This window comes from Euprymna scolopes, chromosome 1 (assembly GCF_053919585.1).
Source record: "Euprymna scolopes isolate OS-2025 chromosome 1, ASM5391958v1, whole genome shotgun sequence".
NCBI classification, from domain to species: Eukaryota; Metazoa; Mollusca; class Cephalopoda; order Sepiida; family Sepiolidae; genus Euprymna; species Euprymna scolopes.
In genome coordinates this window covers 52,150,159-52,222,247 of record NC_136482.1, presented here as the reverse complement: position 1 = coordinate 52,222,247, position 72,089 = coordinate 52,150,159, and positions in this window count along the sequence as shown.

Below are 72,089 nucleotides of genomic sequence, written 5' to 3'. Positions count from 1 at the left end.
AGACCGCCGTGTTGAGTATAATATTATAGCCATTATATTTTTCCTTTTCATGTGAGTTCGTCTGTGTTGCGATATTTTAATATATATCGTCAATAACTTCATTTGGAATCACAGGATAAAATTCAGACTACTGTTCTCATCTTGGATGTTAATCCTACAACGTTTCGGCCGATGTAATTTCCGACCTGCTTTATATCTGTGATACGTATATGATGTAGGGGGATACTATCATGAACAGGATACTATGTAGGGAATTTACCAGCAAGGTATCTGTTCACATTACACTTGAACTTCTGCATGTCAGTACAGTTGGGGAAGCAGGAACCCTAAAGGGAATTCCAAAGTCTAGGAAGAAACTATTAGTGTAGAAGGCTTTCTTACATTTAGGGATCTTTACTGTGTAGGGGTGGAACTTTGTTACTAGTCGCGTTTTTCAGCGGTATTTACGCGAAGGGGGTACAAAGGCTTGTAGTTCGCCAGAGCATCCACCATTAAAATACTTGTAGAACAGACAGAGAGATGCAACATTTCGTCGATGGGACAGAGGTTGAAGCTTAAATTACAGTTTAGGACCTATCAGATTAGTGATTCTCGTTTGAACCCTGCCCAGGAGTGAAAGACTAGTAGCAGATGCACCAGTCCAAATGTGACGACAATACTCCATACATGGGCGAATGGTGGTCTTGTAGAGGTACAGTGTACTTTCAGGTGTAATTAGCTTTCTAGCACGGTAGAGAGAGAGAGAGAGAGAGAGAGAGAGAGAGAGAGAGAGAGAGAGAGAGCACACCTTCTTCGTAGTAGCCTTGGCAATGGTGTCGATGTATCTGTTCTAACTAATGTTCCCTGCGAACATTAGGCTGGGGAATTTGAACGAAGTACTTTCATGTAATGTATCTTTCGCTATAACTATTAGTGATTGAGAAAATTTCTTGTAATTATTAAAGGAAAGGAGCTTAATCTTGGCAGCATTGACGTACGGCAATCGAGGGCAACCTGGATTCTTCTCTTATTTAAGACTGTCCTGGGTGCCTGGCGTTGCCCTGGTGTTTGGAGTTGTGTGCTGAGAAAAAAAGTGGTAGTAGGCAGGCAGGCGCGAACCCGTACCGCGAAGGAGTAAAAGAATGTGAAAAAAACCCCCAAAAACAACACAAAAAAAACCGTGGCGTCTTTTCCGTTGCGTCCATCGCCGGTTTGGCGAAGGTTTAAATTAAGGCTAGTCAATCAAAAAGAGGGGATAACTTTCGAAAATATCAGCGAAAAAGCGACGCCTCCTTGTAGAAAAGTGCCCAGTTGAGTGTGAAGGAATTAATGTTTTTTTTTGCCAAATTTCGATATTTGTTGTCCCATCGGTCGCGCTTCAAAACGATACCGATATTGTGAAAATCCGTAGCCTCTGTCGAAAGTTTTAGACATACATACATACATACATACATACATACATACATACATACATACATACATACATACATACATACATACATTTAAACAGACAGGTGAGATTTATATTATTTAAGAAGGATTTAATTATATTAAGTATTCGTCCAGTTATACCATAGGATCTGATTTTCATGAGAAGACCATCGTGCCATACTCTGTCAAAAACCTTAGATATATCCAGGGCTACTGCCATCTCCTCCCCTTCATTATCCCATGTCACTTAGAACTGAATTTTACCTAATACTCTATTCGTTTCTGCCAGATACCAATTGATGCTGACATCCTTGAAGTTAAAAACTGGTTCAAAATCGTGATAAGTAGCGGAAATTTGTTTTCAAGCTTAAAGCAAAGCTGTTTTAAATATAAATTTAAATATACACATATGTAAGTCAAGTTTGCATACGCGCCATATTGGTTTTTCATAGTAATTTCATGGCATCATTTAGCGTAGCTGAGCTCTATACTAATATCGTTATGCCGATGACACCACATTTGTTTTTGCTGCCTTTGATAAGATAAGTTGGAGCTCTATTTCTGAACTTGCGAAAAATGCCAGATAAAAGTGAATCGAAACAAGTACAAAAGTTGTTCTTCTTGAGAAAATATTTCAATAAAAAACAACGCGATATGAAACTCCAAAGATGTTATATTTTGTTGGCTCACTTGCTCCAGGATGCTAATATGGCATTAGCAGAAGTACAGGAATAGCAATTTCTGCACATCTAAACGAAAATATATGGAACATAAAAGACATTCTAAACGCTTCTATAAGTATGACTTCAAAATCTATTAATAGCTCCTATTTCTATATATGCAGATGAAGCATGGACTATATTACCAGAACACTAGAGAAAGCTCAATGTCTTTCAAATGAAATATGTAAGAATTATCCTTCGGTAAAAAATGCAGATATCAGAAAGAGATTTAATATTAACAGATGCTTCAACAACGGTCATCGAAAAAATAGATTAACGTGATTTGATTTACCGCCTACAAGATTTCAGTTATGTAAAAGAATTATATGAAGAAGATTTCATTCAAAAACGATAACGAAAACGACTACTAATAGATGGACTTTACAAATAAGAATTAAGACTGGCATGCTGATCCTTGTAACTGAAAAACTGGCTTAAGATTATGATAAGTGTTGGACATTTGTTTTCAAGCTTATGGCGAAGGTATTTGGAGTATGCACATATATAAGTCAAGTTTGCACATGCGCCATATTGTTTTTTATCGGTAATTTCATGGCATCATTTAGAATAGCTGAGGATTGCAAATGAAATTATACGCTTCAGTTACAATTCGAATCGCTTTCTTGACGTGTCATTAAAATGGAGAAGTCACGAGCGTTCTGAAAATGTGTCCGAATGAAATCTATTAATAGGTAAAAAAGAATAAAAAAAGAAGCAAAAATGCTGACACAACATTAAAATTAACACTTTCTATTTGACGTACGGTCACAAATCTACTTTCATTTTCTCCACCCGCTTACGAATCGTATTTTGAAGCAAACGTTTGTAATTCGATTTAAGAGTTTTACAAAAATAAACGTAAATACACGTTTGCTAGCTGTCAGTTCAATTTTTCTCCAGAAGACGAAATTAATTATATAAACCAATAATTTATCAGAAATATTCAATTGAACTCATTAAAGTTGAACAAAATAAACAAAATCAAAATATGATATTAATTATAACTTTAAAAATTTAAGTATTTATTATTATTATTATTATTATTATTATTATTATTATTATTATTATTATTATTATTTGTTGTTTTTGTTGTTTTTGTTGTTGTTGTTGTTGTTTATTTATTTATTTTTTGTTTGGTTTATATTTTCACTTAATGAAATATTGTAACTTTCCGGTCGTTACATAGAAAACAAATAATTAGAAATTTCAAACATCATAAAAGACAAACTGAAAAATAAATATCATGAAAAGAATCATTAAAAAAAGTATTAAAGAATTAAAAAGAATCATTTATACAATATATTCTTGGAACCGTTCTGTACAGATAAAATTAAGTGATGAAAACTTTTTGCTTAATGTCGGTCATTATTAAAAATGTTTGGCTGTAGAAACTCTAGCACCCCCCCCTAAAAGTTTTGCATTACTATGGAAAAGCACAGTTTCAGATATCTTACGGAAAGTGAGTGAAACCATAACTAATATATACATAAGAGGATTTTAATTAATAATTTCACCATTATTATACCGGACAAAAAAAAGCAAAAAAAAAACAAACAAAAAAACACCACCACCACCACCACCACCACCACCACCACAACAACAACAACAAAAAAAAAAAAAAAAAAAAAAAAACAAGTAACTAACATAAAATTATACAATTGTAACCAGATCTGGGGTGAGTCGCACAATCTTGTGTCATGGGACTAATTAGCGTAACAGGCCGGGAGAGTTGCGTTGTCAACCTCGGCACAATGGGACTAAATCCAAGTCCCAGTGACTACACTTTTATCTTCGTCTGATAATGAACTCTTTCAAAACGTAACCAGACACTCACTGATCACTGGAATCATCGCTATGATGCTCAGAGCACATAAAATGCGCACGACCCTAATTCTGTGGAGCAGGATCAATAACACTTTGGCTGTTCGTTGTCCGCCGTCGGGTTGAGCTCTTCCTTTACAGGTGCATTGATCAGCAGACATGTGCCCCTCACAGTTGCAGTTCGGGCGTCAGGTTTCTGGGTAGATCTGGAAATTAACTGGCTTATCTTCCAATGATCAAAGCAATCAATAATCAATTAAAATCGTAGATCACTTTCTGATAAACGAAAATAATTATTGCGTAAAATAATTTCACAAGGAAAAGTTAAACTACTCGGCTTCTAAACTGAACTAACATAAAGTGTTTCAAGATGAAGAATTTTAAACTTGAATTCCTTCTGTCTCGGTCAGAGGAGGAAAAAAGGACTTTTCAACTTAGCTCTTTCAGTGATTTATTTCAGCGTTGGAGCCGTCAGTTCCAAAAATCTGACTTGTTGCCTTTCGAAGCCAACGAGCAGCCCCCCCCCTATCTGTTAAAAACAATGTGTTTTTTTTTTAATGAAAACCCTAATTCTGACCCTCATCTCTGTAAGATTAGCATTACTTACTCTGTTGTTCGAAGATTACTCCTTCTTCTATTTTCCTTCTCTTTTTTTTGTTTTAAAGAAATCTATTTCCCCCTTTTCTTTCTTTCCCTTCTGAATACAGTTTCTCTCACTCTCTTTCGTCAAGTTATTTCTTATAGCATCAAACCTTCATGTGAAGTGTGCCTCTAACTGACAAACACTTGTCATTCTTTCACCAATGAAATGACAACTTTTGCTTTAATTTCGTTTTTCATATTTCACAGATGGCTGTAAAGACGATTTTGTTGATATTTACCAATGGTCTTTCCGAAAGCTATCATTCCAATTTACAATTGAGAAGTCCACATTCCCTCCATTTTTGAAAATTAACATTTCTTTTATCATTCTGCCAAGGCATTTGCATTCTTTGGCCAAGTGTCAAACACGTATCCGATCGCACCTAACTCTCAGCCCATAAACAAGGTAGTCTGAGCTGCCTGGCGCATGAAAATAGTGTTATATAATAGAAAAATAACAATTTAGCAAACAAACAAAATGACCACTTTGACACCATTATATTAATATTAGTCATTGAGCTGCATTGTACTACAAAAACAAAGATTACTTCATGCTATAAATGTAAAGGTGCTGTCAGTATTTTATTTTTAATTTGAAATTTTTTTACAAAGTCACCATTTATGAAGGCCCGGAGGCCACGCGAGGATGGGTTAATGAGTGTACAGTAGCTAATGAGTGTACAGTAGACAATATCGTAGTAATCGTTAGTAATGAAAATTTGATAAATTCGATTACTTAAGGGAACGGATCATTAAGAATTTGTTCACATTGGACTTGAAGACAACCGTATTGTAGTTAGTTGGAAAGCAGGAAAACGGAACAGAGTTCCACAGGCGTGCAGTTCTAAGAAAGAAGCATTGTTCATGGGATCTACGTTTAGGTTTAGACACAGATAAAGAGTGGGGGGAATTATTGATAGTGGTTTCACAGACGAAGGTTTTCCTAAATGTCAGGACGGAGGGGATAGATTGGAGCTCAGACGAGCACTTGCCATGAAAATAACGATAAAGCAGACACAGGCTCGCAACGTCTCTTCTGTGAGAAAGAGGTTGCAGGGAAAAGAAAAGGTCTCCCCCACTAGGATACGAAATCTGTTTTGAACTCTGTCAAGGCAGGATAAGATGCTTTTAGCAGCCCCTGCCCAGATGTGGCAACAGTACTCCATCCTTGGACTTGGTTCTCATACAGGTAGAGAACTGCATCAGCATTGAGATATCTCCTGGAGTGGTAGAATGATCCCACTATTTTTCCAGCGACCTTGGCAACGGATTTGATATACATGTTCCAGATCAGGAGTAAGGGTCAGACTCAGAAGTTTGTCAAAACATGGAGCCTCCCCAAGACAAGAGTCATTCATTTCAATTGATGCCAGACAAGGATGCAGAGGGTTGATGATGTAAAGATAGAAGCTTGGTTTTAGATGCATTAAAACCAACCAACTCTTTCCCCATTGCACTACGTGTTCAAGATCAGATGAAAGAGATTCAGAGATTACTTGGTCATTTACGGATTTTGAAGTGTTGCCATAGATGGCAGTGTCGTTTGCATAAATGTCTACGAATGATCTTAGGATGTGATTTGAGAGATCATTGATGAAGATCAGGAAGAGAGTTGGGCCCAGGATGCACCCCCGAAGAACTCCAGCATTAATACTGTGAGCTTCTGATTTCTGCCCATCAAACACTATTCTTATAAACCTATCAGAGAGAAATGATTTAATAATGAGAAGACATTTCCAGCTATACCGTAGCTGGAGATCTTGTGAGATGAACCTTTATGCCATACCATATCAAAGGCCTTTGATATGTCAAGAGCAATTACCCTAGAAAGGAAGCCTCTGTCGAAAGATTCGCTAATCCTATGAGATATAACTATTAGCACATCTGCTGTAGATCTAGCAGAACGGAAACCCTATTGCATGTCACTGAGGAGGTTAGTTTTACTGAGGTGGTTGACTACTTCTCTATTCAACACAGATTCCAGCAACTTACGCATGACACACAGGAGACTTATTGGTCTGTACTGAGAGTGAGATGATCTATTACCCGAATTTTTAAATACGGGCCATACTGATGAGGTTTTCTGCGGTGTTAGGAAGCAATTATCCTTAACACAACGCTTAAAACGTTATTGTTAATTTACGTTTTGTGATTCGCTTGCTATTTCTCTTAAAATAAATGTATTCTCCAATTTTGAATCAATGACTGTCCACGCGTTCTTTTGCAAAGAAACAAAACAAAAATAAAAATAAAAAACAAATAAAAAACAAAAGAAAAAAAAAGACTACTGATGCTATTCTTTTTAGTCGACTGTTCAAGTAGTCATACTAATAAAGTGTCGGCAAGCGTCAAATATGTTAGTAAGTTTCCGTTCTGCTAGATCTACAGCAGATGTGCTTACAGTTATATCTAATAGGATTAGCGAATCTCTTGACAGAGGCAACCTTTCTAGGGCAATTGCTCTTGACATATCAAAGGCCTTTGATAGAGTATGGCATAAAGGTTTACTTCACAAGATCTCCAGCTATGGTATAGCTGGAAATGTCTTCTCAATTATTAAATCATTTCTCTCTAATAGGTTCATAAGAGTAGTAGTTGATGAGCAAAAATCAGAAGCTCACAGTATAAATGCTGGAGTCCTTCAGGAGTCCATCCTGGGCCCAACTCTTTTCCTGATCTACATTAATGATCTTCCAAATCATATCCTTACATCATTCGTAGACATTTTTGCTGACGACACTACCATCTATGGTAGCACATCTAAGACAGTAAACGACCAAGTTCTCTCCGATTCTCTCTCCTCTGATCTTGATCACGTTGTACAATGGGGAAAGGAGTGGCTGGTTACTTTTAATGCATCTAAAACCAAGCTTCTATCTTGACATCATCAACGTTCTGATCCCCATCTGGCATCAATTAAAATGAATGGCTCTCGTCTTGGGGAGGCCTCAAGTTTTGACAGGCTTCTGGGCTTGACCTTTACTCCTGATCTTAAATGAAATACGTACATCAAATCTGTTACCAAGGCCGCTGGAAAAATGGTGGGATCCTTCTATCGATCCAGTAGATATCTCACTGCTGATGCAATTCTCTATCTATATAAGAGCACGATACGTCCAAGGATGGAATACTGTTGCCACATATGGGCAGGAGCTGCTAGAAAAGACTTGTCCTGCCTTGATAGGGTTCAAAATAGACTTCGTGGCCTGGTGGGAGATGTCCTTTTCTCTTCCCTGCAACCTCTATCTCACAGAAGAGATGTTGCGAGTTTGTCTCTGCTTTATCGTTATTTTCATGGAAAGTGTTCGACTGAGCTTCAATCTATGGTCCCCCCTCGCCAAACTTTCACAAGAAACACTAGACTAGCTGAAAACATTATCAATAATTTTCCCCACTTTTTATCTGTGCCTAAACCTAAACATAGATTCCATGATCAAAGCTTCTTTCTTAGAACTGCACGCCTGTGGAATTGTCTTCCGTTTTCCTGCTGTCCAGCTGTCTATAATAGAGTTGTCTTCAAGTCCAACGTGAACAAGTTTCTGATGAGCCGTTCCACTTAAGTTAACAAATTTATCGAACTTCCATTACTATTGATTACTATATTGTCCTTTTGACTACTGTACACTCTTTAACCCTTATCCTTGAGTGGCCTCTTGGCCTTGATAAGTGATGACGCCTATGTAAAAAAAAAGAGGGGTAGATAATTTCCATTCAAATCAAGTCGAGAACGAGTCGAGGAAAACAGCCGATATCGTCCATATCGGCAAAGATCATTATACTGATAAAAATTTGCACACACCCGACCTTGTTGTTATCAGATTACCAAACAGGAAAATTTTCATACATCAGCGTTCAATAAAATAGTCCAGAAGTGGTAGAAAACTGGAAAAATTTAACCTAGAATTAGATCTGGTCGTCTAAAAGTGACTACAGAACAGATGATCGAAATTTTATGAGGCAAGCTAGTAGTTAACAATTGCTGAAGGGATGGCCCAATAAACATGTGTGAAAGTCTCAGATCGCACAGTACGCCAGTGATTGTTGACGAAAGGATTGCTGTTAAAGAAGCCTGTAAGAAAGACACATTTTACACAAAAAATAATCAATATCGACTAAATTTCTATCGGATTCATAAAGGATATATTGCGGAAGACTGAAAAAAGTGATCTTCTCCGATAAATTACTTTTTTAGTTGCTTTGCCAATATTGAATCAATTTGTGTTAGTGCTTGAATACCTTAAAAATCATCTAGCATATTCTATGGAAAAGCACAATCTTGATTGCAATACCACATAGAATATATAATAGAATAATAAAAGAAAAGAATTATAAACATTTGAATGTAAATAAATATTTTTGTACTTGAAAATGGTTATAATTATAATTTTTATATGGTAGAGCCAACATTATTGTGGTTTGCTAGCGATACTCGGATTATTTATGGTGTTCCAAACATATGAACATAGTTGAATACTGGTCCGTTTAGTTTGTCTATTTAGGAATAATCATAACGATACTTTAAGCCTTTAAATTATTTAATTTCAAAGCGCAGTATTTATTTTAAACGAATAATTGTAGACCATTCAAGATTTCGTGAATATCTTTGGGTAATGCTATATGGATACTTTTCCAATAGTAGTTATGCCGAAAATTACCATATTAAACTGGATTTGAATTCGGGATAACGTATTGCACGACGGTATTGCTTATACTAATCATACACTTTCACAAAAATAGCATGATGTAAGTCATATATCTTTATTTTTTATAGAGAAATCGATCTGTACAAGGTATTATGTATAAAGATAAAAATTACTACTTCAAAGTAAAAAAAAACTCTAGCCCACAACGTGTTAAAAGCATTCATTATGATTCAATTCTTCATCCTTTGTACATTATTAAATTAAACCCAGGGGTTGTATGTGATACTTCAACAAATTGCATGCACAAATAGAACAACGCTTTTTATTTTACTAGTGAGTCACCACTTATTAAGGATAAAATCTACTCGTAGATAAAGGTTAATAAGATGGACATAATCATTTTAATGATAATAAATATTATGAGATGACTTAAAACAATAGAATGGTATGAATATAATTTGATTAATTATCAAGATGGTTTACGACAAATATCTGTTTATATTGACTTTGAAGGTGATAATGCTATAGCTTACAAGAAAGCAATCTCGTGATAATGTGTTCCACATATAATTCGTGAGCGAATTAGTATTAATAAATGAGCTCAGCATTTTGACAGGATTAAAAGGGATTTAACAAGCGAAGTGAATTAATCTCTTCGGACCGATGCGGTCGAATAGCAATAGCGATTTCTCAAATTTTCAATATATTTAATTTTAATGACTAGAAATAATCGCTTTCGAGTCGGCGTTTTCTTTGTTTCACATGTTCCATTCTCAACTTTATATCAGTCTATTAAAGCAATCGATTCAATCACAATAAAAGGGCACATATAAAACTTCGAACGTGACTTGCTGTCGTTAATGTGAATCCTACTACACATGGAAACATTGTTACGTTACCGACTTCAGGGTAAAGATTGGCATGGAAAACGCACATATTAAACGCGATTCCTTCTGCCAACCGTTGCCCACGTATTTTTACGATGCATCTCTTTTTGCCAAGACGTCGACAATGAATCGCTTTCACCTATTTTAACGTTCTCTATCGATTTTAGTTTTTATTCATCAAGTTAAATTCGAAATCGTTGTTTCGAGAATAGACTGACTTTCTCCGAATATATTTCATTCCCATTTAAGTCTCATTAGTGTCATAAAATTTTCTTGTATATTATTACGTCACTTGTGTTATCAGTTCTATAAGTTTTTGGAAGTGCCAGTATTGCAATAGTTATTATTGCGAACAGTGGACTGCATGTGTTGGGGGCAATTATGCTATTTTTACTAATACTATATTGAAGAAATGTTCAGGGTTGAATAAGTAAATGCCTGAGCAAACCACATTTTACGTTTAGTGTACTTTTCAAAAGAGTCGCTGTTCCTTGGTCATTTCAAAAGATGAGAGGTACCGGAAATGACAGGGTCAGCAAATCTCAACAAAATGATAAATTGAAATTTGTACTGCATATTTGAATGTTATCTTCATGTATCAGATCTGTTTTCACAGACATCGATAACCATGGCTCATCAGTCTTCCCTCCGGAACCATTCCACCATAATGTTCTCTGCTGTAGAATACCTATAGTAGATTAAAATTACTTGCTATGTAGGCACTGCTCATTCAGAGCGGATAGTCTTAGCTATTTAACTCAATCAATATCATTTGTCTCACACAAGAAAGAGTTGACTAACGGAAACTATATATATTAGTCTTCGCGCGAAAGAGCAGGACACAAAATGCCTTAAATAATAATAATAATAATAATAGAATAACAATAACAAAGACTTTCGCTGGCGAGGATACTATTGACCATAACCAGTTATACAATCCGTTTGAAATGTTCATCTCTATTTTTCTCGTTATGTACTGAATATTTGTTAATGAAACCTATATGAAATATGTTCCTTATTAAATTTTAAAAATTTTCTTATCTGAAAGAAGTTTACAAAAATTTAATCTAAAAAAGTTATTTTAAAGATTTTGTTAAAAAAAATCAGATTTTCTCATTATTCAGACCTGTATTACAAAACGGGGTTGCAAAAAATGAGTTGTGGTGTAAGGAGAAATATAAACTGAAACAGAGAGAATATTCAGACCTGTAATAATACAAAGAGGGCGTTGCAAAAATGAGTTGTGGTATGAGGATAAATACAAACTGCAACAGAGAGAATATTCAGACTTTTAATAATATAAAGAGGGGGTTGCAAAAATGAGTTGTGGCGTGAATAGAAATACAAACTGAAATAGAGAGAAGGCGAGTTTTAAAATATAATCTTAAAAAGATAAGATACAAGTTAGAAAAGCATTTCATCCAAACATTTTGTTGCAATTTAAAAACAGTATCTTTCATCTAGCAATTAATGATATAGATATGAAATTTTCAATGATTTTTTTAAGTGCAACAGAATCTACATTACATAAAATAAATCCAAGGTAAATTTTTGATTTAATTTAAATTAAATTTTTATACTTTACTTTGTAAAATTTATAAAAGTGCACTTTGAAGATAAATAAATTTCAAATTGAATCTTGTACCTTTATTTTTATAGCCTATAGTAAAAACATTTTGTTTAACAATTTTCATGCCTTGGATAAAATGCTTTTCTAAATTGTATATATATATATATATATATATATATATATATATATATATATATATATATATATATATATATATATATATATATATATATATATATATATAGTGAGCTTGTCTGTCTGTCTGTCTCTCTGCCTTAAAACGGTCTCTATGAAAATTCTGTCAAGATTGTAAACTTGATAGTTGATTTGGAACTGTAAAACAAATTCGATTAAGCTTTTAACCGGTCAAAATAGCGTCTGAGAGGTCAAAATTGAAAAAAAATGCGCTTGTTAGTCGTATGCTGACTTTAAGCTTTCTTATACGTATACATTTATAGGTCAAACAGGAGCATTTTTTGCAGTTCTTATATGCGTATAGTTTTATGTCAGATGGTGACGGATAAGGCTGAAGAGGTATATGTTTTAGTTTCGATTCTTGCTGATAGCACTCAAATCAGATATTTTAAACTTTTTAAATTAACACTATACATTGGGTATAATATAATCGATAGAGAATTGACTCTATAATAATAAATACGAAATTAAAATATCATATTTAAGCGTATTTTATGCCAGGGCAATATCAAGCGGCCTGCTAGTAGAAATATATAAAAGTGATCTTGTCTGTCTATCTGTCTCTATCTCTGTCTGTGTGAGGAACGGTCTCTACTAAACTATTCTAATAAGTTTTGGTCTACTGACTTAAAACTTAATATATAAGGGATTTGGATCTGTGGGGGAAAATTCGATTAGGTTTTTAGCCTATAAAATGGCAGCTGATGGGTCAAAATTAAAAAAAAATGATCTTTACAGATATAAATCAACTAAAAGTGTTAAAAATTGGAAAAGCAGCCGCAGAGTTTTTTTTTTTTTCTGCGGCTGCTTTTCCAATTTTGAACACTCTTCCGCTGTCTTCTCTTGAAAAAGGACTAATAGGTCTGAAATATATTGAGATTTATAACACCATTGAATACAACAGAAAAAAAATGACTGTTGTTTAGAGTTAAAATTTGCGTGAAAAAGAAAAAACAAACAACAAAAAAAAGAAATTTATTTCTTTTGTTTTCATTTAATTTTACTCTATAAAAAAAAATCTCGCATTGTTCTTGGCTTTTAATTTTACCTTATAATTTTCTTCAACAATGCTTCAAGCAAACTACAATCTACTTATATATATATATATATATATATATATATATATATATATATATATATATATATATCTTTAACACCGTTATATTCTATAGCGTTCATGGCTTTAGATCAGATGGTAATGAATGTTGCTAGAGAGATACATGATACATTCTAGCTGATAACAACCAAATCATATAATTTTTTATTTTATTCTTTTGAAATCACAACAATATATATTATGTACAATATATTAATCAATAGAGAATTGGCTCTATATAAAAATATGAAATCTGCAGTATAGTATCTGTTCTGGTGCTATACGTAAGTTAATTTGTCCTTAGTCAATGTAGGGGAAACCCTTCTATATTAAGGTAATTTTTATTTTTGGCTATTTCTAGAGAGCCATTTTTTGAGAAACTGGATTCCTCATCATAAAATAGACTTTGTATCACGTATTGGTCTCGTAGGGAATCAATTAAATACCAATAGAGAAAATATCCTTTTAGTATCAATCAGATCGAGAAAAAACTCAACTTTATAGGTAGAAATATAGAATACTAGCAGTTCAGTCCGACTTTGCTCGGGTGCTATGTGCTGTTTATGTGCATATTTAGATATATATTAAAAAGTTTGACTCATGTCCAGGTAACCTACATCTAAAATTTCAAGTGTTTAGACCCAAAATTGGTGGAGGAGTTTGGTAGAGTTTGCAAAGACCAACTCTTTCAACTTTGGCCTCTTGGTAGCCAAATTTTCACCCCAAAAATGATTAAAAAGCTTTCTGCATGTCTGAATAGCCTTTATGTAAAAGTTCAAATGTTTAGACCCAAAATTGGCTGAATCATTTGCTAGAGACCACAAAAGTCAATTCTTTTGAACTTTGACCCCTTGGAAGCCAACTTTTCGGCCAAAAATCGATTAAAAAGCTTGCCCTTGTATGAATAAACTTTCAAATGCTTAGACAAAAAATTGGCTGAGTAATTTGGTAGAGACCGTAGAGCTAATTAAAAAAAAAAAACTTGGACCCCAATTTTGATTCCTTACCATTTATTCTTTTAGGCTCAAATAAAATGAAAAAGTTTGATCCATGTCAAAGTAACCTACATCTAAAATTTCAAGTGTTTAGACCCAAAAATTGGTGGAGGAGTTTGGTAAACTTTTCAAAGATCAAATCGTTGAACTTTGACCTCTTGACAGTCAACTTTCTGACCGAAAGCCGATTAAAAAGATTTTCCCAAATCTCAATACCCCTTATGTCAAATCTCGAGTAGTTATGTAGGGCAATGTACACACTTAACATAATTAAATCCTTCTTAGATAAGAGAAAAATCCAGGTTGTCCTCGACGGTCGTACATCTAAACAATATGATATAAATGCGGGAGTGCCCCAGGGATCTATCCTTGGACCTCTACTGTTCCTGATATTCATAAATGACCTCCCCGACAAAATTGCCTCTGAGATGGGTATATATGCTGATGACACCATACTCTATAACAGGCACGACAGGAAAACAAATGAACACAAAGCTAAAGATATGACAGAAACACTAGAGGATGACATCCGATCTGTAGTTGAATGGGGACAAAAATGGATGGTCACATTCAATGCTGCCAAGACTAAACTGGTTTCCTTCAATAATTACAAGAAACCTTCTCTACCACCAATAGCAATGGTCAAAGACTCTTTATCTGAAAGTACATCTTTCAAACTCCTTGGCCTAATGCTCACAGGAAACATTTGGAACAATTACATTGAAAGCATTGCCAGGACCGCTGCGAAGAATGTCAGCTCTTACCGTGCTGGAAAATTACTAACACCCGAAAGTATCCTGTACCTCTATAAGGCAACCATTCGCCCATGTATGGAGTATTGCTATCATATTTGGGCTGGTGCATCTGCTACTAGTCTCTCGCTCCTTGACAGGGTTCAAAAGAGAGTCGCAAATCTGATAGGCCCTAAACTGGCATCTAAGCTTCAGCCTCTGTCCCATCGACGAAACGTTGCATCTCTCTGCCTGTTCTACAAGTATTTTAATGGTGAATGCTCTGATGAACTGCAAGCACTTGTGCCCTCACGACGTGAACACCCTCGACAGACCCGACAAGCTGCAAAATCCCACCCCCACACTGTAGAGATCCCTAGATGTAAAAGATCTTTCTACTCTGGTAGTTTCTTCCCCAGAACCGCTAGACTTTGGAACTCCATTCCAGGTCACTGCTTCCCCAACTGTACTGACATGCAGAAGTTCAAGTGCAACGTGAACCAACATCTTGCTGCCCAAATCCCTACATAGTACCCCAGTAGTTGTTTCCCCTGATAGTAGCCCCCTACACCAAAGTGGCAATGTGCCTTGTTTGGGGTGAAAATGTAATAAAAAAAAAAAAAAATAAAATAAAAATACACACACACAGACAAGCTGACTTTTATAAACATATAGATATATCTATTACAATAAAGTCGTATGCATGTCTGTTTGTTTGTTCATAAGTTGGTTACTAAATACTAACGTATACACTTTTACCAAACAGATTTTAATACTGAAAATGGCTTTTATATACTTTTATTCCTGCACATATATATATATATATATATATATATATATATATATATATATATATATATATATAACTACTTAATTTTCTCACATAAAATTAATATACGAAAGTATAGATTTATGCGTAAACTTTAAGTATTTACTTCAAAAGTGCTCAATACGTAGGTAGAGCTAGTTAGTAAGTTATAAAATGTATATGGCGATTAAGCTACACTGAATAAGCCTGAAGAATCTTAGAGTTAATGAAATGCGGAATATTCAGTGTAGCTTAATCGTCATATACATTTTATAACTTACTATATATATATATATATATATATATATAACAAATTAGCAAATATCCAAGGAAATTGCAGAAACACTAGAGGAAGACCCCCAATCTGTACTAGAATGGGGACAAAAATGAATGATCACATTCAATGCTGCCAAGACTAAGCTTGTTTCCTTCAATGATTACAAGAGACTTTCTCTGCCACCAATAGCAATGGCCCAAAACACATGACCTGAAAGTGCTTCTTTTAAACTTCTCGGCCTAACGTTTACAGGAAACATAAGTTGGAACAGATACATTGACAGGCTGCTGCGAAGAAGGTGGGCTCTCTCTACCGTGCTAGAAAGCTACTTACACCTGAAAGTATCATGTACCTCTACAAGGCCACCATTCGCCCATGTATGGAGTACTGTTGTTACATTTGGCTGGTGCATGTGTTACTAGTCTCTCACTCGTGGATAAGGTTCAAAAGAGAGTCGCCAACCTGATAGGCCCTGAACTTAAATCTAAGCTTCAGCCTCTGTCCCATTGACGAGATGTTGCATCTCTCTGCCTGTTCTACAAGTATTTTAATGGTGGATGCTCTGACGAACTACAAGCACTTGTACCCTCTCGATGTAAATACTCCCGACAAACCCGACAAGCAGCTAAATCCCACCCCTACACAATAGAGATCCCTAGATATAAGAAAGCCTTCTATTCCAATAGTTTCTTCCCCAGAACTGCTAGACTTTGGAACTCCCTTCCGGGATCCTGCTTTTTCAACTGTACTGGCATGCAGAAGTTTAAGTGTAATGTGACCAGACATCTTGCTGCCCACCTACCTTCATAATATCCCTGCAACTTATGTCCCAGATAGTAGCCCCCTCCCACTTTAAAGTTGCATTTGCCTTGTTTGGGGTGAAAATTGAAAAAAAAAAAAAAACTTTCAGGAAAATAGTAACAATTTAGGATATTTAGTGCATCTTAAATAATATATGACTAAACCCTTCGCCCGGTAATGTTTTTTTTTAAATTTTACCTTAGTCAGGTATGTATTACTATTCGAACCCAAATAGAAAGAGACATCTTTGTTTATTTCAGTCAGAATATGTGTACAGTTAGGATTTAAGAAGACTTCTTTGTTATTTTATGTGCGATTAGAAAGATCGAACTGACCACAAGTACGCATTCGACAATGGATTCAAATATCATTTTAACGTCAATGTTTTTATTTGTTTTGAAACTTAGTTGTAATAATTGAAAGGCAACTGACTGAAATCACACGATTAACACAAAGACTAATATCGAAATCAAACACCAAATTCGGACGAAGATAACAAGCAGACGATCACAACATGTGCAATGGACACACACTAGCACAGGTTCACGCTTTGTCGAAAGAGAGAGAGAGAGAGAGAGAGAGAGAGAGAGAGAGAGAGAGAGAGAGAGAGAGAGAGAGAGCATCTTGGTTACCTCAGTGCACGGTCATATTAAAACAAAAGGAATTATTATTTGTCTTGATCAATAAAATACAGCAACCATGTTCGCTGACGACAACCATAGAAACTAAATTAAGCATTTCGGTTTAAAATACGCCAATATTTTAAAATGTAGTAGCCGTTATTTCTGGTGCTGATAAACAAGATTGAAACATTGAAATGTTTGAGATCGTCTTAGTCGCATTGCTATTGTTGCCGGGTAACATCTAACATTTGTCTTCGTCAATAAATCACAAACTAAAACAAATTCCAAGTAAATAATATTATTTGTTATGCTATGACACTGAATTGGATAGTGTCCAGGAACGAAGATAAGGAAATTGTTTTTATAGGTGGGTGCAAAATATTTTCGAAGAATTCCGTACGCAGAATAATCGGAAATCGGAGCGGTTTGATGAAGACGTTGATTTCTCTATGAATGTCTTGTGAAATTTTTTCCTTTCTTGCTTGCTGTGTTACCGAAAGAATACTGGTTTGACATCAAGCCAATTACGTATTTTGTATGGCGATGTAGACGCCATCGGTCTAAAAATTATAATGTTAAACACTGGAAGCATTGTGTTTTTAAGTTGACACAAAAATATACAGGGTGTTTATAAAGTATGCCTGTAATTGAAATTATTTGAGTTACGATATACACCTCACACATTTAAGAGTATTATTATCTGTCGATTATATATAATCTTTAAAACCACTCGACATTATTGCACCAAATTTATCATAAACATCATTGAACGAAAAATATGTTACTACTACTACTACTACTACTACTACTACTACTACTTATAAAATAAAGGTGTATATTTTCAAAACTACTGAATTGCACAAAATTTGACATGAAACACCCTTGAACGAGGAAAATTGTAACTACTACTACTACTACTACTACTACTAAAAATAATAATAAACACTAAGATACCCTATTTTTTCCTCCCAACACAGACAGACTTTGATGCAAAATAGATTTTTAATGTACAGAAAATCCAGCTATCTCAAGAGGAAAAATCTGGATTGGAACAAAAATAAAAAAAATGTTTCAGTGTTCCACCTCATTGACTGAGAACAGAAAAGATGAAATGTAATATGAGAACAGATACTACACTAGCGCCCTCAAAAAATTCGGAAAAATTGCACTGAATTTACGAGCGGTCAGAATATAAGCCAAGTACGCCCAAGGATGGAGTACTGCTGCCACATCTGGGCAGGAGCTGCTAAAAACACCTGTTTAGCTGAAACTACTGTCAATAATTATCTCCACTCTATATCTGTGCCTAAATCAAAACGTAGATTCCATGAACAAAGCTTCTTTCTTAGAAGTGCACGCCTGTGGAACTCTCTTCCGTTTGCCTGTTTCCCACCTGACTACAACTTGGATGTTTTCAAATCCAACATAAACAAATTCATGATAAACCGCCCACTTAAGTATCAATAACCCTTATCCCTGAGTGGCTTCCGGGCCTTGATAAGTGGTGATCACTGTGTAAAAAAAAAAAAAAAAAAAAAAAAAAGTAAGACACTTTATCAAATCTCCATTGCTAACGATTATCCCCGAGCGGTTTCCAGGCCTTGACAAGTGGTGACTACCATGTAAAAAAAAAGAAAGAAAGAAAGAAGAAAAAGTTGTTTACTAGGTTGGCAGTATTTTGTGTGAACAGTTGCCAGAGATGTTGGAAATTCCGTTTCTTTGACTATCCTTGTGGCCATGTCACTAGTAAGGGTACTGGAGGTAAACGTTTCAATATATCGCCATGGGCATGGAGTATGTGCCTGCATTAAAGACGACTTTCCATGTGGCAGGGATATCTCCAGAGAAGATCCTAATTTACCCTATATGTGCTTTCAGGTTGCACTTGCTCACACTACCGCGTACATATTTGCACTCTATTGCCGCCACAACAGTGGGGTTACTATCTTTAAAAGCATATCTGAGAAAATTGATCACGTCCTGTCTGCGTACCCCTCAGCAAACATTCACGTCTGTGGAGACTTCAATGTTCACAATGTGGAATGGTTAACCCACTCAAACAAGACCAATTACGATGACGAGGGGAGGTTCTGTCACGATTTCTCCATTGCTTATGACCTCACACAGATTGTTCATAAACCCACCCATGCTCCTGACACTGATGGCCAGTACGCAAGTATCCTAGACCCTTTTCTCACAAGTTGCCCTGAACTATTTTCATCTTCTATTCTGCCTCCACTGGGATATTCCGACCACTCTGTTGCATCATTTAAGATAAAAACGAAATGTAATAGGTCCTCAGACGTACCCCTACATTGTACCGCATATCGATACTCCATGCTGACTGGGATAGCTTCCGCACATTTATATCAGATCTACCTCTGCGTTCCATGTGTAAATAGGATGTGTTAAATGGTATCAGACTAATCGATTAATTGTAGGTATAGACCGTTTCATACCCCCGAAAAGTTCCAGCAAAAACCTAACAGCCAGCAATGGTTCTCTCCAGAATGTGCTGCTGGCATTGGTCACAGAAATCACTTTTTCTATTGCTGCCAACGTAATAGATGTACTGAGACTAAAGCCGCTTTCAGGTCCGCCAGCAACCTATGTAAAAAAGTAATAAAGAATGCGAGAGAGTTGTATGCTCAATCCGTCAAGTCCAAAGTAGCTGAGCAGCGGCTAGGGTCCCATGAGTTTTAGCAAATAGTTTTAGCAAATAGACAGAAGTGTGTGCTCTATCCCAACTATCATCAATGAACCTGAGGTAATCTCAGCAGCATCAGACAAAGCCAAACTCTTTGCCAAAATCTTTGAAGTTAATTCTACCCTTTACCACTAAGACGCCAACCCCCAGTATTTCCTCGTGTATCTGAAAACACGCTCTGCGACATACAAATATCTGTACGTGATGTTGCCAAGCTAATCAAAAACCTTGATTCCAGTAAAGCAACTGGCCTTGACGGCATTCCAATTATAGTGCTCAAAATTTTTCAACCAGAACTAGCGCCCATACTTACAAAGTTATTTAAGCGTTGTCCTAAGGATAAATACTTCCCAACACCTTGGGCAATCTTATCAGCATTAAAGAATTCAGGTGATCGCTCATCTCCCTCTCAGTACAGACAAATAAGTCTCCTGTGCGTCATGAGTAAACTGCTGTAATCTGTATTAAATAGAGAAGTAGTTAACCATTTCAGCAAATACAATCTTCTTTGTGACGTGCAATATGGTTTCCATTCTGATAGATCTACAGCAGACGTGCTTAAAGTTATATCCCATAGAATTAGCGAATCTCTCGACAGAGGCTTCCTCTCTAGGGCATTTGCTCTTGACATATCAAAGGCTTTGATAAGCTATGGCAAAAAAGTCTACTTCACAAGATCTCCAGCTACGGCATAGCTGGAAATATCTTTTCAATTATTAAATCATTTCTCTCTGATAGGTTCATAAGAGTAGTTGTTGATGAACAGAAATCAGAAGCTCTCAGTATAAATACTGGAGTCCATCAGGGGTCAATCCTGGGTCCAACTCTCTTCCTGATCTACATTACTGATCCTCCAAACCACATCCTTACATCATTCTCAGGCATTTATGCTGACGACACTACCATCTATGGTAGCACATCAAAGATCGTAAACAACCAAGTTCTCTCTGATTCTCTCTCCTCTGATCTTGAGAACGTGGTACAATAGGGAAAGAGGTGGCTGGTTACTTTTAATGCATCTAAAACCAAGCTTGCATCTCTACACCATCTACGTTCTGATGCCAATCAGTTGAAATGAATCGGTTGAAATGAATGGCTCCCCTCTTGGGGAGGCTTCATGCTTTGACAAGCTTCTGGGCTTGACCTTTACTTCTGACCCGAAATGGAACACGTATATCAAATCCACTGCCAAGGTTGATGGAAAAATGGTGAGATCCTTCTATCTCACTCCTGATGCAATCGTCTACCAATATAAAAGCCAGGTACGGCCAACGATGGAGTATTGTTGCTACATCTGGGCAGGAGCTGCTAGAAGCAGCTTATCCTGCCTTGATAGAGTTCAAAATAGACTTCGTAGCTTAGTAGAGGATGCCCTTTTCTCTTCCCTGCAACCTCTTTCCCACAGAAGAGACGTTGCGAGCTTGTCTCTGCTTTATCATTATTTTCATGGCAAGTGCTTCTCTGAACTACAATGTACATTCCCCCTCGCCAAACTTTCACGAAAAACACTCGTATAGCCAAAACCACTATCAATGATTTCCCACACTCTTGATCTGTGCCTTACCCTAAATGTAGATTCCATGAACAAAGTCTCTCTCTTAGAACTCCACGCCTGTGGAATTCTCTTCTGATTACCTACTTTCCAGCTGACTACAATCTGATTGTCTTCAAATCCAACGTAAACAAGTTTTTGATAAACCATCCCCCTAAGTAATCCATTTTACAAACTTCCCACTACTTATGTTTACTACGCTATAATCACAATGACTAATGTATACCCTTATCCTCAAGTAGCCTCTGTGTAAAAAAAAAAAATGAAAATAAATAAATAGTTAATATCGTCGGTCGATTTCTCGTATCCAAAAATTTCAATTCGCATCTTCTTTTAGTGTTTGGCTCGCAGATGTCTTCTCAAACCAATCTGAGTGTCAAATCTGCGTGAGCAGAGAAGGCAGGCAAAGGTTTTTTTCTTCTTGCCTGCTTTTTAATCTCTTATTTCTGTTTCATATTGTTTGGTACCGGATATGGTGGATCGGTGGCACAGTTGTTTCCCAGGTGTGAATGTCAAATTCAGTGTTTTTCGGAGTAGTTTTGAGTTAGTCTTCGTATTGTTGTGGAGTATGGCCAATTAGTCATTTTCCTGCGGCTAGCTCTGTGTACGAGGCAGCATATTCTCATCCATTCTGAAGACGTATCCTCACCAACAGAGCATGTGCCTCATAATGGTGGCCTCAATACTGCAGTTGTTTGCTCTCTTAAGGCGCTTGTGTCGGTTACATAGTCATATCATTTTTGTATTTTCTGTACAGTTCGAAGCTTTGCTGGTGCAATTTTTCTAATTTGCTGATATCACGTCGGTACAGAGTCCAGGTTTCATACCCATACAAAAGTGTTGGGATAATAATCGCGTGATATACCATGAGTTTAGTTTTTATTAAGAGAGTTTTATTTTTGAAGACACGCTTTATTAGTTTGCCAAATACTTCGTAGGTAAACCCAATTCGGCTTTCAATATTATTCTCAATTGAACACTTTTCTGATATTCCAAGATATAGAAAATGATCAACTTACTCAAGAGGATTGTTATTTATGTGAATATTTGTGTCTTGTAAGATGGTGTTGGGAGATAGCTATGCTAGAACTTTTGTTTTCTCGATATTAGCAGTGAGTTCAATATATTGGTAGGCTGCTGTAAAGTTGTTTACGGATCTCTTGAGATGTCCTCTTTGTAGTAGCAAAGGACTGCGTTGTCATCTGCGTATTGGAGCTCTCTGATGTGTTGAAAGTTTATAAGGCATTGTGATTTTAGTCTGGAAGGTTTGGAGAGTTCTCCATCGTAACGGTGCCTGATACCTACCATCTGGTTATCCGGGGAAGTTCATGAAACATCGCAACAAGATATAAAGAAAAAAGAGTGGGTGAAAGGACACAGCTTTTTTTTAATCCACATGTGACTGGAAACCCTTTTGATTCTTTCCTAGTGCGACACATAACCTTACATACCATCATGTAGTGCTTGAATGTGTTGTACAAAGTTATTTGAGCATCCAAGTTGCTTGAAAACTTTCCACATTGCGTTCCTTGGAACGGTATCGAATGTTTTCATAGGTTATAAAATACAAGAAGGACAGGTTTCCGCTGTTCCATGCTTTTCTCCTGGAGTTCTAGCGCAGAAAATCATGTCTATTGTTTTCCAAGAGGCACAGAAGCCGCATTGAGTTTCTGGGAGAACTGACTCAGTGATATGCAACAAGCAATTCAGTAGTATGTGAGCAAAGATTTTTCCCATGATGGACAAAAGGGAAATCTATTGGTAATTACCACATGAATTTTCGGTCACCTTCTTGAAAATCGTTACTATTACTACATCTTTCAGATCTTTTGGTACTTGACGTTCTTCCCACATTTTAAGGACGAAAGTGAATAGCTTTGTTTGCAGATATTGTCCGCTATAATGGATATGCTCGAAAGGGATATTATTAGGCCCGGAGCCTTTATCTACATTCATTTGCTTTATGGCAATTTGGAATTCTGGAAAAAAATGGTGGTACATTCATCCATAATTGAGCTGGGTACTGTGGGGCCATTCTGAGAAAATCCTCATCCGCAATAGATTCTTTATTGGGCAAAATGCTCTTTCCAGGGATCTTAATTGATTGTGGATCATTGAGGATGGTGGCATTGTCTGCTGCGAGGAGTGTTCCAGTTGAAAATCTAACAAGGCCGAAAATTTGTTTTACCATAGCATGGAATTTTCTAAGGACGTAAGCTTCTGCAAAAGTTCCCATTTCTAAAGCTTTTGTCTGTCACCAATTGTTTTCTAGCTCCTATAATATTGAGTGACACTTTTTGCAATTTCTGAAGATGTTCTTATATCGGCTTGAGGGATCTTGTTCATGTGTACAGTGACAATTAATCTTTTCTTGAATTAGTAGATTAGTCTTAATTTTTCTTGAAACCGACTGTAGCTGTGGTTGATTAGTTTAATAGTATTACTGATTAACGACCATTTATCTTCCAGATCACTAGAGTTAAATAGGTTTGTATGAAAGTGGTGTTGGAAGGTGAAATTTTAAGACGTTTTTTTTCTTGGTTGTTGTCTTAGGTCAAATTTTTTTTTCTGGTAGTCTTTTTAGGTCAGTCAAAATCCCACGATAAAAACATACAGTCACCCGACATTAGAAATATCTTAACTAACAATACTAAAATCAAATACCTTAACAACTGCACAGGACGACTAAAACTACTAGAAGCCATTTATATATATATATATATATATATATATATATATATATATATATATATATATATATATATATATATATATATATATATATATATATATAAACGACAGCCCTTTTTGAACCGGATCTCATTTAATACCAGGACAAACAGTATTTAATAACTAACTAGAAACTAAATAAATAAACTATGCAATGAGAAAATCGAAATTAAAAATTAAATAAAAATAATTCGACTTAACCCTCCTGCACCCACCTTTATAACCAATAAAAAAAAAAAACTATAATTACGTCAAGCCTCATAGAAAAAGAAAACGAAAACAACAATCGTTCCTGAAGATAATCGGATGAACCGATAGAAAGCGCCCGAGAACAATATGTCCGAAAAACAACCTTTGTGCGTTGCTCTGTTGTATGTTGGGCGTCTGTTATATGTTGGACGTCATTCTGTTATATATATATATATATATATATATATATATATATATATATATATATATATATATATATATATATATATATATATATATATATATATATATATGGCGAAAGCTACACTGAATATTCCGCATTTCATCCACTCTAGGATAAGCCTGAAGAATCATAGAGGAGATGAAACGCGGAATATTCAGTGTAGCTTAATCGCCATATATATTTTATAACTAACTAACTAGCTCTACCTACGTATTGAGCACTTTTGAAGTAAATACTTAAAGTTTACGCATAAATCTATACTTTCGTATATTAATAAATTTAAAAGTGTGTGTATATATATATATATACATATATAGATATATATGTTAAATGAAGGCTTTTGCGTCCTTCTATTTATTACTATTATTTAATCGTTTACTTTTACTTCGTTTTCTTTTTTACTGTTTCTTTTACGTTTACTACTAAGCGTCTGTGTTTTTATCACCGTTCTTACATATACGGGCGTAGGTGTGTATGCTCTTACGTATGTTACGTGCAGTTCACTGTTATATGTGTGTGTGTTCTTATCCTTACCCTGTTTCTTGCCTTGAAAGTCTTCGAGACGTTTATGTGCCATGTATAATGCGTACATACCTGGTTGCCTTGGCCAGCGGATGATGCCTTCTTGAACGCTGGTCTGTCATCTCATTGGGAAGTGGTCACTGCAGACAGATGCATCGATAAACAACAAGATGGATTTGAAGCTTCAATCTTTTATTTCAAAGCAAGCCTATCATTTCGAACCCTGGTTGTCAGAGAGCCGAATCTCCGATCTGCATTCCTCTGCTACCTAAACCACTCTCCGCATGTGGTCGTCAACCGGAAACCTACGACCACAATTCCCGTGTCACCCCTAATTTCTGGTGCATGTCACCCCTAATTTCCGGTGTATTCTCTCTAGGTTGATACCTGTCAAACCTAACCTTTTGTGACCCTGCCAACTCACTGATGGAATATGAAAATATACATACATAACTTTCTATTTCTAAAACTACCTATATAGCATATAATCTGGGATTCCCAATACCCCCCCACACACACATATATATATTCTTTATTGGGTACATATTATACATATTGTGAGATTCTATTTATAAACGCTGCTGCTAGGAACTGATGAATTAAATTAATTCACGTTCTGCTATCAACCAATCAGAAACCAGAATTGCTCCATAAAAATTAACCGTTTTAGCATCCTAGCACGTAATTTCTTCATGTCAACGCGGGAAGAATTTTTGCTCTTTGGCTGCAAAATTTTGAAGTCCGGAATCTGGACAGAACAACGGCTCACTAATAATTCATCATATCCAGAACTTGTATAGAATAACTACCCATCGGAAACACTTCTGAAGCTAATCATGGCTTACAATTCAAGACATATTATTGGGTAAATCTGTGCATATATTTTTCTGCTACGAATTCTTTCGAAATCTAGCGTTATCAGGCTACGCGTCTACACTGGTTTCAAATGTGAATGTACGAGTTCTTTACTCCAAATTTGTTTTAAGAGGGAAAACAGGAAGGGGGAAAAGGACGAAAACGAGAAATTCTACGCTATTTTGAAAAATGTTCAATCACTTTCATACTTATAATGCTATCATTACTTTTTACCATATAACCATAACATATTTCTCAGCGTTATAGTAAAACCGTTATAAAGTTCCATAGTAATAAATTCTCTAAATCATAGTTTTAGGTTTGTTAAAATATAATACTCCAACCAACTCTTTACACGTAAATATAATCCACCTAATATATTTATACACTCAGTTTATTCTTATTTTCTATCATTTTATTTCACCACATCGGTTTACACACATTTTCATTGGATAAACCTCCGCAATACGATCATTATATATATATATATATATATATATATATATATATGTATATATATATATATATATATATATATATATATATATATGTGTGTGTGTGTGTGTGTGTGTGTGTGTGTGTGTGTGTGTGTTAGTCATCCAGAGACAGACTATTTTGCTGTATTATAGCTCTTCAGTGTGGTTAGATGAGCACTCATCTGAAACCCAGAATCGACCAACAACCATGGAATTTATAGTCAATAGCTCTATCCATTACATCAACGGGACAGGCGCTGTCAGCAATGATATCTAATAATGTTTTTATACAAACATTGACTGCCACTCCCAACTGTGCTCCATTTGTTTATTTACAAAGCGCTTTGCATTACGCTAAAACAGTACCAGGCGATATCAATTACTAAGAGTGTTCAGCCTGAGAAAGGGAGGCTTATATAGTCATCCATATATATATATATATATATATATATATATATATATATACGCACACACACACACACACACACACACACACACACACACACACACACACACACACACACACACACACAGAGTATATTACTTAACGCCAGCACAAAACTTAATACCCCTTTATACTAGTATACATTGAAGTCATCTGTCACTCACACTTTTCAGTATCCAGCAGAAGCACACCCAATTCATCATATTACACATGTACGCAAACAGGTTTCAAACTTAATAGCACTCAAATATATTGAATATTTATTCCATTACGTTGGCAACCATTTCGTCTCGCTAAGCCTAATGCACAACGTCAATTGACTGGAACTGATGTCATTAGACACCAAACAAGAAACGAAAGTGTAACTGCTTCAGCAAAAAGCAATGATCAATGTATTTGCCAATAGAATGATATGATATGAGTCAGGTACTTGTAGACGACTACTGGTGGCCTGGTTTAGCAAGATGCCAGGTTGGGGCTTCCCGTGCTTGTTGACTCGTGAACCAAATCCTAATATCGATTTTCGTCGGCCGGACAAGAATTAAACAACTCTGAGAACGCCTCACATGGTAAAGACTCGAGGAATTCTTTTCAGATGTTCATTGAATAAGAAAGACTCGTATTCCGAAGATAAGATGAGTGTTCTCAATTCGAAGAATCTATAGAATAATGCATAAAATAATTTCATGTTCATACGTACGTTATCGGCATCTACTTTTTTTTAAAGTTGAGATCACCGGATATAGAACTCACACTAAAACATACTTTCATAGCCTTTAGGTTAGGATCAAAGTGTAGTATTTCACCACACTAATGAATGCTTCTCGCGTAATTTTAAATTATATTAAATGTAATTTTTGAATATTTTCTGCAAATCAATAATTCAAAGTGCAATATCTGTTCTGTCTAAAAAATGGCACAATAATATCGTGGGGTCTGCGTTCACTCCGGGTGTCAATAGAATGGAAATATGCTACAAAGTTTTGGAGATAACATCGCTCAACCATATATATTATGAAACTACATTAATCAGAGTAATTAGATAAGTATGTTTCAGCTTAAACGAAGATATTAAAATAGTATCGTGGGGTCTGTAGTTTTACCGAACGTCAATAGAATGGAAATGCTAAAACTTTTTACAAAGATACAATTGTGGAATTTTTATGGGCAGTACTAGTGTATATAATAATACTACGCTAAGCTCTTCTATGTCTGAGAAAACTCAAGCCCAACGCATTATGTATAGATAAGTTGTACTCTGTGTGTGTCTGTGATATCCTTCCAGAAAACGACTCTTCCAACATCTTAGTTAAATTTCTAAGACTTAATTGAGATAGTTTTTCTGTTAAGTCTATCATCGTCGTCCGGTTGAAGTTCGATAATTTCAGATTGCTAAAGCTCTATCCTATCTGCTCTGAGTCGTAAACTCGTCAACTGTCGTGAACTCAAAACTTCTAAATGTATTGACTTTTAGATCGGAAATCTTGTGCCCTATGTTGTGTCTTACTATATATATATATATATATATATATATATATATATATATATATATATATATATATATATATATATATATATATATATCGCGTCTATCAGACTTCTAGGATGATTGTTTTTGATGTCGAGAATCGAGTTAGGCGCGTTGCGTTGCAGGTGTCACCTTAAGAACTCTGTATTTCTGTTCACCAAGCCACTGTTTTATGGGCTTCTTGAAGTTCACACAGAATTATTAGCTTTTTGAATTTACAACGATTTTTATTGGTTAAAAAATATTTTCATTAAACTTATTCCAGTGAAAACCGGCTTGCATCTCGAGTAAAAATACGACACCCGACTACCATATATATGCAAAAAAAAAAAAAAAAAAAAAAAAGAGTAAGTCGAAAAAAGAGGTAGCTTCTTATGCTCTTTCTTTTCGCACATTAATTTTTAATCTATCACAGTTCTTCTCATAAAACAATTATCAAGTCTATTATTCTTGATAGACTTTTGAATTAAAACAACGTATTAATAATAAGATTATTCGCTATCTGTGTTTGACAAAATGTAAAACAAATAAATGCAGCAAATAAACGTTCATATTGTTACATAATTTGATCATGATTTTCTAGTATGTAAAAAAGGATGAATTGCTGTGCAATCTAAAATCAAAATCATGTGTAACAATTTAATTTCTAGCTGAGCAAAACTGAATCGTGCTTCGAAATGAATAAACTAACGGTATTGTTAGTCGTCGGTAGATGATTGGGACTTTATTTATGTTTCTATATGTTGTATATTGGACTCCCAGTCATCATTGAGTTACATTGCTACTGAGAAGTAGAGATTATGAAATACGAAATATTCAGAGAGAATGTTTTATTAACAAAAAAACAAAAAAAAAAGGAAATGTTATTGATTAGGTATAAAACATGATGTTAATTATTTATATAATAACTTTGGAATTTTACAAAATAAACAAATGGAATTTAGTTCAATGACCTGAAATAAGGACTGACCTCGTTATGTTACGTTAGAGAGTCAACTAATAAAGAAAGAATTTTCTTATATTGAAGAACAAACCAGTTAGAGTGGGAGTTTTAGTCTGAATCAATCATAGAGTCATTCGGCTGGTAAGTTAGAGAAATGCAGTCATCAAAGAGAAAGAGCGTGCACTCCGAGAGCAAAAGAGAATAAATGCTATGTGTGAAAAATAATTTAGTTTTCATGAGTTTTCACAGGAGAAATGGTTTGCATTTTCAAGAGCACATCAAAGAAGAACAATATGTCAAAAAGTTGCGACTCAGAAGAATGTATGTGCGTTTTTTTATCCGATGTGTTGCAACAATAGAGTAGGTATGCTTATCTTTTGTCTGGTTCACACAAGACGATCACAGATACACTGTTATAAATACATATCTGTTTCATAGACGATACACACAACTACATATAGACACATAGACGACTCCGTCCCGTTACATAATCCCCGCTATGGAATATATATATGGAGAAGACATGCTAAACAATATGTCATCGAACGATTAAATGTAAAATCCAACGGAAAATAACCATCAGAGAAAACTACCTAACATACGACGAATACTACGATATAAGCAGTATGACGAGTATTCGTCTATTAGGCTTATAAGAAGGTTCTTACGCAATTTTAAATTTTGATTTCAAATAATTTTTCGTTATAATACATTTACGTTATATATCATTTTAAAGAGCGTTTTTCGCTCTAATAGTTTAAATTACAATCTTTTAAAACAATTATGTTTTTTTTCAGAACATTGAATACAAGATGGTAAAAAAGGAAATTCGCACAATGTTCTTGTTTCAATTACATTAGGTCGAAAAGCTACTGAAACAGCTCGCGATGTCAACGAAGCATTCAGTCCAGAAACCTCTACTGAACGCACAGCACAATGGTGGTTTAAAAATTTGGTGCCGACGACGAAAGTCTTGAAGATGATGAGCGTAGTGGTCGGTCATCAGATGTTGTCAACGATCAAATAAGAGCCTTAATTGATGTCAATCCACGCACAACTGTTTGAGAACTTTCTTTTGAATTAGACAAAAGTAGACTGATTTACATATGGATGAAATGCGTCAGAAACTTCTACAACAACATCCAGCATTAGTCAACAGAAAATGTTCAATTCTCATCCACGAAAATACCCGACTGCATGTTGCTAAACCGATTCTACAGAAATTGAGCGAATTGAGCTATGAAACTCTGCCTTATCCGCCATACTCTACAGACCACTCACCAACAAACTATTAGTTTTTCTAGCACCTTGACAACTTTCTGGGTGGGAAATGCTTTAAAAACCTTAGCGATATAAAAAAAAAACGGTTTCAATGACTTTATCATCACTAGAACGCAAGGTTTTTCTGTTACTGGCAGTGTGTTGATTCTGATGGTGCTTATTTTGATCAATAATTTTTTCTTGAGCCAAGATATGTTCATCTGAATTAAAAGTTAAAAACCGCAAAAACTTTCTTGTCAAAACGATAGTATTTGATAGATAGAAATGCAGAAAAGCGTAATGTGTACATATGTGAAGATGTAGCTTATATAAAGCTGTATTCAATATGAAAACATTGTATAAATGCATAGGATTAGATTCCAAATAATAATACGGAAAGAAAATAAATAAATAAAATTAAATAAAATAAAATGAATTCTAATAAAATAAAGAGAAATGGTGTAAGGTGTTGAAAAATATTCATTTCTATCATCATCCCGGAACGCGTACGTATACAAAAAAAAAAAAAAGAAAAAAAAAAGAAAGATTCCACCTTCTGTTCAAATGAGGCCAATCGCCTCGAGCTAAAGCAGCGGTGGGCTTTTTTCCCCATCAGATGAATCTCTCTCTCTCTGTTCGCTTCTCTCTCTCTCTCTCTATCTTAACCCTCTCTCTCTCTCTCTCTCTCTCTCTCTCTCTCTCTCTCTCTCTCTATATATATATATATATATATATATATATATATATATATATATATACCAGCATGGGTACCCGAAATTGCCTGGGTTGACATGAAGTTCCGTTTGACCGCACCTGAATCATTTTCATCATGGACAAAAATTTCAAAAATAAAAGAACGGATAAAAACCTGTAAATGTAATCGTCCAAAAATAGAAGTACGTGGTATCCTATTTCGGCAGAAGGGATTAAAAGAGAAGAAACTATTCTCTGGATATTGAACACTTTTCGTTGTCCTTGGGTTAAAAAGAAAACTCCCCCTCCAAAAAATAAATAAATAAAAATAAATCTAAACAACTTTTGTTTCAGTAAAAATAGCAGCGAGTGCCCAAACCACCGAATTTTTTTTTTTAGCCAAACGCGTGCGTAATATGCGTTTTTTAATTTTTATTTTTTGTAAAGGTACTTTTTTCACTGACTTTTTTTGTAAATAAAGGAAATTTTCGATTTGTCGTTTTTTTTAGAGGGGTGCTTGTTTTGATTTGATTTTTTTTTTAGTGGAGGGCTTTTTTTTGTTTCTAAAAGTGTGGCTGAAGTTTGAATTAGAAACGGTCAAAATTTCTGTATAGCCGTTTCAATAATATTAAAAACAAACAAATAACAAATTTTTGGAGTCTACTCGTAATTGTTTTTTTTTTTTTGAATATTTTAAAAAACTACAAAAAACATTTTTCTGTCTACACAAACTTATTTTTTCAAGCTAGAAACATATTGGGATTACCAAATTATTTTATTTGGTTAAGTGTTTATTCTTATATTTCGAAGTTTCTAGGGGGAGGTAACTCTACGTCTTTAAAAAAGTCGATGTCAGAAGTAATTCTAAATAAATTAAATTAAATATATTATCAATTAAATTGTTATTTAAAGTTTATTACAAAACAATTTTAAATAGAACACTTAAAACAATTCTCTCGCTAGAAACATTAACTAACACACCGCTATTTAGTAAAATCGATTTTCCTTAATGCAATATGCAAATGAAGTGGCCTCTTAATTGTATATTTTGCAAGAACCATACTATATATAAAAATAAATGAACGAGTACATTAGCTGACCTTTTTATATATTAATCAAATTGTGAACAAACGAACAAACAAACAGGAATACGGATTTATATATACATATATATAAATTCGTATTCCTGTTTTTTTCACACTTAAACAAACAAACAAACAAACAGAAATACGAATTTATATATATATACATATATATAAATTCGTATTCCTGTTTTTTTTCACACTTAAACAAACAAACAAACAAACAGGAATATGAATTTATATGTTTGTTTGTTTGTTTGTTTGTTTAAGTGTGAATGTATGCGCGCGCGCGTGTGTGTGCGGTCGTGGTTTTATATTTTTCTAAATCAAGCAGGCTGAAGATTTAATGTATACGTGGATTATCTAGATATCCATCTCGTAATTTTTGCTTTTTATTATACATTTTGCCAATTTACAGCGAGATCATGTTGAAACACCAGTCCTGTCGGTTAACAAAAATTAAGTAATATCGAATTTGTCAGTACTAAGATATTTGCAAATACCAGATGTCGGAAATGAAAGTGACTGTAAAGTTATTTTCTCTACTGCACTTCGACGATGTATGAATCCACCACTCGTACCCTAGCAATGGGTTGAATAGTAGAGTAGACTAATATCCGAAATAATATAAACCCATTCTTCCCTTTACCCAACATTTCTTTTTGGTTGCTTCGGCGCTCTCTGCTACTGCACTTGCCGAAGGCTGGATTAGGAGAAATCCTTCATTCGCTGTAAATTCCTCATAGCGAAGACCACCTTTAAGAATCAATCAATTGCTCAGTCACTACATGTAGTTCTTTTTCTCTCTTCAACTTTAAAATATGCAGCCATCTTGTCATTGCTTTTAAAATGAAAGTAGACTGCACAGGAAATGATATTGCATGAGGAAAAAAATAAACAATAGTAAGAACAACACCAACAACTACAACAATAGCAAAACAAAATCTCACTACTGTGTTCTTGAAGTCTAAGTTAAAAAAGAAGTAATATTCGCTCTATGTTTTTTTTGCCTATTGATTTGTATAAAAATATCGTACAAGTTTATGTCTCCTAGCCAATTTGGATAGCGACTTCACCTGACGACATCAAATTTTACCATAGTATTCAGACGTGCAAAATTGTACAATAAATGAGATTTTGTTGCATATATATATATATATATATATATATATATATATATATATATATATATATATATATATATATATATATATATATGTATATATATATATATGTATATATATATATATATATATATATATATGTATATATATATATATATTAGTGATGGGACGATTCATGAATTTTTCTCGATTCCGATACAATTATCGATTCCGCTCTAAACTCTCGATTCCGATACTATTACCAATTCTGATTCTTTTAAAATCGTTAAATATCTATTGCTCTAAAGTTAATGTTTTTTGTTTTAATTTTCGGATTAAATTTAAAATACATTTAATGCAAAAATACACTTGTTTGTATGTGATTAATCGTCCTAACATAAATAAATACACAAACACACACACAAACACACACACATATATGTATTCATATATATATATATATATATATATATATATATATATATATATATATATAACTACTTAATTTACTCACATAAAATTAATATACGAAAGTATAAATTTATGCATAAACTTTAAGTATTTACTTCAAAAGTGCTCAATACGTAGGTAGAGCTAGTTAGTAAGTTATAAAATATATATGGCGATTAAGCTACACTGAATATTCTGCGTTTCATCCACTCTACGACTTTTCAGACTTATGCGCGTAAGCCTGAAGAGTCCTAGAGTGGATGAAACGTGGAATATTCAGTGTAGCTTAATCGCCATATATATTTTATAACTTACTATATATTATATATATATATATATATATATATATATATATATATATATATATATATATATATATATATATATGACAAAGAGTCTATAGTCCAAATTTCAAGATTTTGTTCGTATTACCGTTTATTTCTTTCAGCATGTTAAAATCAAATAAATATTAAATGTAATCGCAAATATTGTTCAGATCTTTTCAATTCTTTTTATTTTCTTAATTTAAGTTAATGAGTTTTTATGTTTATGATGAGTCAGGGCGAAAAATATTCAATAATTGACATAATAATTAAATGAATCTTTCCGCGCTACAAAACATGCAATCATTTATTTATATATGCTCTGTAGTTATATTTATCATCCATCGAGCTTCATAACTAAAAGACTGGTATAAATAAAGGATAAAATATAATTGAACAAGCGTATATATTTTCCCCATTTTCTCTCACATATATATATATATATATATATATACATATTTTAATTAATGAATTAATTAAATGCCTATAAACAGTAGCGTTTCACCCCTTAACACCGGACAGTAGATTCGAACCCGGCAACAGAAGACATCTGTGGCTCCATTAGCAAGGACCTAATCCATTCGGCCACCGTTAACCGCGAGAAATACTGTTGAAATTTAAACATTTATTTTTTGAATGCTTTGTAACGTCTGTCACGGTGATCGTTTTTTTACACAGGAGTCACCACTTATCAAGGCCTGGAGGCCACTCGAGGATAAGGTTTAATGGGTACAGATTAGTCATTGAGATTATAGCATAGTAAACATAAGCAGTGGGAATTTTGTAAATTGGATTACTTAGGGAGACGGTTCATCAAGAACTTGTTATGAGCAAACAACTGCAGTATTGAGGCCACCATTATGAGGCACAGGCTCTGTTGGTGAGGGTACGTCTTCAGAATGGATGAGAATATGCTGCCTCGTACACAGAGCTAGCCGCAGGAAAATGACCCATTGGCCATACTCCACAACAATACGAAGACTAACTCAAAACCACTCCGAAAAACACTGAATTTGACATTCACACCTGGGAAACAACTGTGCCGCTGATCCACCATATCCGGTACCAAACAATATGAAACAGAAATAAGAGATTAAAAAGCAGGCAAGAAGAAAAAAAACCTTTGCCTGCCTTCTCTGCTCACGCAGATTTGACACTCAGATTGGTTTGAGAAGACATCTGCGAGCCAAACACTAAAAGAAGATGCGAATTGAAATTTTTGGATACGAGAAATCGACCGACGATATTAACTATTTATTTATTTTCATTTTTTTTTTTTTACACAGAGGCTACTTGAGGATAAGCGTATACATCAGTCATTGTGATTATAGCGTAGTAAACATAAGTAGTGGGAAGTTTGTAAAATGGATTACTTAGGGGGATGGTTTATCAAAAACTTGTTTACATTGGACTTGAAGACAATCAGATTGTAGTCAGCTGGAAAGTAGGTAATCAGAAGAGAATTTCACAGGCGCGCAGTTCTAAGAGAGAAACTTTGTTCATGGAATCTACATTTAGGGTAAGGCACAGATCAAGAGTGTGGGAAATCATTGATAGTGGTTTTGGCTATACGAGTGTTTTTCGTGAAAGTTTGGCGAGGGGGAAGATACATTGGAGCTCAGAGAAGCACTTGCCATGAAAATAATAATAAAGCAAAGACAGGCTCGCAACGTCTCTTTCTGTGGGAAAGAGGTTGCAGGGAAGAGAAAAGGGCATCCTCTACTAAGCTACGAAGTCTATTTTGAACTCTGTCAAGGCAGGATAAGCTGCTTCTAGCAGCTCCTGCCCAGATGTGGCAACAATACTCCATCGTTGGGCGTACCTGGCTTTTATATAGGAAGAAAATTGCATCAGGAGTGAGATATCTACTGAAACGGTAGAATGATCCCACCATTTTTCCCGCGACCCTGACAATGGATTTGATATACGTGTTCCATTTCAGATCGGAAGTAAAGGTCAAGCCCAGAAGCTTGTCAAAACATGAAGCCTCCCTAAGCCATTCATTTCAATTGATGACAGATTGGCATCAGAGCGTTGATGATGTAAAGATAGAAGCTTAGTTTTAGATGCGTTGAAAGTAACCATCCTCCTCTTTCCCTATTGTACCACGTTGTCAAGATCAGAGGAGAGAGAATCAGAGAGAACTTGGTTGTTTACGATCTTTGATGTGCTACCATAGATGGTAGTGTCATCAGCATAAATGTCTTAGAATGATGTAAGGATGTAGTTTGAAGGATCATTAATGTAGATCAGGAAGAGAGTTGAGCCTAGGATAGAACCCTGAGGGACTCCAGCATTAATACTGAGAGCTTCTGATTTCTGCCACTCGACCACTACTCTTATGAACCTATCAGAGAGAAATGATTTAATAATTGAGAAGACATTTCCAGCTATACCATAACTGGAGATCTTATGAAGTAGACCTTTATGCCATACCTTATCAAAGCCTTTGATATGACAAGAGCAAATGCCCTAGAGAGGAAGCCTCCATCAAGAGATTTGCTAATCCTATGATATAACTGTAAGCACATCTGCTGTAGACTTAGCAGAACGGAAACCATATTGTATGTCACTAGAAGGTTATTTTTGCAGAGATGGCTGACTACTTCTCTATTTAGCACAGATTACAGCAGCTTACTCATGATGCACAGGAGACTTACTGGTCTGTACTGGGAGGGAGATGAGCGATTACCTGAATTCTTAAATACAGGGCATACTGATAAAATTTTCAAGGTGTTGGGAAGCATTTCTCCGTAAGACAGCTCTTAAATAACTTTGTAAGTATGGAAGCTAGTTCTGGTTGAAGCTTTTTGAGCACTATAATTGGAATGCTGTCAGGGCCATTTGCTTTATGGGAATCAAGATTTTTGATTAGCTTGGCAACATCACATACAGATATTTGTATGCCGCAGAGTGTGTTTTCAGAAACACAAGGAAATACTGGGGGTTGGCGACCTTGGTCGTAAAGGGTAGAATTAGCTGCAAAGATCTTGGCAAAAAGTTTGGCTTTGACCGATGCTGACGAGATTACCTCAGGTCCATTGATTATAGCTGGGATGGAGCACACACTTCTGCGCATATATATATATATATATATATATATATATATATATATATATATATATATGTATATTTTTTTTTACATGGGGGTTCACCACTTATCAAGGCCCAGGAGCCACTCAGGGATAAGGGTTATTGTGTGTACACTAATCAGTGGGATAGTATCGTAGTAATAGTTAGTATTGGGGATTTGATAGGTGTCATTACTTAAGGGGGCGGTTCATTAGGAATTTGTTTGTGTTGGACTTGAAGACATCCAAGTTGAATTCGGGGGGGGGGAACAGGCAAGCGGCAAAGAGTTCCACAACCGTGCAGTTCTAAGAAAGAAGTTTTGTTTATGGAATCTACGTTTTGATTTAGGCACGGATAAAGAGTGAGGAAAATTATTGACAGTCGGGTGTTTTTCGTGAAAGATTGGCGGGGGGGGGGGCAGAAAATGGAGCTCAGACGAGCACTTGCCATGGAAATAACGATAAAGCAGAGACAGGCTCGCAAAATCTCTTCTGTGGGAGAGAGGTTGCAGGGAAGAGAAAAGGTCATCTCCTACCAAGCCACAAAGTCTATTTTGTACTCTGTCAAGGCAGGATAGACTGTTTTTAGCAGCTCCTGCCCAGATGTGGTAACAGTACTCCATCCTTGGATGTACTTGGCTTTTATACAGATAGAGAATTGCATCATTAGTGAGATATCTTCTGGAGCGGTAAAAGGATCCCACCATTTTCACAGAGACCTTGGCTACAGACTTGATGTATGTGTTCCATTTCATATCAGGAGTAAAGGTCAAACCCAGATGCTTATCAAAACATGGAGCCTCCCCTAGACGAGAGCCATCCATTTCAATCGATGCCAGATGGGGATCAGAGCGTTTATGATGTAATGATAGGAGCTTCGTCTTAGATGCATTAAAGGTAACCAGCCACCTCTTCCCCCACTGAACCATGCGCTCAAGATCTGAAGAAAGAGAATCAGAGAGATTGTTGCCATTTATGGCCTTTGATGTGTTGCCATAGATAGTCGTGTCATCAGCATAGATGTAAACGAATGATTTTAGTATGTGTTTTGGGAGATCATTGATGTAGATCAAGAAGAGAGTTGGGCCCAAGATGGACCCCTGAGGGACTCCAGCATTAATACTGTGGGCCTCTGATTTCTGCCCATCAACCACTACTCTTATGAGCCTATCAGAGAGATATGATTTAATGATAGAGAAAACATTTCCAGTTATACCGTAGCTGGAAATCTTGTGAAGTAGGCCTTTATGCCATACCTTATCGAAGGCCTTTGATATGTCAAGAGCAATTGCCCTAGAAATGAAGCCTTTGTCGAGAGATTCACTAATTCTATGTGATATAACTGTTAGCACATCAGCTGTAGATCTAGCAGAACGGAAGCCATATTGCATGTCACTAAGAAGGTTATTTCTGCTGAGGTGGTTGACTACTTCTCTATTTAGTATGGATTCCAGCAACTTACTCATGACACTCAGGAGACTTATTGGTCTGTATTGAGAGGTAGATGACTTATCACCCGAATTCTTAAATACAAATACTGATGAGGTTTTCCAGGGTGTTGGAAAGCACTTCTCCTTAAGGCAACGTTTAAACAGTTTTGTAAGTATGGGGGCAATTTCTGATTGTAGCTTTTTTAATACTATAATTGGAATACCGTCAGGGCCAGTTGCTTTACTGGAATCAAGGTCCTTGATTAGCTTGGCGACCTCACGCACAGATTTGTATGTTACCTATATATATACTAGCAAAAGTACCCGTCGTTGACTGGATTCAAAAGCAGCCTACAGAAAATGGACTGATTTATGAAAGTATGATAGGTTATGAAAAGGAAGTGTTGTAAAGAGATAGCTTCGAATTTGGGGGTATCAAAACCAAAGCAAAATATGATGAAAATAAAAATAAAATAGATAGACCCCATAATTTATTATACCATACCTGTTCACACTGAAACACTTATCACAATATTCTGTGGATCTATATTAAAAAACCTTGTTAAACTTTGTGACATATTTCTATTCTATGGAGGTCAGGCGTGAACGAACACCCCATAATTTTATTATACCATATTTCTTCAAACTGAAACATAATTATCAAAGTATACTTACTCAGATAGATATGAAAAGTCTTTATTAAAGTTTGTGCCTATCTCCATTCTATGAAGGCCAGGCATGAACGCAGACCCCACAATTTTATTATACCACCCCTATTTAAGTTAAAACATACTTATCAAAGTATTCTCATGTACATCCATATCAAAAACACTTGTAAACTTTTTTTTTTTAATTTTTAAATTTTTTATTTCCATACTTTGTGGACCAGGTGTGAACGCAGACCCCACAATTTTAATGAACCACCGTTCTGCGAGATCAAACATACCCATTCCTGTGTCTCAATACATCTTCTATCATTATATGTAATCAGTTTTATTAAAATAGTCAACCATATAGGAGCCTATTCATGACCTCACACACACACACGCACACACACACGCACACACACACACACACACACACACACACACACACACACACACACACACACACACACACAAACACACACACACACACACACACACAGATATTGAGCTTTATATTAAAATATATTTTTTTTCTAGCTTTTCTAGTATCTTCCATTTCTTTCTTTTTTATGATTCCTCCCTAATAAATTTCCAGCAATGCAACAAGGGTAAAGTCCTTTTTATACCTTTCATGATTGAATGATTGAAGATATAAAAAAGCACCTTACAATTGTATATATATATATATATATATATATATATATATATATATATATATATGTGTGTGTGTGTGTGTGTGTGTGTGTGTGTGTATGTGTGTGTGTGTATGTGCGTGTGTTTGTGTGTGCGTGTGTGTGTGCAATGATTCTGTTGGTGTGGTTTTCTATCTGAGAGTTGTGAGTTGATGAAGTTGTATTTGGATAGAAATCGCAGCTGAAATATGTATGAACATATTTAGCCAAAATATTTGTATGAATTTAAAATTTATGCTATATTAACGATATTACTATTATGAATATTATTAAATGATTATTTATATAATGTGTATCATCCTTTTCCGGGAATAATTAGTGTGGAGGAAGATAGCAAGGATCATGCGGCGAATAAAGGAACCGCATTAAAGGAAAATATTTAAGCTCTACGTATGCCTCTGCGAGCATAAATATCTAGAAGGTTGTTATCAACAGTCTTAACGACACATTAGATTGTAGCTTAGCAATTACGCATTTAAATTTGACAGCCTAATTATAATTCTCTCATATTTATTTATTTATATTATATTATGTGTATTTAGGCAGCATTGTTCCTTTAAATAAACATTGTTAAAAATAACAAAATCATTTACATAATTATACTTTTTTCTAATTTTCTCAGATGTATTATTTTCGATTCTTCGTCGAATTATCATCAGGTGAAAAGGTAAAATAACAAAAAGGCTAGAGAAAATAGGATCATTTAAAAAAATCCGCCTCTCTCTCTTTCTCTCACTCTCTCTCTCTCTCTCTCCATATATATATATATGCATATATATACACACACACACACACACACACACACACACACACACACACATATATATATATATATATATATATATATATATGGAGAAATCATTAAAAAAAGAAAAGAACGGAAGATACTAGAAAGGCTAGAAAATATAGATAACTAAATTCACTGCGTTTCTGTGCCTGAATGAAAAAATCAGGATAATCAGATTTAAAGATAGAGAAAAATTATTAAACATTAAACAGGAATCAGTAATAAGCTGGAATATGCACTAAATATACCATGAATAGCAAAACACCTCTTCTAAGAAAATTACAAATAAGACCCCAATTCCTCGCCTTCTCCCTATTATCCCACCAAAATTGTTTTGGATCTAGTTAAGTACAAGTATAATTTTTCTTAATAGATAGCAATTAACCATTTAATAGTATAATACTAATCAATAATAAAACACATGAGTGCGGATATGAAAAATCTCAAACGCAGGTGGTGGATATGACTGACATGCCAGGTTTTGTGGACGGAAACATATAATTATAGAAAGGAGAAGGAGAGGAATAAGAAGGCAAGTGCAGTGAGTAAAAAATATATATGAAAAAGTATATATGATTGAATTTAGTTCCAGACAATTAGGTAGTTAAGTGTACATGTTCGAAAGGTATAACAGGTAATGTTTATATATATATATATATATATATATATATATATATATATATATATATATATATATATATATATATATATTAGGGTGGATATCTATAAACATTAGAATAAGTGTTTCTTAAATATATGTTTTAAGTAAGTGTTTTTTTAATTTATGTTTTTTCTCAGACTTTAAATGTCTTAACTTCCTTTTATCTACTCCAAATCCTTTTTCATTCCATATGAAAAACTTAAAAATAGTTTTTTTTGAGAACCACACAATTTCGTCCTTGATTAGTTGTTTAGTGGTCTTCTACTATTGAACGAAACTGAATTGGACTGACTATTTCACTAGATGAGGTCGTAATTAAAGGATGCTCTAACTTAAGTTAAAAATCTGACCCCCAAGATCGCCATGGGCATGGAATATGTGCCTATATTAAAGATGGCTTTCCATGTGGTAGGGACATCTCCAGAGAAAATCCTAACTTACCCTATATGTGCTTCCGGGTTGCACTTGCTCACACTACTGCATTTATATTTACTCTCTATCGCCCCCACAACATCGGAGTTACTATCTTTAAAAGCATATTGACCAAGTCCTATCTGCTTATCCTTCAGCTAACATTCACGTCTGTGGGGACTTCAATGTTCACAATGTGGAATAGTTAACCCACTCAAACAAGACCAATTACGAGGGGATGTTCTGTTATGATTTCTCCATTGCTTATGACCTCACTCGGATTGGTCACGGCCAGTATGCGAGTCTCCTAGACATTTTTCTCACAAGTTGCACTGAACTATGTTCAGTTTCTGTTCTGCCTCCACTTGGATCTTCCGACCACTCTGTTGTATCATTTAAGATAAAAAAATGAAATGTAATAAGTCTTCAGACGTACCTCTGCAGTATATCGACACACTATGGCTGACTGGGATAGCTTCTGTACATTTATATCAGATCTACATCTGCATCCCGTGTTTAAAAAGGATGTGTCCTCTATAGTATCAGAATCTAACGGAATGGTTAATTGTAGGTAAAGACCGTTTAATACTCTCGAAAAATTCAAGCAAAAACCTAACAGCCAGCCATGGTTATCTCCAGAATATGCTGCTGCCATTGCGCACAGAAATCACTTTCTCATTGCTTCCAACTTAATAGATGTATTGAGACTAAAGCAACTTTCAGGACTGCCAGCAACCATTGTAAGAAAATAATAAAGAACGCATGAGAGTTGTATGCTCAGTATGTCAAGTCCAAAGTAGCTTAGCAGCGGCTTGGTTCCCACCAGTTTTGGCAAATAGCAAACAGAATCCTGAACAGAAACGTGTGCTCTATCCCAATTATCATCAATGGTCCTGAGGTAATCTCGTCAGCATCAGACAAAGCCAAACTATTTGCCAAGAACTTTGCAGCTAATTCTACCCTTTGTGACAAAGGCTGCCAACCCCCAATATTTCCTCCTATATCAGAAAACACGCTTTGCGGCATACAAATATCTGTACATGATGTTGCCAAGCTCATCAAAAACCTTGATTCCAGTAAAGCAACTGGCCCTGACGCTATTTCAATTATAGTACTCAAAAAGTTTATACCACAACTAGCGCCCATACTTACAACTCTTTTCCTGATCTACATTAATAATCTTCGAAATCACATCCTTACATCATTCGTAGGTATTTATGCTGATGATCCTTCCATCTATGGTAGCACATCGAAGACCGTAAACGACCAAGTTCTCTCCGATTATATATCCTCTGATCTTGAGCACGTGGTACAATGAGGAAAGGAGTGGCTGGTTACTTTTAATGCATCTAAAATCAAGCTTTTATCTTTGCATCATCAACGCTCTGATCCCCATCTGGCATAAAATGAAATAATTATATATATATATATATATATATATATATATATATATATATATATATATATATATATATATATATATATATATATATATATATATAAGGCCACTTCCTCAGTTACTGGACGTCCACATACATACCCGCATATGACTCTTCTATTCTGCCATGACTTGCACACCCTCAAACAGACATGACACTGATGACGGTCATTGATTGGGATGATACCAACAGCAACGGAACTTGTTCATCATGCGCTTTCATGTGATTAACAAGATCTGCATTGGGCAACAGAGCCCGGTCACATATCTCAAAAATGCAGAGACCCCCATGATTGGGCGGCAAGGTTTGGTGTTTCCTACATGCTCTCTTGAGCTTCGCGCGGTCTATCCTGGCCGCTTCAAAGTGCTCTGCGCCCCCGTATATCAGTGCTATCCACTGCTTGCGATCAGACGCTATGGACTCCCAGTTGTCAACATGAACATGAAAGTTCACCAAACTCTCGTTGATACTATCAAGAAAACGTTTTTTGGGCTTGTTTTTTAGTCTTTTGCCAAGAAGGAGTTCAGTATAAAACAACTGTTTTGGGAGTCGATAGTCATCTAGCCGGACAAGATGACCCGCCGAACGCATCTAGTTCTTAATAACAATGGTAGCAATACTAGTGGTTTAACTTTATTTAAGACACGTGTATCAGCGACAAAAATGTCCCACTTTAAACCAAGAATGTGTCTAAAGCAGTGCTGATAAAACCTTTCGAGCTATTCCACATGTGACCGGTACACAGTCCATATTTCAGAGGCATAGAGTAGGGATGGCAATGCACATGTTTGATATACTGACATTTTAGTTGGCAGAGTTAGATCACCGTTAGACCAGACTCTATCTTGTAACCTTCCAAAAGTGTCCTATGTCTTATTGATTGTCTTATTTTCTCATCGAGAGTGCCATCATTTGATAAAGTACTACTAAGGTAGACAACATTTTTTACGATTTCAAGGCGCTTTCTATAGACGAAGATATCAGGTTTCATATACAGATCACCTTAGTCCTTTTATTGCTAACCGTCAGTTGGAAACAGGTACAAGAGATGCATATCTACTGAGGAGTGTGTCACCAGGTCAGCATCATCAGCATACAAGATCTCCCTAACAAACCCATCACTAAATGTTTTGGCTTGGAATCTTATGAGGTTGAATACCTTTCCATGCGTTCGGAATCTAATATAAACACCTAGATCACAATCGCAGAAACCATACGAGAGCACAGCAGTCAGATAGAGCAAAAACAATCTCGGTACAGCTTTATACCCCTGCTTCATTCCATTATCAATAAGGAATTCTTCCGATAGCTAGCTATTGAAGTTGATTCGACCTTTCATACTATGATGAAGTTATTTGAAATTTTCCATAAAAGCAAGTGTACAGCCAAATTTTTCTAGCACTTTCCAGAGAGCTTCACGGTTGACTGTCAAACGCCTTAGTATTGTCCACAAATACCTGGCAAAGAGGTCTACGCTGCTCAATACACTTTTCTAAAAGCTGTCTAGCAGAAAACACCATATTCACGGTCCCTTGTCCACCTCTAAAACCAGACTGGGATTCCGGAAAGATATCAGAAAAGATATACTTTCCTAATCGGTTTAGCAAGAGCTGTACAAATACCTTTCCAACCGAAGTCAGCAGCGAGATACCTCGATAATTTCCACAATCAGACCTTGCACATTTTCCTTTGTACACAATAATCAGGATAGAATCCGTCCAGTTTTGGGCAACCAGGTCACCTTGTAATACTGACAGTCTCAAAGAGTGGACCGCACAATGTACATTGACACCACCGTATTTCAGCAAATCAACAGGAATACCATCCAGCCCATGGGCTTTGTTCAAGTTGATCTGTTTTATACAGCCAACTTTTTCCACAATAATTTGTTTAGCATCGAGTTCCGGACGAAATTAACACCGAGGGATACTTTCTCTTGCAGCAAAATTAACATTGGATAAATTGTGAAAGAGATCATAGAAGTTTTCATGCCATCGATGCATAATTTTAATAATGAGGTTTTCAGCAAGGTTCTTCCATCCTTCGCCAAGAGTGGTGTAATTAAAGAGGATTTCGAACCATAGGTCTGACGAAGCAAAGCGTAAAATCTTTAACATCTTTATGATCGGAAGCAGTCTGTATCCCCCTGGAGAGGTCAGACCACCATTTGTTTTTTATTTGGCGCACACAACACTTAACCTCACCCTGTACAGAAGAGAAGTGGCCAGCGTAAGCTGGCCTGTTTAGAGGTGAATAGCTGAGAAGTTACAAATGAGCTTTCAGATTTCTATAAATTGGAGGTTAATTAGATTGGAATTATCAGCAAACCAATGTCGATATCTGAGAACCTTCAAACTAAGAGTTTCAGCACCTTTTTGGTATAGTGTATCTTTTACTGTCTCCCAATCACAGTCTGAGAAATCCACCTGGTTAAAAGCAGATTTCAAGAAACTTCGTACGACCGGATCCTTCAATTTGGAGACATCAATACGCTTAGGCGCTTTGACTCCATTGAAACAACTTTTCTTGCGAATTGAAATTTTGAGCTTAACTCTGACCATTAAATGATCAGTACCACAGTCGGCACCACGCATTATTCTTACTTTGTAAAAATTTCCAAGATCACCACGTCTACACAGTATGTAATCAAGCAAATGGCTGCGTGTAGATAGAGGATGGAACCAGGTTTTCTTGTTTTTCTGATGAGAAAAGTGTTAGTGATAACAAGATTTAGTTCACTACAGAGCTGAAGAAGCAGCAGACCATTTGAATTGACTCTGCCAATGCCATATGGACCTAGCGACCCCTGCATTGAAGTAATAAAAAATCAACAAACCCTCGGCACTTGGCAAACCGGTGATAACAAATCTAAGCGTATAAAAAAAGAAGTAATATCGTCTTCAGATAAAGTAAGAGTCGGCGCATAGACAAAAAGAACATTCAAGCAGCAAGGGGAATTCTCAATCTCATTGCACGGTCATTTATGCCAACGGCCTGCTCGATCTTATCAATCGAGGAGTTTTGCAAAGCCCACATCAGCCTCACGCATCTCCTTTTCAAATCTACCAGACTAGAAGATCGTATAGCCAGGTTCACGCTCATCCAGTTGATCCTCACCTGTGAAACGCGTCTCACAGAGTGCAGCAATGTCTACATTGTATCTTTACAATTCTTTTGCCATATATATATATATATATATATATATATATATATATATATATATATATATATATATATATATATATATATATATATGATGTGTGTGTGTGTGTGTGTGTGTCTATGTGTGTGTAGCAATCTTTCTTCTCTTTGGTTTGTTGAAACATCTACGCAGGCTGACTTCGGTTAATGAATGATATAAATATTTCACTTCGTTAGTAGCAGATGTAGGATAGCATCACTAATTCTTCTTCTTCTTCGTCTTCTTCTTCTTTACAATATGGTCAGATGTAGTGTCAAAAGGCGAATTATTTCGGAAATTGATTCAGTTAAAGGGTCGATAGATCATAATCTAGAATGATTCATAAAAATGATACATTTTCATTTCACAGAGATAACAAGTTGGGAAAGAATAATTTTCATAAAATAATAGGGGGTCGATGGATATCAGGCACACAGTAGACGGATTCTAACAATAGATAAATACACACAATGTTTTAACAGCAATAGTTACCATTCCTTTATCCATCTCTATTTCCATGTCCAGAAAACGACGTATTTGTGTTCGAAACGTAAAATAGTTTAATCAAATAGTTTTCAAAGAAAGAGAGTAGAAAGTGGACCACATGTTTACTTTCGGTAGACTAGTAACTTTCGCTTCCCTTATTTTGTCCTTTACTCCTGCATTTCATGAGCAATATTTCTGACAAAGAGGGAAATGTTTTCTGGGTCGAAATTTATCCATCTCATATTTTATGTCGTTTTTTTTTATCTTAAAGTAGTATTTTTAGCTCCTTACATCAAGTGGCTTCATGACTTGTCTGATGTGATTTCTATATAATTCAAGAGACCCACTACCCCGCGTAGGTCGAAGCATTCACCAATCATGATTCGAAACTAGAATAAATACCAGACTAGCAGATTCCACTGGGGATATACAATATAACATTCTCAAGTTATTAGTAATCTTAAATGTTATGGTGAGAACATACCTGTAATCTAACTACTTCAGATGTTCTATAATATTCTATGATTTTGGGAAAAATTCTGATCATTTCAAGTTATTATGCAAATCACATAAACACCAATAACCCAATTCGAAATTCCTGATCTAATTTTAATTGATTTATTTAATTGTAAAAACAAAGTTTTTTTAAACGCAAGAATTATTATAAAAGTGCCTTCTATGCTAAATATAAATACACTCCTTATAAAAACTAAACATACGGTAAAGAACTTGGATTCCCGATGATAATTGGTGGTGTATAATTGTTTATACACATTACGAACAACTAAAACTGTTAAAATGTAAGCCATGGTCGAAGAGAAAAATACACAACCTAAAAATCACTATTTTCCTCAATAAGAATGCAATAAAGTCATCAACAATTTATCAACACTTACAATAGAGTAAATGGCAAACATAATGCTTTTTTAAATAGTAACCGATTTGTTGTTTTAAGCTCTTTTCATTGAGCGACATTCATGTTTATTCTTTCGTGGTATATCTTATTATGTGATATTTATTTTTTATTTTAGAAATATTGTTCCGTTTTATTAGCTGGCTTTGTTTGCATACAATTGCTCTGCAAAGTCCGCTACTCGAAATACCTGAAGCATTAATTTAAAAAATAAACATTTTCTTCATAATTTTGTTGTAAACACGATTTTTCCCCATTTATCAATATAGATCAGTGTTTCCAAACATTTTTCCTTCATGTAACGCTTCTAATAAGAACGATGTCTCAAGAAATCCATACACAAGAAAATATTTTACAATCTTATTTATTTCTCATGAATAATGTAAACAATATTTTTCTTTTATAACCGGTTTAAGAAATTGGCGGGCTGCTGAACTCAGTCTGTACTCATCGAACAAATTACTTCATTTCACACGAATCACTCACGTACAGCTTTAACTCCAACCCTAACCATAACGCAACTAAGGCACTATTTTAACTTTATCAGTATCTCTTGAAGAAACATTTGGCAAGCGCTTAAGGAAACCTAGCGTTCCGCAGAACCATGTTTGGGAAACCCTCTCATATAGTCAGATAAACATTAACGTTTTGGTAATTTCAGTGTATATATTTACATTGCAAGTATGACCGTAATAAAAGAAAAAATAGAGGAAATCAATTTGCTTTATCACAACTTCTTAAAAGGTCTGTCCATCTAATGAAAGAAACATTTGAACACAACTGCTAAATATTTGACCAGGAAAGAAAAGAATATTTCGAAACAGAAGTTTTGCCATATTAAAATAAAAGCAATTTTTGAATTAAAAATAACAAATAATAGTTTATTAATCAAATGTCCCTTTTCAAAACCAATATGCAATTAGTTAAACTTTCGACTGATATCGTATTTACAAAAGCAATATATGAAAACGAGTGTGCGTCTATTGTGTAAAGTTGAATTAGAGTGTTTTGACTTCACCGTTAGTTCTAGAAATAGGCCAAACTTTCGCAGTTATTTAGTTAGATTTGGTTATTTGTGGAGTATTCTCTGGTTTTTATGGTCATTATTATTATTATTATTATTATTATTATTATTATTATTTACTCACTGGGATGCCTTACACAAATCATAATTACTGATTTCTCACTGGCAATAATTTATTGGAGTTGAAGTGAATCCAAGTCTCTAACACTCCTTGCTTTGTTTTTGTAGTGAAGTAGAAGAAAAAAAAAAGAAATTAAAAAAATATAAGACACAGCTGTTCCTTCCAAAAGGTTGAGCTCTTCAACGTCCAAAAATAATTCACCGGCACAAAAAGAATTCCCCGTCACTTCTTCCAACCGTCGTTTCACACTCTGCACTCTTCACCCTGCTTTAAAAAAAAAGTACCGTTTATATGCTGCCCATTTCTTCACTTATGCAAATTGACTATCAACCAGAGCCATCTAGTTTTCCATTTCTCCAAACAGCCAATTGGCAAAGGGGGACAACTCAAACCACAGTTTTATAATTATTTATTGTTTTTATCGTTGCCGTACGTTATTTGGTGTTAATCTTTCTTTGAATCCAATTTTCCTGTTTTTTCTCCGATGTTTTCGGAACTGTCCCTAATGCTGCTACAATTATTGATATTATAGTAATTTTCTTGATGATTGTTTGTAGGTTGCATGTATTTCTTTCATTTTTCTCATTGATCTATCAGTTGGCAGGTTTTTATACTTGCTCTCGTAACAAATATAAACTGATAAAATAAAGATGGAAATATAGACGTATAAATTTATACAGTTTTCAACAACTGTCCAATTACAACACATTAAATTACCCTTTTCTCAATACTCTTAAATTGGCGATCAGTTCATTTGTGTTATTTCAGGTTGTGGTTAAATCTAGTCTCATCGCATTTAATATAGAAGCACAATGCGTGCGAACACCATTTGGCTGCTATTCTCTACTCCAATTTAATCTTTTAAACTTTCATACCTTCTGAGAACCCCCTTTAAATACATTCTTATTTCTTTCACTGATCTGTCAGGGATTTACATCACTTCGTCTCGTATTCCAACTGCTCACCTTTCGTATATGTGAGCTCTGTCAATCTAGCAGGATATTACATATCCAGTACTACCTTTACTACTGTCTCCATTCTCCTTATTAATCTCCACCACTCTCTCATTATTTTCTAGCCTCTCTCATACCCCTGTTCATGCCCATGCTACCAACTAAACTAATATTTGTTCTCCGATGACACCTGGTTTGATGTGTCCGTAACTGAGGACGTTCATATAAAGAACCAACACTACTTCTCACTACTTCTTCGAGTTAAACCAGAACAATTAATTCAACTATTCTTTCACACAATCACATTGGGCGTGACCTTATCTGTCAGCTTCATTTTCATTATCTCACTTAGTGCTTCTATTGTCAGACGTCCATTAGCGTGTTGCCTTATCTGGAAACTTTGTAGTTCTTAATCATGTTTATCTTGGGTCTTCTGAGAGCATGTTTCAAATAAGCATAAAATGGTTTCTGTAGCTTTGTCAAATTTGCAACAAAATTTATTTATTTTAAAATTATATATGATTTGTTTCTTCTGGATGGATTCTAGCCATCATTGTAATTAATGTGCTCTTGAAATCTACCATATGTTTTATACTAATTCTTCATTAGTTACCAAAGCCAAAAGCTAGTAGAGGATAAGGGTCAGAGAGATTTTCAGCTGAATGATGGAATGGTACTAAGAAAAAATTGGGAACTGTGATTAATTCACAGAACTACTCGACAGATATTTGTTGCCATTAAACTTGAAAACGACCATGTTGTAGTCTGTAAAGAAACACTTCCAGACTAACGTGTTCCATGGATAAGAAGTTTTTGAAAATAAACTTTGTTTATAAAAGTCGTGTTTAATTTTAGGTACAAGGAGGAAGAAAAAAGTTATTTGGAGTGTTTTGAGCAACACGAGTTTTTGCTGAGAATGTTGCACAAGAGTTCTAAATCTGTCTATGCTATTTCGGTGGTTTTCCTGTATTTAAATATATTATTGATTATACGGCATAATCACGTCGACACACCGGTTCCCGTCAGATCACTGAAGTTAAATAACGATGAGCCTGACTAATATCAAATGGGTGACCATTCGGGAGTACTAGTCGCTCTATAGGGTGGCTGGACAGCACTACTGTCAAAGGAAAAGTTAGGTACCTCCTTCACTCTGCTAGTCTGTGGGAGACGCCTGTGCAAGGTCAAGAACCCACTTCAGCCTCCTTCCTGGGACAGGGTTACGTGAGGTCATGGAAAGCAGTTGACTGATATAATACGGAAGCATTCAGGAATAATTCTGTTCATAGTTTTGTACCTCATTGTACTGGGCAGAAAATCCGCTTGGGTACAAAAATAAGGACATTAGCCCAGTATGGGCGTTGTTCAAACTTTCACGAATGTCTCGATGGAGAGAGATAGATGGAGAGTCATAGCCGTCAATACCTGAACCAGATAGGACACCACTGGAATGAATTGTTTATTAGTAAATATCAGCATAAACTACTAATTATAACCCTTTCTCCCTCGCAGGGGTCGTGCGCGCACGGTGAAAAACGACGCGCACTAACCCTAAGGACGGTTGGCTATATTTTCGCTCCTTCGGGCCTCGGACCCCACACAATCATCCGTCTCTCTCCCTCTCTCTCTGCTGAGTCTCTCCGAATTGGACGTTGGTATCTGGCCATCTAGTGTTGTAACGCCCAATCGGGAATTCTTGGTAATTTCTGTCGTGATCGTCTTCTCGTCGGTGGCCGTCTCTCTCTGTCTGCGACGGCTGGAAAGTCAAGTTTGGTTATGCTGAAATCGAAGGGCAGTCTTCGCAAGTATAAATGGAAACAATCAACAACGATGAGGATAGTTTAGGCTGTTCATTTAGTGATTCGGTATACATTAAGGCTCGGCTCGTCCCTTATACGTTCGTCAGGCTTGGAATGCAACCCCCACAGTGTATTTAAACAAAAACTCTAAGTGGCGGTCTTGTTAGTTCTCTTCGTCTCAATTAGAAGAGGCTGGCGGCACGCTTGGCTTCCCAACTCTTCTGTTTGACAGACTATCCGATTCTCTTCTTTTGTCTATCTCCGCAGTAGTTTTATTAAACGTCATCCTCCCCTTCCTTCTGTAGTCGACCCAATCTCTCTATTCGACGGGTAATCATAATTCTTTCTCTCTCTCTCTCTCTCTCTCTTTCCCAACCGACCCCCTCTCGATTCAATTCCGAGAATTAGTTATCTCTCTAGGCAATTAACCAATTTGTTCCCTTAAAATTAGAATGACTAATTCAATTGTTTTCGGGTTTGTTCTTTCTCTATTATCACCTCCAACTTGTTGGTTTAAGTGAATCATGTTATCATTTCCACTCGGATCGTCGACTTTACTCGTCGACCCTTCTCAGACCTCCTTGCGTTTTCCTCGCCAACCCGACATCTGGCTTATCTTTAATCTGGCCCTTTTGAACTCCAGATAATTTACTTGTCAACCGATGACAATTCGTTGGTTTCTCACGAGATGGGACTGAGACCTCTAGGCCAGCTCCATCCCACTCACCCTCAACCTAGGAAGCAAAGTTATCCGGTGTCGCCCGGCTTCGTTACACTAATAACCACGAAACATATTTGGATTCGAAAAAATCATCAGCACGAATAAACAATAAACCTAAAGAATACCAGTATTTATATGGATCCAAACGTAATCTATTTTATACTAAATATAAGTTCATCAACGTTTCTCTCCCTAATATATTTTAATTACGAAAATACGTTGTTAAACTTAGTTCTAGAATCGAGTTACATATATGTAAATTAGATGTCATAATTTAATGTCTCCTTACTTTTATATAAAATATTAATGATACGGATAATATAGAAGTAAAGAGACCTATTAATTTTTAGTTAAAAATAAAATATCTTAACATATATATTAATAATTTATGAATTTTAAAATAAAATCAAAGTAGGTGTGGTTGTGTCTCAACGGGTCACATGTACGTCTAGTAAAATATAAATATCAATATTGAAGAGAATAATCCGAAGTAAAACAATATAAATAAAATAAAAAGGGTTAATTTTGTTAGATTTCCAATTATTACGTCACAACATGGCGCTTAATCTTATGAAAGTTTTCAGGAAGTAAAACCCACGTTCATAGAGTTTTAATCTATTTTAATTTAATTCGACACAAGTTGCTAAAAAAATACGCTCATACGTGCATAGCGACCTGTTGATTTGAAAAAAAAAAGAAAAAGCTGAGGGAAAACATAAAAAGATCTTTAAAAGAAGTTAAAAAAAGAAGAGCCTACAAAAGTTGTTTTAACATTTCCGCTGAAACTTTTTAATTCGGTTATTGTACAAACACTTTTTATTCGATTATTTTATTGTTTGTATTAAAAAAACTTTGACAAACAGCTTCAAACCAGACGATTTCAATAAAAAATACAGAGTCGGAGACATTTGACTCTTCGTAAGCAACACTCATTTCCTCTTTCCTGCTCAAACACAGTGGAAAGGAGAATTTGGTTCTAAGTGGGGATAAAAAAAAAGAAAACGAGGAACTAACTGAACTCCCTAAAGGCAAAATTAAAAACGACAACATTTTCCGGTGTTAGTTTTTTGTTTTACTTATTTATTTTGTCATTTTTATTTATTTCACTGTTTCAGTTTCCTTCTTTTTTAATTGTTCATTTATTTTTCTTTTTATTTAATTTTGAAATCTTGTCTTTTGCCCCGAATAGTTTGGCTGATATTCTGCCATGTGATGTTAATTTTAGATTTGTTTTCTGTTTATTGCTGTTAATTTTATTCTAGTTTTAAGCCCGTGGATCAATGGAAGTGATATAACACGATTGTCATTACTTCAGATTTTAAACACACCAGAAAAGGCAAATTGAAAGCTTAAAGACTTTAAAAATAAAATTTAAGAATAATATTTTTTCTTAATTATAATCACTTTTGACATGAAATAGGTTTGTTTTTCATGTTTGTATTTATCGATATTTTTAATCAATTTCGTTTTGTTTCAGATAAAGATCAATAATCGGGGCGAAAATAATGGAAGATATCAATGATTCGTCTTGGCACCGACTAAAAACGCAAGAGCCAAACTATTGGCATGGCAAGAAAATCGAAATAATACTCCAATGTTACCATTTCCCTTTCATTTCTATTACTTCTTGTTTTACGACTATCAGATCATTGCCTTAAAATTGTGTAAAACAAAGATTTAGCTGAAAGAAATACCAGCCAAAATTAAAGTGATGAAAAGCTATAAAAATATTAATTACTTTTGAAGTTCCGCAATCTTCTAGTCCATATGTTGAATATGAAAAAAGGAAAATCAGATTTTAAAATTATTTTCTTTACATAAAGATGAAAGAAAAATAAAAATTAAAGAAAGAAAATTAAATAAAATGTTAGGTTTCTTTCATATTCTTTTTCAAAGATGTCGGTTTTAGATTTGTCGTTTCCTAATTTTAATTTAATCCGTGCACGCATTTCTATTTTCTAAAGCTTTTAATTTTCCGTTTTTTTAAACCATCGGCTTTAAAATACAAAGTGGCACCAATTTATTAATTTAAATTATATTGTATTTTTTTACATAACATATACATTTTTTATATCTTCCCATACAAGGAGAACATGCAATAAATAATTTGATTGAATTAATATTAGATTTACTCTTTAAGTGTTCAGTTAAGTCTGTGGTTGACTTTATATCCCCTTTTATTATTATTTTTAATTACACATTGGCAAGAAGCAATATTACTGCCTTTAAGTAATATTTAAAAAAAACTTTCAGGCACAATGTAAAGCTGCAATGGCATAAAGATAATATATACTTAAAGTACTCAAAGAAAAAATAAGATTGTATATTGCCTTTCCAAACCGGATGTGGAATCAATAGCTAAACGCGCATGCGCAACCGGGTACAAAACGATTGGTGCATTAGTGCGTGCATATTACTTTTCTAAAATGAAGATTGATATGTTTAAAGAAAAAAGTATATTTCTTCTTCCAGAATAAGCATATTTTACCTTTTTGTTTTCGTATTGACAGCCTAGATTGGTCTTGATATTTTATGTTTTAGTTTTGTTTGAAAATCAAAATAAAACAACAATAAAAACAATATTTCTTTTTTAGCAAAAACAAAACAATAAAACTGTAGACTATGAGTAAAAATATAAAATATTCTCAATCTTTATTTTTACTATCTTTTTTTTTTTCGTTAACACGCATTCTTTAACTCTTCAATCTTCACTTATAATTTGCATGCGTGCGAGCACCAGTTGTTTCGGATCCAGTTTCGCGCTGTATTATTGATTCCGCATCCGGTTTGATGATTTCAATATGGAAGTTTAACGGAAAAATGTCACCTTTAAAGTAAGACAATTGATTAAAGATAATAATGTTTTGTCAACAGGAAAGTGATGCAAATATATTTGTGGATGATCTCCAAAAGCAGATTGAAAACAATGTATGGTGCCCCATCATTAAGATTGCAATCGGGTTTGGATATATTTATGTGACAGAAACAGTACGATTGCACACAGAATGAAATATTATTACACATTTTACAATTGTATCAAATAAATTAGACTAAAGTAAGTTATGTTTTGATACAAAATAAATAAAATTTTGTTTAACTAAAGACATTTTAATTGTTGTTACAAAATAAATAAAATAAAGTTATATTAAACTAAAGATATTTTAATCGCTCGTTACAAAATAAAGTTTTGTTTCACTAAAGATATTTTTATTGTGTTACAAAATAAACTAAATAAAATTATGCTTAACTAAATATATTTTTAATTGCTTGTTACAAAATAAATTAAATAAATTTATGGTTAACTAAATACATTTTGTATACGCTTGCTACTAAATAAATTAAATAAAGTTTAATGATCGTAACGGGACATAAAGTGGTGTAAAGCTATTCTGCTTGCGGACACCCTGAATTTCCTTCCAATACTGAAAATACTCTGAGATGATTCCAGCAAAGTAACAGGCTCTGACAACATTCCAAGCACAGTGCTTAAAAATCTTCAACCGAAACTCGCTCAATATACTAGCCAAGTTGTTTAAACGTTTCCTTAAGAACATATGCTTTCGAACACATTAGAAAACCAGACAGTATGTCCAGTATTTAAAAATACGGGGATCGGTCTTCTGCATCACAAAACAGACCAATCAGTCTCCTGTGTGTCATGAGTAATTTGCTTGAGTCCGTGATAAACAGAGTTGTCAAATCTCAGCAAACACAATCTATTCAGCGACAAGCCATATGATTTCCATTCTGAAAGATCAACAGCTGATACCATGACGGTAATATCACACGGGATTAGTGAATGTATTGATGATGGCTTCGTTTCTAGAGCAATAGCTCTTGAAATAATTTTTTTAATTTAATTATTTGGAATATTATCCTCATCTTTTAATTGTTGTTTTCACGACGTTTCGGCCAATTATTCCCCTGGTCTTCGTCAGGTTAATCGCGACGGGATAGGAATGTCGAATCCTCCAACTACATCCACAGCAATTGCTGCCTTCAACAGCTGTTGTCATCTCACCACGGTTTGGTCAACTAATCCTCTGACCGGCTTTGGGTTGGATCGAAACCGCTACCTCTAGCTCTACATTCACCTGGAATCGTTGATATTCCGCATATCTATCCACTGCACCACGGGACCGAAAGGGCAATCAAGTTTTTGATTTTTTGGTCTTCTAGGTCCAATTATTCTTCCAATTGTCGGGTCCTATCGATTGTTATATTATTGAATCAGTTTGTATTGCTTTTTACGTTACTTGTTTCAACCTGCAAACTTAACAGTTATATTATTGAATCAGTTTGGAATTATTTTGGAGATGAGTAAATTGTATAATTTTTTTATTTAATTATTTGGACTATTATCGTCATCTTCTAGTTGTTGTTTATACGAAGTTTCGGCCAATTATTCCTCTGACGAAGGCCAGGGGAATAATTGTCCGAAACGTCGTGAATGGCAACAATTCAAAGATCGATAATGACCAGGATCTTTCCGATTCTCTCTTCTCCGATCTGGAGCGAGTGATACAATGGAGAAAAAATGGCTAGCAACCTACAAACTTTATCTTTTCATCATCAACGCTGATATCTTCACTTGTCCTCAGATAAAATGGACGGCTCTCGTCTTGAGAAAGCCCCTGCTTCGACAAACTTCTGGGATTGACCTTCATCCCTGATCTGATATGAAATAACTACATCAGATCCATTGACAAAATTATTCGAAAATGTTCCAGAGACAAGAAAGCATCTCACTCCCAACACAATCCTCTAACTGTACAATAATCAAATTCGTTCTAAGATGGAGTACTATTACCATAAGAGTATTCTTTTCATGTTTTGACAGGATACAAAAATGTCTTCGGAATTTAGTGGGACAGGACATTTTTGTTTCTTTCTCACAGACGAGACGTTGCGAGTCTGTATGTGCTCTATCATAAATTTTATGATATCAACTCGACTGATCTCCAATCTATGCAACAAATACCTGTCTAGCTATAACAGCCGTCAACAACTTCCCCCATTCTCTATCTGTGCCTAAAACTAAACAAAAATTCCATGAGCAGAATTTCTTTCCTCAAACTGTCTGTCTGTGGAACGCAATTCCACATGGCTGTTTCCCGATGTAATAGGGCTTAAACATCTTCAATCCAATGTGAATAAGTTTCTGCTCTTAAATGATTTAGACTTATCAAATTTTTACCATTACTAATCATGTTATCTCACCATCTTCCTAATACTTAATTCTTATCCTAGAGTGGCCTCCGGGCCTTGATAAGTGGTGACCCCTCAGTAAAAGGGAAAAACAAATTACCCTTCCTGAGAGTGGGTATTATTCTAGCTTCATATAATTGGATGTTGATTTATGTCGTTTTAGTATTTGTTTTACTATTACGCCGTATAAAACGGATGACAGAATAGCGTAGAAACATCAGTCAATTAAAAGTAACTTTATCTTCATTTGTGACGATGATCGGTTACATTTGCTTTGTATGTTTATTTACAAATTAAGAAATGAGGTATTTCTGTTCTATTCATAATTGATCGTCTGTCATTCACTTCTTTGGAAATCAACCAATAGCATTTATTTCCTGCCATGATACGACTCAACCAATGTAAGGCTTCATTCTTTGTCTTCTTCACACAAATTGTCTCTTATCATTAAATATATAACAACTTGCGGTATAAACAAATTCCATTTTTTTAATTCACCAGACAGTAGAAATGTAAAAGAAACCGGCAGATAAAGTAGAAAATTGTGGCAATAAGAAACAAGATTAGGTCTTTAAGTAATGAATATTTATAGAGGTGTTTAATAGATAATAAAAAATCGAATTGACCCGTTAGGTCCACGTTGAACTCAAATTCGATTGTTTGAATCAAGATAAAAGTGAGTTTGCAAAGATTACTTTCTATTTTACTATATTTCCTTATACAATTAAATCGGTTATATGTATTTGAATATTTAAGATCGTTTTGTTCTCATAGCCCCCTTAGAAAAATTAAAATTAAAATAAGCCTCTTTCTACTCTACTACCTTTCCTTATGGTTATATTGTAAATTTAATTTGAAAATTGTAAGGGGTTGCTGCCCCCAAATTTCCAAGATAATCTGCACATTGAAAGTCACGTAGACGTTCGGAACAGCTTCCATTTGTCTTCTCCAGCAAATTTTACATATGATTGATATGATATGATCATCAAATAAGGAAATATTCGAAGTCTTGGGGTGGCCTTTGCCTTCATAACTATCTTAGAATGACGCTTAAAACTTTTAGAATACTTTCATTGTCTTTCTCAGAAATGTTTACATACAGATACATTTTATTTTTTACGTACATTCTCTAAACTTTCTTTCAAAAGCGAACATACGCATTGGCATTTCGGAATTAAACTGACACTTAAGGTGTATATACGGTTTAAAGATAAAACATACTATAGCATGAAATAAGCGAAAATATTAGGACGGTGCAAAAGTTTTTGCTGATTTAATATTTCATCTTGAAAATGAAAAACTATGTTTTTGAAAACATTTATTCATAACAATAACAACCTTTGTCCTCTATAAGTTAATTTCATCTGTCAACAAGCTTATAAACGTATCATTTGTAAAATTCTTTTTGTTTCGATGTGAAATATGAGTCATGTTCAATCTCCTCTCGTTATGTTAACCTAAAGCCATTTGAGTGGTTTTGCATTCCTCGAAATAAGTGATAATCGAAGGAAGCTAAGTCAGGAGAATACACAGAATAGAGCAAGATTTCACAATCTATATTTTCTTAGGAGATATTTGGTCAGTAATATTGTGTAGTGACGAGCACTATCATTATGTAATAATACTCCCTTTCTGTTGACTATAGAAAATCATTTTCGGGTTAACATGCGTAAGAATATTGCGAAAAAAATATGAATGATGCTTTAATAATTTTAAAAGAAAGGTTATAAATTAACTAAGTACATTTATATTTGTTACGAGAGACATTCCAAAAGTAATGCCTCCTATTTTTATTCCGCCCGGATAGATCAGAGAGGGTTGCAAGCCCCATTGTTCTGATGACTGAAGGCATGCATTCATGACCTGAAAGTTTAATCTCTCTGTTGCAAATATTGACGTAGATATTGACGTAGATATTGACGTAGATATTGACGTAGATATTGACGTAGATATTGACGTAGATATTGGTGTAAGACTCTTAGAAAGCAACCCCTGTCATTGATATTCTTCTGAAGCAGAAATGCGTCATTGAATTCCTCCATACAGAAAAAATTGAATCAATCAACATTCAGTGGCGCCTGTTGAACTTTAACGAAGCCAATGCAGTTAATGTTAGCACAGTTAGGCGATGGGTTCGTCGATTACAGAATAACGACAAAGATATGTGAGAAATCCCGCCTCGAACTTTTACGGTCGATGCATTAAAAGAGGCTGGTAAAATTGCTTTGAAAATTGTAGTGACTACGTAGAAAAATAAATTCTGAAGCATAAAAGGTCACTCGTTTTAACTGTATTACTACCGTCTTCATAGCTCTATAACTTTTTAGCTTTTGAGTTAATATTATAACTTCCTTTTGAAATGACTCTCGTATATTTATAAACAAATATGCGTATGAAATACTTCCAATAGGGTATTATTATTTTTAAAAAATGTTAGTTTTACCCTATTTTCATCATCTGACAGAAATCAAGTGTTAGCTTATCACAACATCCACTGAAAAACAGATACGTTTGATATTTTTAGTCTGATGTTCTTCCGTGAAACCGAAAGCATCGATGAACGATAAAATTAATTGGTGTTTTTTTTTTTTTTTTTTTTTTTTTTTTAAATATGCTCTTACATTTTCCAGACGTCTTACTTACACATGTAATTAAACATTCTGGTTATTTATCTTATATCCTAACACAACATGTGTTTAATATATAAGAAATGACTAAAAAGCACAAATAAGTATAAAAAATATTTACCTTTAAAACACAAAAAATAAAAAATAGGTTTTATAAAAAAGATCTCATCGTACTAGCACATACTCTATCCTGATCTAGAAAATATTTTATAAAGAACGAGCCAACATAAAACAAACACTATACTAATAATCTCTCAATAAAATAGTAGGACAACAAATGAAACTATATGTAAATCCCATGCACGAAAAGGACAAGAACAAAACCCACAAGAAAACTAGCACTTCCACCTACACTACGAAAATCAAATGCGCCATGATTATAAGCTCGACGAAAATGTAATAATTAAACTACTGAAACGATATACTAAACCCATCAAAATCATAAGAAAATTAAACTAATAATATATTATACAAAATTAAAAACACCTAATTTAATAATTACACATGATAACACTTTTACTCTAACCCTAATCCAAAATACGTAAAATATAAATTCACATACTCATTCTAAAAATATACATTCTATAATAAAACTCTTTAAAAATATAGTACCTCTATTATTCACACAACAACAACTCTCTCCAGACGTCATACTTATCATCTATTAGACACTAGTGCGATTATACGCCAAGTCAACTCACTCTTCAAAACAGTACAATCAGCTTAAAACGGAAAGTACTTACAAAATAACAGTAAAATCATACATAAAAATAATTGCATACATCGAGTAAAATACTAGAAGCAATACTCATAGAAGATACATAACCCAGTATTAACAAAATAGCTTTTAATACTGTTACTGATATGTTAGTCATATTCCACTTTAAAACAATAAACACATATTAAAAATAAATAAATACACGAATAAATAAAATAAGCAAATAAATAATATAACAAAAGAACATTAATAAATTTATAAATACACAAATTTAAAAAAAAATGAGCTATAGTGAAAATATTTCATATATCTTTTTACATTTATTCTCGGTAAACCACACACAGATTCCTTGATAGTCAATGAATATATATATACACACACACAAATTTCAGAAATAGGCAATAGAAACTTGTCACAAACTGACAACACGCACACACACATACATATGCATGTCTTACTCTGTGTAATGTATCTGGAAGTAGCCGTACGATTAATTACAGCAACAAAAGAATTTAGATTCAAATTAAAAAAACATTTATGCTTTGCCATTTATGTTAAATTTTACCTATCGTATTCTACTACGAATTTCCTAACGTCTCTATTGTGCATGAAAATGAAGTTAAGAGACTTATTGAAATACTTAGAAAAACAGGTTAAGTAGCTAATTCGTTAAAGGACAGTCGGCCATGTTAACTGAAATTGCAATGAGAATGGAGTGTGGTTTAAAAAATTGGTGTGCAATCTCGCATTCAATCATTTTTTGTCTCAATTCTTTTGCTGACAATTAATTAAGTCTGATCACTAACTTATTGACGTCGTGAAATCATTTTAAGAACACTTAATGTCACTAAGAAAAACTTGTTATTTTCGTCCAAATTGCGCTACTACGTATATATCTATTAATTGCCGATATTATAAAGGACAATATTTGATAACCGTACTATCTCTGAGGATCTCTAGCTACCAAGATCTAATTTTTTGCCTTCAAACTTTTACTCATGGGGCATTATAAAAACCTAAATTCATCGCAGTATTCCTATAATAAATTATCCAAAATATATCACGCACACACACACGCAATCAAATATACGTATTTAAACATGTATATATGTTTGCATAGATATATATTCATATACACATAATATTTAGGAACATAAAGAAACATTCCTACCAAGTTAATTAAAAATATGTAAAATAAGAAGAGGCAGCAGAAGATCAAAATAAGCACTATTTTACCTAATTTTATGATACATATGTTGAAATTTGCATGAAAAGTAAATGATTTCTCGATTTTTCCGTACTAAAGATTAAATTTCCTTTATCCAATGTGCGAATGAAATATTTTACTGGTTTCTCAATGATTATTTAATGTGATTTATTTATAGAAAAGTATAATGAATAAAGAATTTAAAAATCGACTTTTAATCTTATGTAGGACACACCGATAGAAGACGCCGATTATAATAACATGGCGCTGATCACATCTAAAAAAAATCAACAAAATTTGAAGAATTTCTGTTTACAACACGAAATATATTAAAACCAAAGAATAAACACAATAAGCATTTGCTTATAAAATTATCTTATATTAATTACAGAAGGTCGTAATAACATGTAATACTGAACGTTTCTCGAATTATGAATATTATCCTATTCTACTAGTATTAAACGGTCACGGATGTACTTTCAGTATCATGCAGTTTGTACTCGTTCTTTTCGGGTTACTTTTCTATTTACGTTTAATTTGTGCTGCTGACTTCTTGTCACTCATTTTTCGTGTTTTCCTTCAAACACATCTGCCATAGCGACACTTATTTGAATCTATATTTTCCATCTACTCTCGCACATCTATGAGCGACTTTTTCGTCGTTCGACTGTTTTACTGTGAGAAAGCATTTTCCTCCTGTTACGATTATGTTTAGAAGAGAATTTTCATTGCTAAACCCACAGATTTAATTGTATCCTTATGACCTACTCTCAGTACTTTTATTATTATTATTCGGAAAGTACACATACTGATATAAAAATTAAATGGTTGAAAATAAGCACAACAAAAAAAGAAGTTTCGTTGGGATCAATTTACTGAACTCGAGGTTAAACTTAATGTGGCCGTTTGAATTGAGAGAATGTACCTGATGTGACGTCGGATGACGTCGGATGGCTAATGCAGAGAAAGAGAGAGAGAGAGAGAGAGAGAGAAAGAGAGATAGAGAGAAAGAAAGAAAGAGAGAAAGAGAGAAGAAGAAGAAGAAGAAAGTGTGTGAAAAAACGGCAGATAATTGAGATCACTATACATGTTAACATGCTATTTAAAAATTATATGATATGATTACATAATCATTATTCATCTTCCTCTGTTATTCCCTAATACTACTGGTTAGTGATTTGAAACGAAGATCAAGGCGAATAAACTTCACCTGTCTTCAAAAGTTTAGTCTTGACTTATTGTTACGATTATGTTTGAAAGGAGATTTTAATCGCTAGGCACGGAGATTGAATTCCGCATTTATGACTCATTGTCACTATTTGTCTATTATTATTGCTAAATATTTGGCGAATAATTTGTGGATCTATATTAAAAAACCTTGTTAAAATTTGTGACATATTTCCATTCTATGGAGGTCAGGCGCGAACGAACACCTCATAATTTTATTACACCATATTTCTTCAAACTGAAACATAATTATCAAAGTATTCTTACGCAGATAGATATGAAAAGTCTTTATTAAAGTTTGTGCCTATTTACATGTTATGGAGGCCAGGCGCATACGCAGACCCACAATTTTATCATACCATCCCTATTTAAGTTAAAACATACTTATCAAAGTATTATTATGTACATATATATAAAAAACCCTTGTAAACGTTTTTTTTTTCATTTAAAATTTTTTTATTTCCATACTTTGTGGACCAAGCGCGAACGCAGGCCTTACAATTTTAATGAACCACGGTTCTGCCAGATCAAACATACCCATCCCTGTGTCTCGATACATCTTCTATCATTATATGTAATCAGTTTTTAAAAATAGTCAACCATATAGGAGCCTATTCGTGACCACACACACACACACACACACACACACACACACACACACACACACACACACACACACACACACACACACACTCACCTTTATATTATATAATTTGAGGTTGCTATTTTTCAAAAGTAGGGTAACCAGTGAGGTATAACGAGGTTTATACAAGAGTGCTCAATACGGAAGTAGAGCAAGTTACATTTTTCAATTTGTCTTTACATAAGCAATAATTTGTTGTTACGCAGTCATGAGCATTTTTCGATCTTCTAGTATTTAATAACTAGAGACATCTTCAGGCAACAACGCTTATTTTCGAAAGCCTATTAAGGCCTAAAGGCATTCGAAAATAAGCATTGTTGCCTGAAGAAGTCTCTAGTTACTAAATACTAGAATACTAGGAGACTGAAACATGCTCATGACTGCGTAACAACAAATTACTGCGTATATAAAGACAAATATATATATATATATATATATGTGTGTGTGTGTGTGTGTGTGTGTGTGTGTGTACATATTTAACAGGTAAACTCTTAAACTACTGGTAACATAACACTAAAATTAAAAGGAAATAGTAATTATACATAAAGGATGGTTTATAACGAGTAACATCTTTGTTTGGATTTATGAATAACGCGTGAAGAATATATCGGCAAGTAAAAATACGAAATGTTCATTTCAACTGGCCGACGGTTTTACTTTTTCCTGCGCATGCTCACACAATATTAATTTCTTTCAGTTTTTTAATATTTAGATTTTGTTATTATTCTCTCGATAAGAACATCTGCAGAGAACGCGGCTTGAACGCTTCGATTCTTGCTAATGGCACGGAGTAATTAAAAAAAACAACTTTTGCCATTATGTCTTTGTATTAATAAATGCGAAAATTTACATGAATTTAAACATATTTCAACGCACAACACATAGCTTCTCTATATCCCATTCCCTATCTCAGATGGTTACATTTCCGACACGTTTCCCAGACCAGCAAGATCAACATGCCTCACTTCTAGATCTCTTTCTGACGACGGTTCCCGATGACTGTACAACAAATGCCCACAGCCCACTCGGGAACGCTGATCACGCTGTGATAATGGTAGAAATCAGCCTAAATTCTCGCCCTAAAACTGAAGACCCACTGCTCAAAACAACGAGGTATTACAAAAAGGCTGATTGGGAAGCCACCAGGGAACTCATCAGAGATTCCCCATGGCAAAATATCTTTACTCTTCCAGCGGAGCAGTGTGCAAATGAGACCACTGAATGGTTCAAAACTGCAATTGAAGCACACGTTCCCGCACGGAAATTCTATAGCAAGCCCACTCTCCCCAATGGTTTACTTCTGCTTGTGCAGCTGCCATTTGTCAAAGGCAGCATGCGTTCCGCAGATTCAACCGACATAAGTCCAGCTCAAATAAACAGAAGTATATAGAAGCTAAAAATAATTGTAAGAGAGTGATAGAGACAGCTAAGACAGATTACTCTGAAACCACTAGAAAACGCATCGAAGCACAGAAATTAGGAACCCATGATTTTTGGAAAATCTACAACAGCGTAGTAAATAATGGACAGTCAACTATTCCCCCACCATCAAACAATCACGAAGTTGCTTGCACGGCAACTGACAAGGCTAATCTGCTTGCCAGTCAGTTTGCCTCAAACTCCACACTGAACCCGGTACATTACTCCCTCCCTAACTTTCCTTTGCGAATAGACGCCACACTAGACGATTTGAAAATCACCTGTTCTCAGGTATATGCTATTATAAAAAACCTAGACACCTCAAAAGCATGTGGACCAGATCTCATCCCGGCTGTGCTATTAAAAATTGCTCTGCCGAGGCTGCTCCAGTTCTGTCCAAACTTTATAATAAATGCCTTAACGAATCTTGTTTTCCCGACTGCTGAAAAACCGCTTCTGTGGTACCAGTCTTCAAGAATTCTGGTGAAAGAACTGACCCACTAAATTATCGCCCCATTAGCCTCCTCCCGCTTTTCGCCAAAATATTTGAGTCCTTAGTTAATCAAGCCCTAGTCCATATTAGATCATATGGAATCACTGGAAGAATTCATAATGTAATTAAATCCTTCTTAAGTAAGAGAAAAATCCAAGTTGTCCTCGACGGTCGTACATCTAAACAATATGACATAAATGCGGGAGTACCTCAGGGGTCTATCCTTGGACCTCTATTATTCCTGGTATTCATAAATGACCTCCCTGATAAAATTGTTTCGGAGATGGGTATATTTGCCGATGACACCACTCTCTATAACAGATATGAGGGGAAAACAAATGAACACATATCCAAGAAAATGCCAGAAACACTAGAGGATGATCTCCAATCTGTAGTAGAATGGGGACAAAAATGGATGGTCACATTCAATGCTGCTAAGACTAAGCTTGTTTCCTTCAATAACTACAAGAAACCTTCTCTACCACCAATAGCAATGGCCAAGAACACATTGCCTGAAAGTACTTCTTTTAAACTCCTCGGCCTAACGTTTACAGGGAATATGAACTGGAATAGATACATTGAGAGCATTGCCAAGGCTGCTGCAAGGAAGGTTGGCTCCCTCTACCGTGCTAGAAAACTACTTACGCCTGACAGTATCCTGTACCTCTATAAGGCCACCATTCGCCCATGTATGGTGTACTGTTGTCAAATCTGAGCTGGTGCATCTGCTGCTTGTCTCTCGCTCCTGGACGGAGTTGAGAGGAGGGTCGCCAACCTGATGGGTCCTGAGCTGCTATCTGGGCTTCGGCCTCTGTCCCATCGGCGAGATGTTGCATCCCTCTGTCTGTTCTACAAATACTTTAATGGTGAATGCTTTGACGAACTGCAAGCACTTGTACCTCCTCGACGTAACTACCCCCGACAAACCCGACAAGCTACTAAGTCTCATCCCTTTACAGTAGAGATCCCTAGGTGCAACAAAGCCTTTTACTCCAATAGTTTCTTCCCCAGAACTGCAGGTCGTTGGAACTCCCTTCCGAGATTCTGCTTTCCCAACTGTACTGATATGCAGAAGTTCAAGTGTAATGTGAACAAACATCTTTCTACTGATCTCCCTTCATAATGACCCTGCTAATTAAGTCCCTGATAGTAGCCCCCTGCTTCAAAGTGGCACTGTGCCTTGTTTGGGGTGAAAATTGAATTAAAAAAAAAACGTATTTTACGGCAAGTGGAAATAACATTTATTTACAGGCTATGCAAATAAACCTGCTTTTTATTTAATTTTTCCAGATTGTTTAGTCTTTTAAGAGGATAAATATTTTTTGATAATTATTTTTACCGGAAATTTCTCACGAACGGAGACAAAATTCAATGAAAATATTTCATACTTTTCTTAAATACATCTTTCACCACAGAGGACAAATTCTAAGTAGAGTTTTGATAGAAAAGCTTATTTGGGTTAATATCAGATTCCTGCGTTTCTTTTCTTCTTTCTTCTTTTTTCCAAGTAATACGTAATATTGCTCGAGATTCTTAAATTGGAAATATTTAGAATTTAGCCTAACTTTATTAATGTTATTTTTTTAATTAAATTATTACACTTGTTCTCTTTAGATAATTTTATTTTCTTTTTCTATAAATCATTTCTCTTTTTCTCTTTTGTAACGAAATAAGACGAAGACATCCCTATATATCGGTTCTTTTTTATTCATTCATCGATTAGATAAATAATTATTAATTCAATTTTCAAACCAAAATTATAAAGTTTTCGAATGCGTATCTTGTATATTTTAGAAAGTTTTCTTTACACATTTACTGAATTCAAATAGTTTAAAGAAAATTATAGCAACACAAAATAGAGGTTTATTTTAATATAAAATAGACATTTTCGTAAGTAACAAAATATAAGTTATCATTAAATTTTGAGAAAACATTAATTTCAATGGCACTTTTTAATAAATGGTATCTCTGGCTAAAATACAAAATTTAGTTTTTTTTTTTACATTTTTTAAATTCAATTTTCACCCCAAACAAAGCAAGTGCTACTTTGAAGTAGGGGGCTACTATCGGGGACATAAGTTGCAGGGGTATTATGAAGAGAGATGAGTAGCAAGATGTCTGTTCAAATTACACTTGAACTTCTGTGTGTCAGTACAGTTAGGAAAGCAGAATCCCGGAAGGGAGTTCCAAAGTCTAGAAGTTATGGGGAAGAAACTATTGGAGTAGAAAACTTTCTTACACCTAGGGATTTCTACTGTGAAGGCGTGGGATTTGGCTGCTTGTCGTGTTTGTTGGGGGTATTCACGTCGGGGGGGGTACAGGTGCTTGCAGTTCGTCAGAGCATTCACCATTAAAGTATTTGTAGAACAGGCAGAGGGATGCAACATTTGGTCGATGGGACAAAGGCTGAAGCCTAGATGAGAGTTCAGGACCTATCTCTCTTTTGAACCTTGTTCAGGAGTGAGAGACAAGTAGCAGATGCAACAGCCCAAATATGACAACAGTACTCCATACATGGGCGAATGGTGGCCTTACAGATTGGAGGTCATCTTTTAGTGTTTCTGGCATATATGCTTAGATATGTGTTCATTCGTTTTCTCGTGCCTGTTATAGAGAGTGGCGTCATCACCAAATATACCCATCTCCAAAACAATTTTATCAGGGAGGTCATTTATGAATATCAGGAATAATAAAGGTACAAAGATAGACCCCTGAGGTGCTCCCGCATTTATATCATATTGTTTAGATGTATGACCGTCGAGGACAACCTGGATTTTCCTCTTTCTTAAGAAGGATTTAATTACATTATGTATTCTTTCAGTGATACCATTTGATCTAATTTTCCTTAGAAGGCCATCGTGTCATACCCTCTCAAAAGCCTTTGATATATCGAGGGCTACCGCTCTACACTGCCCTGTTTTGTCCAGGGAGCGGTATATATTACAGTTAGGATATGTGCTATGGAACGGGCTTGCCTAAATCCATATTGATTGTCGGTCAGGAGTTTAGCAGCTGGAAGATGATAGACTAGACCTTGATTAATTAAGGACTCAAATAATTTGGCGAAAAGCGGGAGAAGACTAATGGAGTGATAATTTAATGGGTCAATTCTTTCGTCAGAATTCGTGAAAACTGGTATCACAGAAGCGGTTTTCCAGCAGTTAGGAAAGCAAGATTCGTTGGCATTTTTTGTAAAGTTTGGAGAGAACTGGAGCAACCTCAGCGGAGCATTTTGTTTAATAGCACAGCCGGGACGAGATCGGGTCCACATGCTTTTGAGGTGTCTAGGTTTTTTATGAGAAGGGATGATTTTCAAATCATTTAATGTGGCGTCTGTCCACAAGGGAAGTCAGGGAGGGAGTGGTTTGCCGGGTCCAATGTGGAGTTTGAGACAAAGCAACTGGCAAGCAGGTTGGCAGGTTAACTACAACTCACAGTTTACATTCGAAATGTCGACTTTTATAGGTTTTTGGTATGCTGACAACGAATATCACAATTAAATTTAGGGCTAATAAGTAGTTTACCAGATATAAAAACATTTGTTATCCAACGTAAAAGATAATGTAATCTCAAGCAGCATCATTTTTTAACTTTGCAGGGAGAATAATTTTGTATGTACTCTTTTCTACAATGAACTAATCAAATACTATACATGAGACAATGCCTGTAGGAAATGGAAACGTAGACAGAAAGAAACATAGACAGAAAAATGAAGGTCAGTTAAATGCTTTCAGTTCCTTAGCAGAGTATACACTGTCTATCTAACTAATTTTGAATGATACTTCCTCCGCATATTTCTTCATAAAGTTAAAGGACTAAAGAGTTTCCAGGACCCAAAAACAGTTAATAGCCAACGCATGTTTCTCCCTTTTAGGATGACTCTAACTGGGACAAAACTATGAATGAAGCATCACTTTCCCAGTTACTCAAGCAGTTACATAGTTTATTTGACATCATGCTTCACAATGGTAATATTTCTAATCTAACAGATCTGTGGGAGAAGCATAAGACCCATCTCAGCGAAGATATCCCATATAGAGTCCAGCAAAACAATCCCCATGTCAATATCACGAAGTTATGAGAGATCTTCAGGAGAAGCTTTTCCATTTAGGAGAAAAACATCTTTCATCATCTCACAATTTGCGTGAGCTGAGCAGGCATGTAAATGAAAATAAGGTGAGAAACAAACGGAGTATGACTTCATTGTGAGTAGAGTAAATGATAATAGAGGTGGCCATGTTTTCCTAGATGTTCCAGGTGGTTCAGGGAAGGCATTCCTTTTAAATCTTCTTGCAAAAGTTGCCTCTTGATTTGCTTAAGAAATTTGAAAATGAATGTGTTTGTAACATCTCACAAGATTCCAGCATGGCCAGTTTATTACAACGAACTAGATTAATAGTTTGGGATGAATGTACCATGTCTTATCGAGGAGCATTCCAGTCATTAGATTATAGTCTTAGGAGCTTGAAAGAAAACAGCACTTTAATGGGAGATGTAACTGGTGTTTTGCTATCTGGTGATTTTCGTCAAACGTTCTTTGTAATTCCTCAAAACACTAAAGCAGATGAGCTAAATGCATGTCCTAAGGCATCATCATTTTGACCCAAAATCTTAGTGGCAATATGAGGACATTTATTTGGTGATGAGTCTGCACATTTTTGAAATAATCTTCTTTGGTTCAATAACATTGAATAGAGATTTTTAATAGCAAAAAGTACCATGTGGCTAGATGGTAGATCTAATTGGTGACCTGATGACTAAGGTTTTTCTAAATATCGCTAAAATTTCCACAATCTTGAATAGCTTTGTGAAAGAGCAGCCTTGGCTCCTAGCAATGGTGCTGTTTATATGACCGATTGTAATCTTTTGCAAGAGTTGTCTGAGTTAGAGCATTCTTATCAATCCATTGATTGTGTTATTGATGAAGATCAGGTTGTAGAATTTCCTATAGTATTTCTAAATTCAATAAAACCGCTTGGAATGCCACATCTTAACCTGATAATGGAGGAAATACCCCCAGTTATATCATTTAGAAGACTTGATCCACTTAATCTATGTAATAGCACAAGGTTAGCAATAAAATCTTTGAAAACATATGTTCTGGAAGTCATTATAATAACTAGAAATCTTATTTAAATGTTAATTCCTCGAATTCCCCTTATTCCTTCTGACATGCCATTCTAGTTCAGGCGTTTACAATTCGCAATAAAATTAATATTTCCATGTCTATAAATAAAACTCAATAACAAAGTTGTTGGCCTTAGTCTTCAGACATTAATTTTCCCAATGCCATTGAATGTTGGTTGCTCACGTAGTAGAAGTCTTGAAAATCTGTACATTTACACACTTGTTAGAGGATACACCCAAAATTTATATGGGAGGAGGTTGCGGTAATGTCCTGTTTGGAATGTGAGGCGAGCTGTGAGCTGTGTGCATTGGTGTATCTGTTCTAATGGGTTATGGTTGTAATGGTAAGTGTTAGGTGGGAGCCGTATGTAGAGTTATTCCAAACAGGACATTACCACAACCTCCTCCCATATAAATAATATATAAAAAAAAATAAATTAATAAATAAAATAACAATAATATATTAAAAGAAACTTAATAAATAAAACAGCAGTATATATTTAAAAAAAAATAATTAAAATTAAAAGTTACTTAAGTAATACAAACCAACTAAAATCAAAAGTTAATACAAATCAACTTAGATTAAAAGTTAGCTGAAGTAATACAAAAAAAAATAAATAAATATAAAAATCTACTACCACTCATGAAAATAAATAAATTAACAACTCCCAAGGAATGTCACCTCTATTCCCCTTCCCCTTCCCTTCCCCTCACCTATCTTCCTACCCCCAGTAACACTAATCTAAACACCCAGCTGCCGA